Here is a 63,963-nt window from a genome sequence, read left to right on the forward strand (position 1 = left end):
ACGAAATGAGATCGGCAGGCAGTTTGGGGCTCGAGGTGTCACGTTTCCTTTATCTGAAAATTCCCATTGTTGATTTCTGGCAACTTCATTCTGGCTTTATACCAAGGGGATCTGCACAAAACTCTGAATTTGCAAAACGCTGACTGGGTTTCCAAATTGCCACGAGTATTTCGGAGGCAGTTGTGCTCTGCATCCAGTCAGCGAAGCTCCGTCGTTAGCTCAGAATAACGCTGCTGGAGTTGTCAGCAGCAGCCAGGGCGTTTGGGAGCACCTTGCCCACGTTGGATACTTCAGGGACGGGGCTGGGGAGGGGAGGTGGCTGGTAAAGCCCAGGGAGACTCCGAGCAGTGGATCACCCATTCCCTGGTGCTCAGCATGCACGTAGGAAGCCCAGGCCCTGGTGAATCAGCCAGAGCTGGGCCAACACAAGTCCTGTTCCCGGCATGAACGGGGGCAGTGCTTGAATCAGTGTTGGCCAAAGCCTTGCTTCTCCAGAATGGGTTTGCTGCCTTTGAACTCCTCCTGGCTCAGCTCAGGCTTGTGCTGTGGCAGGGGCTGGAGACAGCCTTGCTCCCCAGCCCACGCAGCATCCGGAGCCTCTGTCTTCTTCTGTGCCAGGCCTGGCCTCCAGCAGTTCCAGCTGTGGCTTCCTCCTTTCCATTTTCCCAGGGCTCGCTCACTCAAAAGACGAAGAGTGGCTCCTTGCGCATTCATGTAAGTACAGCAAGCTCACCCTGCCCCGTGGTAACAGATGTCTCCTCCTTGGGGTGGCCTGTCCACTCTGGGAGCCCAAGGGCCTGCTGGAAGAAAAGGTTTGTGGGACAGTGTGGCAGAGTTCAGAGCCATGAGAAAGCCCACCCCAATTTTTTGCTTCTTCAGGGTGGAGGTGTCAGTCCATCCCTGATGGCCAGCAGCTTTTTAATTTTTATATCTACAATATCAGGCTTTCCAGATGGTACCTGAGATTGTTTACCTCATGGTGAAATACAGAGACGACTCTTTCTGTTTGGAAATTATCCCAAGAGATAGCAATGTGTTGGAGCTTGCCACCCAACGTGCAAAAGCAGATGTGCAGGTGTTGATCAGAACAGGCTCGTTCCAGCTTGAGCAGTGCTTGTGGCTTTGCTCAGGAGTGTCTCTAGGTCTGATATCTGCCGAAGAGACGTTCAGAGCCACCCACCTTCACTTCTCCTTTGTGGCCATCCATTTGCTCTTCTGGCTTTGTAGACCAAGAGGAGATGCTGGTTCCCAGGAGGGCCAGGGTCACAAACACAAGGAAACCAGAAGTCCCTGGCTCCAACTGCATGTGGCTCCCCATTGCAGAGTGTCAGTAGGTATGCAAAAGACACCCCAAAAGCTCCCGGTGCTGGTCTGTAACCTTATTTCAGTCGGCAGAGTGTAAGTAGAACAATGTTGTCCAGCTTTTGGATGTTGTTATTACACTTCTGTTTCTGACCAAACACAGTTCACAGGTATTCAGAGTCCAATTCTTACAGTTTGTCATGCTAGAAAATCACAGTCGACCCCCATTATTTTCTGCTCAGGCCATATAAAATATCTATGATCGCTTAAATATGTAGCCTTCCCGTCTGAATGGCAAAAAAAAAGCCAGTTTCATTCGATAGAACAGTGGCCTGAAGTTGCAAATTAATGTTCATTTAGTGGCTACTGATGAATGAGAAGCTGGGCATCTTTCAGGAAATAGCTGATGGGGAAAGGCAAAACAAAGGGTTTTTAAAATTGATTACTTTAATCAGCATGTCCTATTACTTTATTTAAAGCAGAATGTAAATCTGCCTACACTGGATTTGTTGAATCAAACAGGCATCTCTCAATTGTAGACTTTGCAGAGTAAATTACAATTGAACAGAAATTATAATATCTGATTGAGATTGTAACATATAATATTTATCATTTCTACAAATATTTGTTTTGTTGGGAACCAAACTGGTGCCACCATTGCCAAAAGCCAATCCTCCTCATTCATTTTGTGGTCGTATAAATTTTCCTTTCCCTGTTTCTTTAGTGGTATCCCAAATTGTAACTTTTTTTAGCGGTCAACCGATCTTGGGTTGACTTTTCCCGTGCCTGAGGTCCACAGTGCTGATTTAGCAGAACAAAAACTTGAAAAATTTTTTTTTTTTTTTCCTTTTCTGCTTATTATATCCTTTGCTTCTGCTCTGAAGTTTAGGTCAAGAAGAAACCACTGCTGTGGTCGGGCTGGCTCGTGGGAAGCGGCACCCAAATGGTTCCACTTTGTTGGCCACTCGGGTCCGAGATGGTTCCCACAGAGTGGGCTGGCAGCTTCTGGGTTGTGCAGGAGATGAAATAGCCCAGCCAAGGATGGATTACCCTCTGGAAAGCCTCTCTACCTGTATCTGCATGCTTCTAGATGCTCTGTGCTGGGTGAGCGGTAGTTTAAGGAGAGCTAGGGTGGGTCCAGAGCTTCTGAACGTTCACATTCAAGCTTTACCAAGCCAGACATCAACAGCATGTCGGCTATAAACAGAATGTGAAATAATATTTTGAGTTCTTTCATGAAGTTAAATAAGTGCTCCGTGTTTGTTTATTCACTTCCTTAAAACCCTGGAATCCAGACCTATAAATACAGGCTGACTTCATGTTTACAATGAGGTTTGCTCTCACTTGAATTGATTGGCACTGCTTGTTAAAAAATAGGATGTGGTTAGACCTGCAGGGGAAGGTGAATCTACTCATTATCAACATGTGAACATTTCCCTGTTGTGAACAAGGGAAAACCAGTGCCAGAGCACCAGCCTCTCTCACTTTCCTAAATCTGCTGAGCCTGTTCACCAGCTGCTACAGAACAACAAGCGGAGAGCCTACAGCCAGGCTTCGGAGATTGAGCTTTGCACAAAGTTATCCACTGTAGGGCAAACTTAATAGCAGGCAGGTGTTCACAGAATCGTTGGGGTTGGAAGGGACTTCCAGAGATCATTGGGTCCAACCCCCTGCCAGAGCAGGTTGCCCAGGTAGGCGTCTAGACGGGCCTTGAATATCTCCAGAGAAGGAGACTCCACAACCTCCCTTGGACGGCCTGTCCCAGTGCTCTGTCACCCTCATCGAGAAGAACGTGTTGGTGCGGAACTTCCTGGGCTCTATTTTGTGGCCATTGGTGACCTTTGGTAAACAGTCAGCATTTCTTAGAAAGAATCATGGCCTGATATTCATCATTCTTTTAATTATTTATTTATTTATTTTAAATTGGGGATTCTTAATGTCATTTCTGCATTAGAGATTTCTAGCTGGAGTTTTGCCCTAATTCTCAGTAGAAGATGATGTAGGTTTACTAATCCAGGCGAGTTTTCTTAACAAATAAAACGACTTTTCAGATTTAACAAATTATCCTTGAATGTGACCTGCATCTGAGCTTAACCAGTTTAGAAATCCTTTACCTCTTTGTTAAGTAATATTATGACTTTATTCATACTGGAAAAATAGGTTTACAAGTGCGTGTTTACAAGTTTAAATCAATGATTTGATTTTTTCTGAAATGTGGAGAACACTGCAAATTTAGTGATATAAGCTTATATTTGAATTCGGTGCCATGGCTTTGAGTGGCTTGGAATGTACTAAAACCTAAAAGTTTCAGGAAAAATGTTAAATATGAAAAGCCATCAGAAACCTGCTCCAGTAAGTATATATACCAGATTTTAAAACCATGACAATGCAGTTTTGATTTAAATCTATTTTAGCTGAATAAAAAGCTTTAATTGTATCCTTCAGTATTAAAGCACATATTTAATGTAGGTGCTTTTAGACAAACATTAATTTTGCCTTGACACACACAAAAAAATGCTTCCCGCTCAAAAGAAAGTGGTTCAAGGAATTTTGATTGGCCAATTTAGGTTGAACTTCTGTAAGTGAAGTTGCTTGCTTAGGCATCACTCCAGCCCAAACTTGTGCATATCTTCAATTTTCTGCAGTCTGCGTAGCCTGTGAGACCTCTACTGACAAGGGTAAAGTAACGAGCATGCAACATCTTTCCCAGATCGGATGTGCATACCTTACTGCTAAATGCGCTTTGTTTGAATTAATTGTACGTTTGGTGTGCTTGCAAAGAGGAGAGATTGTGCTTCTCAGAGCTCACCTGATCATGCCAAAACACCCAGTGGTTGCTGCTCGTGGTAAAAAAATGAGAGCTCGTCTATGCCTGTGCTTGGGGAAAGGGGGGAGAAAAAAAAAAAAAGAGAGAGAGAGAGACAGAGAGAGAGCATTTTGTTGCTTTTAATATGAGCTTCCTTGGATTGGTTTGCCTAACAAGAGCAGCCGTGACGCAGTGTTGTGTTTTATCAGTGCCCACCCCCAGCAGAATTCCTTGCTTAAGAGGAGGCAGATTTCCACCTCCCGCATGCGGCTCTGGACTCACGCGGATGCTTCTCGGTGTTGTCTTGTGGGCTCCCCTGTGCCAGCGAGAGTTTGACCTGAGGACTGCCCGTGTAAGTCGCAGCACTCCTTATACCCTCTGGAAGTTTGCATGCTCAGATGTGGCTGTGCTGAGCGATAGGCTATCTATTTTAGACTTCAGCCTCTATTTGCACTCAGGAAGGCAAGCTGCTGGCAGATCTGAGCTCCTGTTTCTCTTGAAACAACTTTTAGATTCTGGGTGAGTTGTGAAGATGTCTGTGCTTGGCTTTCTTGTATATAAATGTGTTTTTGATAGCCACAAGCACTTGTTTTTATTTTTATTTTTTCTGAATGGATCCTAGAAATCATAAAAAACATTTGCATTTTAGAAGGACTTTGTTCAGTCACTGAAGGATAAAGCTGTACTTTAGTTAGAGAAAAAGATATTTATCAGCAGATGAACAACAAGTACTTGTTGATACTTTACCTAGCTCGCTTTGCTGGTTTGTAGAATTGCTGCTTTAGCATGACTGCTGTCTGTGCTTTTAGTGAAAGTTTTTGGCAGCGTGATTTCCCCCTAAGTATTTTATCTGCATTTTTGACCTTTCAGCGGTGTTAACAGAGGTTGATAGGGACTTGGAAAATGAAGCATCCCCTGCAAGTTTCGGGAGCTGAAGGTGACAGTCGCTCTCTGCAGTGTTAAACTTGATAGGAGCCGCTGGAAAGCTGCGAACTTCAGAGCTGTTTCCATGTCGGGTCTAGTGCCAAGTATGCACAAACACATCACGGCCGTGTTAAAATAGGAACTGATTGATACAAAAACTGCTTCTGCGTATGCGGTAATTAATTTTTTAAAGTAAGTCGAGGGTGCTTTTTGTGTCCTGGAGTATTAAACTTGCATCACGCTTGGCCGTGTGACAAGCCCTGTGCATGTAATTTAGAGCCATATAGGGATGTTCTTCATCTTGAACCGCTTGAATTGTACCACCTTTCGTATCGCAGATGTAATATTAGTAGCTTCAAGCAGATACTTTGTGAACCTTATGGCCCAAGCAGAAACTAGGAAAGATAAGAACTATTTCTGCAAACTGTGCCAGGAGCTCTGCTTATGAACCAGGTCTGATTTCTGTGCAGCGCTGTATTTAGTACCAACAGGCTGCAGTGCCAGAGCTGGTATGAATTTAGGAGATCCCTGTGCCTATATGCATAGGTGGGAAGCCTGGCAAATGGGTTTGCTGTAAAGCACGGCGTACAAAAATTTGGGAGGTGTGGAATAACCTCGCGGAAGCTCCAGTGTGGTAAGCATTTGAGACAGACTTTTCAGCCACCGGTAACTGGAAGTGAAGGTCCTGTCGGTGCGAATTAAATGTGGCTGTCGGTAAGGAAATGTCTGCTGCCTTCAGCACTGCAGGGGAGAGGAGATCGTCCTCCCCCATACCTCTTGTCATAATGCGAAGTGGAGTAGTTGTAATAGTTATCTTTAGAAATGCCAAATTAGCTGCTGCCTTTTGATTTTTTGCTCATACTTGGGCAACAACAGCGAAAAAAAAACAACAAAAAAACAAAAAAACCAATGGTTGAAAATGGAAACTCGCTGAATCCCTGTCCTGTCTGCAGCAGGATGAAGTTTTAAACTCCAGCGTGGGGCTCTTTGGAGAGGTGCAGGGTTGCTTGCAGCAGGACTTCTGTGTGTTTTCATGTTGTGCGTGAATGCAGAGGATTCCTCCCTGGTTTTCAGCAGAGAGAAGAGTAAAGGGCGCTTATCAGGTCTCTGTTTGCTCCCTCTCTGTCACCCTGTTGGATTGCCGGTGGGTAATGCACTTAGATTGCTTCCTCAGACTTTGAACTTAGTCCTGAGCTCTTATTTAATCGTTCGTCACTGTTGTTAGGTGGTTCTTCAGCAGCAAGCTGGCTACGAAATAAGAGCTGACAGCATTATCTTTCCGATTTCACGTCAATTGTTCACTAAAAATCTTGCCTGTGCTTAGAAGTGTGCTGTGAATAGTTTCCGGAATAGCTCCCTTGGTGGATGCCCATATATAAACATGTCCTAAGATGATCTCCTGGTTCCTGGCGCTTTCCTGCGGACTTGCTTGTCGCTTGGGATGAGCCGAGGTGCTCCTCACCTGCTTGCTGCTCTGCTCTCTCCCCCAGGGAAGGAAGGGGTAGCACCTCGTCTCGGCACAGCCCTGAGAAGATGTGCAGCTAGGAGCAAACTGAAGTCACGGGGGGTGTCTGGATCGTCTGCCAGGGAGACACGGGAACGTGCCTAGAATTGCCAAAAATCAGGTTTTCCTCACCGAGGTGTGAGTTCTCTCAGTTTCCACATCCACTTCCCGAGCCCAAAGCTTCAACCCACAACCCAGCTGAGTACGCCACGCCAGTTATCGATCCTAAGAAAACCATGTGAGCTCAAAAGCCCCCCTTTAATGCCAACATAGCTCCCAGTAGGTGCAGCGCTTCCCCCGAGGCCTGGCATCCAGAGGGGGAGCACAGCCGGCCCTGCAGGTGAGGCGGAGGATTTCCTTGCACCTTCACCACATTTGGCACTCGCAGATGCATGTCGATGAGGTGTGAGGCGAATACGACAGGCTACGGACTTGCAGCTCTCGTGCAAAGAGCCGGTGATCTGTCAGTCACCCCTGCATGACGTTTTTTTCCCCGTTTCTTTTTCGTCCCAGTGGCAGCATGAAATACCGCAGGCTCGCGGGTGAGATTAGGTGATGAGGAGCATAGCTCAGCGTGCCCGAGCATGCCAGATGTATTTTGGGCTCCAGAAAGAAGCACGCTACAAGATTTAGTCTGTATTTAGTCACTGGCCTACTTTGCAGGATATTTTGCATTTCTGAAAACTTTCACAGCAGAGCAGATGCGTCCTTTTTTTATTTTTTCCCCTGTTTCTTTGAATGTTTAACATCTGCTTAGGGGGAAAGTAGTAACACCTAGCCACTCGAGTGCTGCCCGCCTGCTCGTTCCCAAATGTGCTGATTCCCTTTCCTCTTTTCACTTCGATTTTGGTCGTGTTCAAGACAAGGTGCTGCCGTGTCCTGCCCCTGGTGCAAACGAGTGGAGTCTTTGGCAGAGGGCCTCCTTGGGCCTCCTAGTGCTGAACTGTCACCTTGCATAATGTGACAGGAGCGGTGGCTCTGTGCCGCAGGCATCCTTCCCTCCCTGTACCCCCTGTCAAGGAGGGAGATCGGGCAGCTGCCTCTCCGAGCCCTGTGCCAAGAGCCCTGCCAGCACACTTTGGGAGACTCTTTGGCCTTCGAGAGGAGTTTTAGGAGCTCCTTCTGCCCCCGTGACCATGCCTGCACGCTTCCCGTCTCCGTTTCTTCCCTCAGGGAGGCTGGTAAGGGCAGCCTTGTGGCTTGGCGGCTTCTTCGGGAAGCTGGAGGAGAGAGATGGGTCGGACAAACCCTATCTTGTGAGCTCTGCTGTGGTGGGGAGTGTCACAGCCCCTGTGCCTTCCCTCGTCCAAGGGATCAGGTCACTGCAGCACATCAATAGCTTGGTCAGTAGGTGGAGGAGAGGACATCCCTGCTGGGAGAAAGGGTTTGCTTGCCTCCTGCAGGCCTGAAGGAAACAGGGCTCTCGTAACTGCAGCGTGTGTGGATTTCAGGCAGGTTTGCCCAGTTTCTGGAGAGGAAACTGAGGCACAGAGGGTAACCTGAACAAGTTGCTGTGCAAATCCAAGGGTAAGAAATTTGGTCATGAATCTCCATCACCAAGGAAGGAGCCTGGTCCAACACTATCTCCTGGAGACAACACGACATACATAAATAGAGTTTTTTTAATGAATGAATTTAACAGAGTAAGGCAAAATGCTTCTCTTTCCTCAGGCTTGCACACTCACACTCTTGCAGAGAACTTCAAAGCAATGGTCCCCAGCCCAGGCAGCAGGGAGTCAGTCCTTGTACTGCTGGGCTATTGACATCCTTCCCAATCACCTGAAAACACGGGGCCAAAGTCTGAAACACTCAAGCCACTGCTTCATCAACACCTTATCTTGAGTAATCACATTTTCTGTTGTGGTTACATCTGAAGCAACCTACGTAACAAGGCTCTCACCGTGCACTGAGCTAGGATGGTTGGGAAAGGCTCAAGGGGTATGGGGCAGGCATTGGCGTCCAAGTTTTGGCTTCCTTCACAGGCAGGCAAGCACAAACTAGAATTACTTCTTCCAAATATTGTTAGCCTTTCTCTGTCTCTCTCCAGTCCTTTCCCACTCACGGGGCTGAGCACTCATGAATTATACAAGGGCAACAAGTCTTCAAACATGAAAAATGCATCGGGGCTTCGTTTTCTCATGTTATCTCATAGTATAAAAATCCTTACACAAATGTTTTCAGCAGTTAAGACCTTCCAAGATGTTATTTTAGAGTGCAAGTTGTTCAGGGGTTGATGTCTGCTCCATATCTGGAAATGACTGGAGCAACAATTGCTCAGCCTCTTTGGAGTCTGGGGAAAGGAGGGTAATCTTTTATGCTCGACATGTACGTTTGGAGAAAATGTCAGTCCTTGACGTGAGCTTTTGGGTTATCCAGGGAACAATTACTTAATATCAATGCAAGTTTTCCACTTGGTTGTTCTCAAGGATCCAGGAATATGCAAATTCTCTTAATTTTCTGCATTTCATCATTATGTCCAAGGTTTTGGACGTCCTCTTCAGAGACCCTTGTTCCTTCCCACCACAGACCTACACTGCATTGGGGTCATCAAAAGAAATTCCACCTGGTTTGAGCTGTGGGTGATGGGTTTATGTTGAATGAGGCTGAGGAGAGACTGGCATACGTGCTGGGTTTGGTGTTTTTCATCTGATGTCCCCCAGGTCTCCTGAAATGCTTCTTATGATGTTGGGAATTTGCTGCTGGATGTCCCTTTGCCCCCTCGCCACCTCCCAAACGGCACTTTTCTGGAGCCAAACAGAGCGGGTGGGAAGACAGAAGGTGGCACGAGGTAGCTTCGTGGTGGCTGCTAGGGGAAGAGCAGCAGCCCGTGGACGAGGCAGATGCATTTGTGTCAGCCGGGGGTGTTTGGGGCAGCTCTTCCAGCCTCTAGCAGCCTTGGTCGCTCCATTTAGCAGGATCCGGCTCGGGTTCAGTGATGCTTTGTGTCCATGACAGCCTACATAAAGATAAAGAGCTTGGGGGAGACAACTATGTGCAGGATTCATGCCGTCTGGCTGAGCTGAGTCTAGGAAATAGTGTGTTGTTTTTTTTTTTTTTTCCTGACACACTCTTGAAAATGGTATATCTCGTTTCTAACTGCCTCTGTTTCTTAGCAGTGAAAGAGAGGTAGGTGATAGCATCATGGAAAAGGGATTTTTTTTTTTTAATTTGTTTTATATAAATATACTTAATGGCTCTTGTCGACCTAGAGATCGAGATATGCACTTTTGTTTGGTCAAGCTTTTATATTTTAAAGCCCTTTTCTCTCTCTGCATTTTTGGTTTAAAGATCTCTCTCATCTTTCAGATTAAACTAATTAAAGACTAATTAAGACATAGCTCCAGAGGACATTGTAAAAATTAAACCATCAAAAAATATTAGAAGATATGTATAAAAATGGTTTGAGTATAATGTGCCTGTTAGTAGTAATTGGTAACTATCTATAGGAAAGAGCTGAAAGCTTAAACTTTAAGACCCCTTCCAACCCAAAGCATTCTATGATTTAACTTTTTATTCACTTTTTTTCTAGACTTATAACCATGTATGCCTATAGACCTATATATTATGATCATTGTGCTGTTTCAGTGACTGTAAAGCTGTAAGAGAATTGTATTCTTGCTGCCTGGAATGTAATAACAGCGATATATGAATATTAATGCTCTTCAGAGTGTTTTCTGTAGACAGACATCTAGATAAAATCGTTTTTCAAGGGGGTGCATTGCTGGCTACAGCTGGCAAAACACAACAGCAATGTACAGGGGCTGGGAGTCAGGCTGCATAGTGCAGCCTGTATGTCCTGCATCCTCTATGCTCGCTTGGTGCAAAGAGCCGAAATGAATCCTCCTCTTAGAAAGGGGGCTAATCGCACTGCCTGGTGAATGCGACGCAAACAAAACCCCAACCTGGCTGAATCCTTTCAAAGTGACCAAAACATTTTCTCAGGCAGTGATACTGCAGGAAGTGAGTTGCTTTGGAGGTGACCTAATTTTAACCTTTCTGAATTGCTTTATGATTTAGAACAGTCACGTGCTGAAGGAGGGTACCGTTAGTGGGTTAAAATATCTGTTTACTACTGAAAACACGCACTGAGACGGGCTCCGCCAAGAACTCCTTTTTTTTTTTTTTTTAATTCTTCTCTTTCTTTCTTTTGCAGGACAAGTCATCGCTGCTGTACCAGTTTGGGAGCAAAATATGGAATGTGCTTCACTGCTGACCGAGAGCAGGCAAATGAACAGTATTTATAGTAGTGTGAAAATCGGCAGTTAGCAGTTTCTTCACATTCTAACACTACCCAGCACTTTCCAGAGAGAACTCATTGTTTACAAGAAATCTGCTTTCCAAATCCGTTACGGTGCCCTCCAGCCTTGACTATTAACTATTTGCAAAGGGGAAACTGATCTACGCTGTGGGGAAAGATGGCAATGGATGATTACCTGTGGATGGTCATTGTGGGTTTTATCATTGCTTTTATTTTAGCATTTTCGGTCGGTGCAAATGATGTTGCCAATTCTTTCGGAACTGCTGTGGGATCTGGTGTAGTGACTTTGCGCCAGGCTTGCATTTTGGCTTCAGTTTTTGAAACCACTGGTTCAGTGTTGCTGGGAGCAAAAGTAGGAGAAACGATCCGGAAAGGTATAATCGATGTTAACCTGTACAACGGCTCCGAGCCGCTGCTGATGGCAGGAGAAGTTAGTGCCATGGTTGGTAAGTAATGCTTTCCTGTTCCAAGTAAAATTCACTGTGTGTTTGTCATCCTGCTCACTGTGAATATTTTAATTAACTTTAAATCTTCCCATCTTGTGGACGTGCCTGTCTGGTTTTGTGCAAATACAGGGGCCTGTATTCCCCTTTTAGGCTCCTGTTTTTTTTAAAGCACTTCTAATTAGTTATATTTTCCAGCTGTTCAGCCATTTAACTAATAGAAAAAAAAATGTTTAATGCAATGTATCATATATATGTATATTCCTAGGGTACTGAAAAAAATAATTTTGGAGGTTTTTATTGTAAATGGAAAATATGTCAGCATACCCTTTTTACGACGGTACAGAAGATCCTGCAGAAATAGCAGTTTGCAATGAATAAGTCCTAAAAGGAATTATTTAAATAGTTTTAAAAAAAAATACTGAAATCAAATGTATTTGCTTAAACTGGTTGTCTAACTGAGTGATTGCAATTAATCATATGCTTAATCCTGGGCCCTGACAAAACTTAAAGGAGAAGTACGGGCAGACAGTCACACATTTAAGGTATTTTTGCTTTGTCTGACTCAAGCCAGCAGCAGTTCTGTGTACCTCCGTGTCCACTCTGTGCACCTTTGTTTGCAGTTAAATTAATCTCGTTTAGAACAAATGGCATATTCTGAGGTAAGTAACATTAAGCCTTGGTATTTCTCCTTTGTTTATGTGCAAGGGGCTTTGTGAGCATTTGGAGAGCTCCCATAAGGATCAATAGCAGACCTGCTTTTAAAGGGCAGGGTGCGGGGAGCAGCAAACGCTCTCCCCAAAGTCCTCAGGCAGAGCCTGTGGGCAAAATCGGTGGGTCCATGCTGCTCATGGTTACTTTCCCGTTTCTTCATTTCTTTATTTTCTCCATTAATGGATCAAGATGGGCTTTGAGCGCCGGTTTCTGGGCTAGTCTGAGGTGGTTTTGTCTGCGTGAGAGGGAAGAAGCTCTCTCCCCTCTCCCTTCCCCAGCCGAGAGGGGAGGTCGCTGCCGGTACCGCGGCTGCTCCCCGAAGGCTCCTCACGCAGGGCAGGTGGCTCCAAGCAGCATCAGCACCCCTGGGCTCCCCCTGTGCTCCCCTTCCTTGACGTCTCACGGGGCCAGCTGCAGGCTGCTGGTCTGTCCCTTGAGCTGTGGGATGGGTGGTGTGTCTCTGTGCTTCTTGGGATAGCTCCGTCACTTCCAACTGGTGCATGCCTGCAGAAACGTAAGTGCCCTGCCTCTTCTGACCATCACCGCCTCTATAGCACCTGCGATCCCCTGAGGAGGAAGGGTCCTTTCCCTTTCCTGTATCTCCTCACGATGTCCTGAACCCATCAGGGCAAAGTTTTACGTCCCTCATCCCCCCCGTGGCGGCAGCTGGCCAGAAGCTCAAAGAAAACAACTTATTTGCATGTGTATTTACATAAGGCTGTGTGAACTTCATGACCAGTTGCATTCCCTCCCTCCAGTAAGGGCATTAGGAATAAATTCCACATTTTAAATCTCTGAATTAAGCACAAGTTACAAACTGCAGGTTCCGTTTTTTTCCCCTCAAATCCACTGCCAGCTTTTCTCTGGATGTTTTTGTTGTGTTTTCTCTGGGCCTTCCTGTGTGTTTTCTTTTCCTCGTTGTCTTTTCCCTCTGCATTTCTCCCCCCCTTTTCTCTCACGCATCGTGATCATGTTTCCATGAGTTAGCTTCTGAATTTTGATGAAGCTTCAGTGAGTCTGGAAGGGACCTCCAGCCGCAGTGTCCTCTTTCCAGATGTTGCTGGAAGATCTTCTGATGCTTGCAGCAAACAGCAGGAGGTGATTTTCAGGGCAAACACCTCCTGTAAGAGAGAAGGAAGCAGGGAGCAACGGGATGGTCTGGGGATGACATAGCCTGTGCCCACATTTTGCAGCTTAGCATTTTGTAATGAGACCTACCGAACGGTTTGTTGGGCGCTGGGAGGTTGGGGACTCTTGCTTTTAAGGTGCTGCTGTGCTGGAGTATTTGTGTCAGGGGCCAGGACAAACTCTAGCGAGCCTTCTGGCTCCTGGGCTGGCTTTGCAGAGCTTGTGAGCATACATTTTACACCACAGATGACTTGAGGCCTGGTGTTGATAGTTCAGGTGCCTGGCTTTGGGTATTTCCAGCCCCAGAGGAAAGTTCTCCTCTGGCTTAATTTATGTATTTTTTTTCTCACTTAAACTTCTTTAGACCGCACCTTGTCTTCCTCAGACCATCTGAGTCCTCCACCACTTTCCCTTCTGTTTGTGTTCTAGATGAAGCTGATTAAGTAAGAAATAGCTCCATGCTCCCTCTTTTCCCCCCAGAAAAAAAAAAAAAAAACAAAACACCACACATTTGCACTTTGTAACTTGGATGCATTTTCCTTCTTTTTTTTTTTAAAAAGGATTTTTCTGTAATTACCTATTTGTGGCTGACATCTATCTGTTCACTTGGCTCTTTACAGATGCTACCACGTGTTTTCCCTTTCACCTCACTTCCACTTGCTGGTCTCTTAAGTTCATGTCAAAGGTTTCGAAGTGTGCTTATTTTTATTTTAGCGTAGGGGAAGAGAGGCCAAAAAATTAAAGAGCAGGTGCTCCTTGTTTGATCTAGAATTTCCGATAGCGATAGGAGTACCAGTTGTTTTGGGACAGTGCCCCAGGAGAGGGCAGTTTTACAAACTGGTTGACTTCCAAACCTAGCTGCATACGATGCCAGCAAGTTGGTCTGGCGAGGCTGAGCAGTTTGGTATTTGTAAGGGGGAAAGCTGACCTTACAACAGCTTGTCTGAAGTGACAAAGCAGCCTCTGAATCTTTTTTATAGGTATACCTAGCATTCTTCTCTTCATTTCTCTTTATCTTCCCATCTGTCTTCACCAGCCTCTCTTGCCAGTGCTGCTCCCTTGCCATGCCTCCCCTGCGGTATTGCTCAGTTCCTTGCACAAGGGACATTGGGCAGGCTCAGGAGGCATCAGGAACTGGCTCCTTGTTCTCTCTCTTCTTGATGCCTGTGTTGTGGAGCTGTAAAACTTCACTGCAGCTCTTTTTCAGTGCTTTTGTACCCTGGTATGTAACCAGGCTCCGTTTCAAGAGCTTCAAGCCATCCTCTCCTGGTAGGGCTGAGGATGGAGGCTGGGATTTGAGTGAGAGCGTGTGTTCAGTGGCCTGGCTTTGTCACCCATGTCTGCTGCAGGTCTGTTGGCACTGGTGGCACGAGCCTGAAATTACAGGATCTTTCACTGCAGCTTGATTGCACACAAAGATTTCCTCTCAAGACCATGAAGTCTCAAGATCAAGAAGAGATAGTAAGAGTCCTCTACTATTGGGCGAGATCAACAGAAAACCCGAGTCTCCACCAAAATGATTTTCATCTCCTCACACGAGAGGAGCAGGGAACTTGAGTCCTTCTAGGACATTCAGTGCTTCAGTGTGAAACTGGGTTGAGGCATGGAGCTGGGCATCCAGCAGCCGTCTGTCTGACCCAACTACTGAAAATACAAGGCCTGCTCTGTGATGCTAGGGTTCTTTTTTTTTTTCCACAGCCTGAGTTGTCCGGTGCTGCAAATGAAGGTGGTGAGAGCATCCTCTCACCCTCCTCAGTCTGTTTGTCCTGCAGAGGACTCTGGACAGTGGCCGTGTACCACTGAGAAGAGGCGCAAATACTCCCTGGGCCGGGATTTGAGCCCTTTCCTGGTAGCATCTGAATTCAGGAGCATGGGCAGTGTGTCGGTGAAACTGTGACACTTCTCCTGACACTGATCTCTTGGAGGCTTCCAGGTTCATCTCCCAGGAATGAGGTTTTCTAAGCTTAATGAGCTTTCTAAGCTTGAAACCAGGAGCTGTTTGCATATTCAGTCTGATGGGCTAAGTAGGGAAAAATAGTGAAAGCCTTCAAAAAAGAGCAGACCCGTTGTGCAGCGTTAAGTGCTTTAGTAATAAAAAAAATTGCAAAGGAGATGGAGTGTTCAAAGCTGCTATTAGACTGTCACAGTGTCTGCTTTTAGAGACGGAGCAGGAACAAAACTCTCTTTGGGAGATCTCCATTGTGCATGTGGAGCGTAGGCAGCGCTCGTAAAAGAACGTGGGTACATGGCTAAGAATTTTCTGTGTGACACTACTGTTACTATTGTTGTTTACAGCTGGTGTTTTTTTCCCCCCTCCTTCACTTTCTAGGTTCTGCTGTTTGGCAGCTGATCGCATCTTTCTTGAAACTCCCAATATCGGGGACCCATTGCATCGTAGGTGCTACAATTGGCTTTTCCCTCGTCGCAATTGGCACACAGGGAGTCCAGTGGATGCAGCTTGTCAAGATTGGTAATTGCCATTTCCTTTAATGCGGCAGGGTTTGTCAAACAGCGTGCGCTGACTGCAGAAGCTTTCTCAGAAATGTGCCCTGTGCTGGTAGCACTCCCTTCTTAAGTTATTTTCTACCTAAGGGCTGCAGCACTTGCATTTTAGCCACGAAAGGGGTAAAACACAAGTTGTGCTTCCCCAGCAGTAAGTTGAAGAGGAGACATGGTGCCTCCCAGACGTGCTTCAAGGTGACACTCCTCTTGCAATTCTTTTTGTGGCAGCTCATACCACCTCACTCTCACTCTGAGCGACGCTAGCCATCATGTGAGTGCCCACCGTCATGTTTCTCCACCCACCAGCACCAGGGAGGCGAATGCTGGGCGCGCAGCACATGCTTAAATCACAGCCTCCCACGGTCAGCATCGCCAAGCGGGGATGTGAGGGAGGTTTCTGTATTGTTTTGTAAGCCTTGTAACCCAAGACGCAGCCTAAACCCTGCATTAAAAGCACTTGGGGTTGAAGGCATGGAAATAGAGTTGAGCTTTAGAGAAGCTAGAGTAAGGCGTTTTTTTCTTTTAAATCTGTCAAAAGTAAAATAAAGTTTGTAGCAAGCCTGAGATGACAGCAGAATCAATCTGTTAACTGTGTCACAAACAGTAAATCACTCTGGGTAAGATTTCCAGAGCGCTGCCCTAATCCCGTTTTATTGAAATCAGTGGGAGTTTTGCCACCCACTTCAGTTAAATCAGTCCTGAACACTTGCAAATCTTGCCCGCAAAAAAATTTATGCACATTGTTCACTGCAGTGGATGCTTCTGTGGCATTTTGGAAATCAAGACTTTTACCCTGTGAGCAGCACGGCATCCTGCTGCTCACAGGGTAAGATTATTCCCACTTGCTTGCACCACTCAGAGTCATGGTGATTAGGAAATGACAGGGGTTCTCTTGGCCCGCTCTGCATCAGCCAGGAAGAAATTTTCCTGATTAATTTGATAACTAAACTTGCACAATTATCTGGAAATGTTTTGGCTGACGTTTCTAATAGTGCCAAGCATTACTTTAGCTTTCATGAGTGTCAGTGGTAATTGAGCTGCACCAGTTATAAGTAAATATCTGGAATATTCTTTCCAGATGTGCAGTACAAGAACCATTCTGAACACATTGCTCACTGACCACTAGCTGCTTAACTATTATGCAAGTATGTTATATATTTCATGTTCTTTTCTTTCTTTTTTTTTTTTTTTTTTTCAACACAGTTGCCTCTTGGTTTATTTCCCCACTGCTGTCTGGCTTGATGTCTGGAATACTCTTTGTGCTGATTAGATTCTTCATTTTAAAGAAGGTAAATGAATCTCACCGTTCTAATGAACGCTTGTTACGAAGACTGTGTTCTAGCCTGTCATTTGAGTGCTGGCATTTCCACAGGGTTGAAAGTCTGTGGCTTGCTTTTTGGATAGGAGACCTGTCATTTTTTGTCTAGCTGTTGGAACTGTATTTGCTCTAAAAGCTCAGAGTAAGTAACAAAACACATATTTGAGGTTTAGAAAGTGCTATGCAAGTGCATCAGAAGCTAATTGATACCGTAGATTATGTTTCATTGAAAGATGATACACTGAGATGCTGGTTTATTAGCACAAAGTTCTTGGCCTTGACTTAGCCTCATGATAGCAATTCAAACTGTTATTTAAAAAGAATACTCCTCACTGGGAGATACTCTCATTAATATTTCACAGAAATTCTAAGCTTTGGTTTTCTAGTGCATGAGATATTAGAAGACAGGCATCTGTGTATTCCTAGATTCTCAAGAAATTTAAATTATCGGGTTTTAGTGACCTCAGTCAGAAGTGGCAACTTTGAGGTAGCATCAGTCTGTCTGTCTCCAGTGTAGATGATGATTTGCTTGCCACCCTGCAAGGGCTGGAAATCAGAGTACTTTTATTTGCTCTTTCTATTTCTCTCGCACCATTCAGCGTGCTAAAATGGGGGGTACGACACATGACAAGGACCTAAAATAAGGGACACTATGTTAGTGGTTATACAGGGAACTTAAATAGATGAGGAATTAATTCTTTTGCTATAAATAACACCACCTGTAACCCCAGCTTCATCGTTCTTTAGTTCTGATGTAAATAAATGTCAGTGATAGAAGCAGATGATAAGTCTGAACGGACACAGCTTTGAATTTAAAATGACTCAAGCTGCATGAAGGACGAGATATTCTAGGGAAAAAAGTTCCTCTATTACATTCAAAACCTAACAGCTTAGGAAATTGATTATCAGAATCACACAAATGTGCCCTTGTACGCATGCCCCTGCATAGGGTGGCGTGAGGCCACTGCACCCTACTCTCCACTGCCTTTTGTTGCTCGTGGCAGCAAGAAACAAAACCTGACTAACCAGCCCTTGGTTTCGCCAGGCTCTTCCCAACCACACGGAGCCTGTCAAAGGGCCAAAGCTCTCTCTTCACAAAGGCTTTTTCCACGCTTTGCATGGTGCATTTCCGCTGCGCCGTCAGCTTGTAAGCAGCAGAGGCACGAGGCCATGGTGGCCGCCTGCCTCCTGTGCCCACCTCTGAGCTCTGCGCCGGACAGCAAGGCACAGCCATGTGCTAGCTTCAGGTAAAATGCTCGATGTGGCAACCAGAACAGACCCCTGTGAAGGAAAACACTCAGAGGAAGAAGCTTTCCTCCCCCAGGTGTGAGAATTAAAGCCAGCAGGTCTGCAGCAGACTTGAAGCTATAACCCATGGTGCCCATGACCAGTGTTGAGCTTCCCCAGACTGCTGGCGCTGGCCAAGACCAGCGTTGGGGGTTCAGGTGTAACCACACGGGTCAACATCCTTCCCTCAGCATTGTTCTGAAGGTTTCACCTGCCTGGCACTGGCTTGGGAGCACGTGTTTTCCTCACGTTGGCTCATGCTGACACTAATCTGGTGGAAAACCCAGCTAATGTTTCCCTTTTTTTCCTGGTTTCTCTGCAGGAAGACCCCGTGCCCAATGGTCTCCGTGCACTTCCAGTGTTCTATGCTGCTACCATCGCTATTAATGTGTTTTCCATCATGTACACAGGGGCACCAGGTGAGTGAGCTGTCTGCCGTGGGAGGCGTAGCAGGGAGGCTTCCTGCAGCCACTGTGTCATGTTAGTTTTGTGTAACGATGCTCCACCTGCATGCTGTCACATAGCTGTGAGTGCTGCACAGCTCTTTTCTTTGTTAGGAGTTAATGAGGGCAAGAGTAAGCCATTTATTTGCATGTGCTTCCATTCATGCATGAGTTTTTGTTACTCCCTCTTGATCACTCTGTTTAGGGGGGCAAGGCACAGCTAGGAAAAAATTCCTCTTTAGAGGAAAAGGGAAATACTGAGCTCCCAGTTTGGCTTCATGTATCTGAATTTAAATAGCTGCATTTTTTCTCTCAATGGTATTGCAGATACATACAGAAAGGAGGGAAGGTACAGAGCGGTCAGCGAGGCTGTATGCACTACATCTAATGCTGTAACTCCACTGAAATCAACAGAGTCACTGTTCTGGCAAATCTGGCACAGCTCCTATTAACTAAATTTACTTCTTTATTTCCCTTCAATGATAAGAAGCCCCAAGCTTGTTTCTGCATTTAATGCATCTTCTCTCTTGGGTGCTGTGTTTTTTCATTGCGACTAAGTAGAAGGAAATGATGCATCATTTTTGTGACTCTAACTTTATTTGTATTTATATTTTTGCACATTTGTATACTTTTATGTGCATTTATATACTTATACTTCCATTTATATATTTATATTTGTGTGTTTTACTTTATTTAAGCAGCATGTGTTTAAACATACACTTGCAGTAAGAGAGTTCAGAAAAATAAAAGATGTTCAATGCTCTCAACTACCTTATTGAAGAGTCTGGTCATTTAATGTTATCTTTAGATGAGATTATTGCCCAGAGCCATGAATGATCATGCAAGTGAAGGGAGACTCCTGAATTAAAAAATAGGTTTAGAAAGAGACCTTTTTTGAATAGAAATCCATTTTCTCTAAAACCTGACAAACTAAAAAAATGCATTCTGTGGACTCTGCTTGATAGCATAACATCACTGAAATGAATGAAGAGCTTGCAAAGATCCCTCTTTAAAGGAAGCATAACTCAGCTGTGATTTTTTCTTAAGTCAATATCCTCGTTGGTTAGGTATCCAAGATGTTTCACAGTAAATCAGCTGTATAACCAACATTTCCTGACTAATTGTACTGCAGAAGTAGGTCAGGCAGTCTGCAGTGACTCATTAAGCAAAATAAAAGAAATAAGAATCTTAATGTCCCTTTTGTTTCAGCTTAGCAGTCTCTAAAGAGCGTGAATGAGAAGGTGGGTCTCTGATACACAGGAAATATATGTTTACAATATATGTTTACCTTCCAAGGCTTCTGTTCAGGCAACGTTTACAAACAAGTATGAATCAACCACATGGATTTCAAGATAGGCACACACAAGCAGGTCTGAAAAGTCAGAGTCCAAACTCTTTCTTCATCTAGGGACTGATCACACTATTTAATTGAACAAGAGCAAGGAAATGTGCTGGGTGAACAGAAGACAGGCAATGCTTAGAGGAGCACAAGTTGCACGGTTGTGCATAGCAGGGCTGAAACCTCAGCTCTGAAGTGCTACATTAAGCTATTATCATAAGCAGATAATGGCTCAGATTAAGCTAAGCAGCAGGATTTATTGACCAGAGCAAAGGTCAGGAAAATACTTACCCTAATGGGCAACGCAGTTTAACATGCATTAGTATATACAGTCCTGACAAACTTGTTTTAGCAGCCCTGGTGTGGATGTTTTGGAAATGAGGTTACAGTGGGGTCACAGAGACCTGGAGGCCTGGGCCTTTTGACTACTTGCTGTTTCTAACATATATGTTAAAAACGAGCAGCTCATTCATGTTGGGTTTGAGTAGATGGTGAACATGGTCTTCTGTGTGACTGCTTTTCCATTGCTTGAGATAACTAAGTGATGCTAATTCACAGTTTGTTTGGGTTTTATTTGTGTCTTCACAGTACTAGGACTGATATTGCCAATGTGGGCCATTGCTCTGATATCAATCGGCGTATCCTTAGTATTTGCTGTCTTAGTTTGGATTTTTGTGTGTCCCTGGATGAAGAGAAAAATAGAAAGTAAGTAGCTGTGTGATGAAACGCGGGTGATGTCGAATGGTGGAACATTTCATTTTGGAACTGAAGTGCCCTTGAGAGGTCATCTAATTCAGTCCCCACCCACAGGCAGGGTGTGCTGAAGCTGTTCCTCATGTGTTTGTGTAACCTGCTCCTAAAAACCTGCAGTGGAAGAAATTCAAAACCTCTTTAGGCAATCCATTGCAGTGCTTACATCTTCCACAGTCTTGCAGAAACAGGAAAATAAATCCTGGAATATAATCTGTTTTATATTTTGTTAAAGAAATGTTGAACAGAGAAACCTGGCAGAACGATTATCTTCAAGTGACTTCTTAAACTTTACAGTAAGCTGAACTGATTGCAGCTTTTAGACTAGCAGTGTTTTGCTTGTTTGCTTTGCTATTTTCAGCAAACACGGGGTTAAAAACGCAGAGAAATTTTTCAGATTTAATTAATAAATGAGTAGCTTGGTGTTTTACTTCAGGCACCTATGTCAGTGAAGTTATGGGATGCTCTAGCATTTTCTCAGATGAATTTAGTGAAGTTAAGTGTTAGAAATAAATAAAAAATGTGTATGAAACAAAGCCAAGCTATTGTATCCACATGGATCTATGCCACTGATGCAAACACTGGAAACATAAGCAGTGAGACAGAGAGGTTGGGTTTAAAATTACAGTCCTGTTGTTTCCTTAGGCCGGTTAAAGAAAGATGCTGCACTGTCAAGGATATCAGATGAAAGTCTTGATAAAATTCAAGATGAAGAAACACCAGTCTTTAAAGAGCTTCCTGGTGCCAAAACATCTGATGAGAGCTCAATTCCCCTTACTGGCTCAGCAACAGAAGCTGCCGGGGCATCAGATACTATTGCGAATGGAAACCATCCACGTGTACCATATGGTAAGAAACTAAGACAACACAGAGGGTTTATCTTCCCCTTGTTTTGATAGGGTTTCTTGCAGCAAGTAGGTCTGTAGTAAATGGTGAGTTGGTGTTTGGAATTTCCAGCTCTAATCCACTTGTTGAGAAATATTCTTATTTACAGGTGACATTTTCTAGACAGGACTTGTAAACAATTACATTTTTTTTGTCTGAATGTGCATTTTATAAACAGCCGAAAGCAGAAATGACTTTCCTTTCTGCTTTACTTGATATTCTTAATGGGACTTCTGTCCTTTTAAGCAATGGAAAAATATAGAGAACACAAACAGCTGATGTATGAAGGTTAAATTCAGCCACAAAGATTACCAGCATGTTCCCACAGGAGATGAAAAGATTTGGGTTTTAGTTGACAAATGTATGACCATTTGGAGCATGTCCACTAGAAAAATCTCATGCATTGTTTTCTGAAAATATATTCACGAGAAGTATGCTAGCGTGCATAAAGTTCTTTCTGTTCTGTGTGGCGGGATCACCCCCCTGCCACCCACTTGCAGTCTGTTGACTCTGGTAGCACTTACTGACATCTACACAACCCAACCCCATCATTTGTTTAGTAAATATTTGATTCTCACAAAATCAAATCAGTCATGACGGGAAGCTCTTTGAGTGCGTGCTTCCACTTCAAAACCAGCTAAAACGGTTGTGGATGTTGCACAGTGGAAATGTGGGGAGTCAGGAAGTGAAGAGAGTTTCTTCAGAAATACCAGCTTAGCTGTGGTATTCTACAACATTCAGTGATGTTAAATGTATACAGTGGGAATAACCATACTCATAGAAATAAAACATGTAAGGCACTTGAATAGCTGAGGAAATACTTTTGCAGAATGTGAGCTTTTTTGTTTTCTGTTTTTAAAATTATTTTTAAGTTGTGCAAATGTCTCTTAAGTATAGGTGCATTTGAAAAGTGACCTCATATTCAGTATCAAATTGCAGTAAGACCACCTTTTCTGACACACTTAGTAGGCATATCCAAAGCAGACGAAATCTGAGAAAAAGAAGAGCTTATTTTACAAATCCAGAATTTTTACAGAAGTGAATTTTCCAAAGAACTGAGGATTTAGGCTTCCAATATCACCTTGGAGTAGCTGGTTCTCTGTGACTTGCTGCAGGTCCTCCTACATGTCTGTGGGAGACCCAGTGCTGGAACAAAACTATTTTTGTGCTTTTGGTGTACTCCCATCTTTCAATGGGAGAATTTATTTCATGGTGGATTGACTTTTCTATTATTTAAAGTGTGTATTGCAAATTAATCTTATTTGTCCTGTACCCTAGGATGGCTGCTGTTTTAGTCATTTACACTTATTTTAATGTCCTGTGAAGTGGGAGAGAGCTTCCAAGTTGCACTTGAGAGCAGTAACAACTCTAAATCTCTGCCTTTTTTAGGAAGGGCCTTTTCTATGACGCACACCTCTGTGAAATCACCAGTCTCCAATGGCACCTTCAGCTTCGACGGCCAGGTGAGGAGCGACGGTCACGTCTATCACACTGTGCACAAGGACTCAGGTTTATACAAAGACTTGCTACACAAAATGCACCTGGACAGGGCCACTGATGAGAGGCCTGCTCAAGAAAACAACTACAAACTGTTACGACGCAACAACAGCTATACCTGTTACACAGCTGCTATTTGTGGCATGCCTGTGCATTCCTCCTTCAAGGCAGCAGATCCATCCACTCCGGAGGACAGTGAGAAGTTAGTGGGAGACACAGTGTCCTACTCTAAGAAACGAGTTCGCTATGACAGCTACTCCAGCTATTGCAATGCAGTGGCTGAGGCAGAGATCGAGGCTGAAGAAGGTGGAGTGGAAATGAAATTGGCCTCTGAGCTTGCAGATCCTAACCGGCCCCCAGAAGATCCTGTGGAAGAGGACAAGGAAGAGAAGGACACGTCTCAGGTCCATCTACTTTTCCACTTCCTCCAGATCTTAACAGCCTGTTTTGGATCCTTTGCCCATGGAGGGAATGATGTCAGGTAAGAGGATGAGATCTCACAAACCAGCGATTTTATAATTTACATCTTGGAGCAAGGTTTGACAGCTTGGGGATGTGGCCAGTCAGAAAACTTGTACAGGTAGATGATAATTAGTGCTGTGTCTTGCAAAGCTTGTTACACTGATGTCCCCAGTTCTTCTCAGGAGTTCGGCTGCTCAGTTGATGGTTTATTTTCTTCTCAATGGTACCATCTTTCCTGTTCTCTGCTAAGTTATTGTGGAGTAATTAGTTTAATTCTGGTTTAATTGTGGCAAGCTTTCAAGCACTGAGAGTCCCCCAGGGATCGGTGCCCTGGCATGCTGACCACTGTGAAAACAAACAAGATGGTCCCTGCCCTGCAGAGTTCACAGCTTATTTTAACTGCAAGATTGGAGACTATCAGCAAATGAGAGGTTTAGGCTATTTTTATCATTAGATTAATTTTCTCTCTCATCACATTGCATGGCAAGAAGAGGTGTGTGAAGAATGTCTTCATTTGGATTGCTCCAGCTTTTATAAAGCTCCCTTTGCTGAAGCTTTTGCTTTGAGTTTTCCAGCCACAAGCAGGGTCGAGGACAATATGAGGTGGTGTATCACTACATAGCCCAAAAAATCTAACAAGCCTTGGACTTATTTTGAAATTTATAAACTGCACATACAACCTCTCCAGCTGCCACAGCTCTCTTACCAAAAAAAAAAAGGGAGATAACCCTTAGTAAGTCTGGGTATGTTCTTGTGGCCCATGCAGAGAGAGGACATGGGCTATGGCAAATCTACTCAGTTAAGATTCCCATCTCCTGGCAGGAGTTTTATCCACAGCTGCTGTCACTGCTGAATAACTCTTTTTTATGACAAAGGAAGCCGGTGAGTTCATCCCTCAACCATTTGGCTTAAGTGTGTCTGTCCTTAAACCCTGTGGCATTAACATCGTTTCCCAGTAATATGGGAAAAGGATTGTCCTCTGAGAGTCTTTCCTCATGCTTGTATTGAATCAGCTGATAAAATCTTGGAGCTGGTCTTAGAAATGTTTATCTGCACCTCTTTGCCCTCCATTGCCTGGCCATGCCCTGTTGGAGAAACACCCATACATTCCACTCATTTGACCACCTGTTCACCTGTTTCCCTCTTTTTTTTTTTTTTTTTTTTAATTCAGTGATGTATAGGACTTTTGATCAAAGGACCGAGGAAGTAGGCTCAGGGTGGAGCATTTTTTTGCCTTCCTTGTCTGCGCTCACATTGCTCACCTGCTTTCAACATCATTTCATCTACACAGCTGCATTGCTCCCAGCCCTCTTGGTGGCACGTGGCTGAAGGCTGGTTTGTGTGTTTTTCCTCTGGAAAAATGGCATATTTCTTTTCCTTTAGGACTGGGCTGGATTGCCTCTTCCCAAGCCTGCACTGATCCACTTTAGTCCCATACTGAAGTCCCCCTGTGGTGGTGTGCTCAGAGGAGCTCCTTGTAGAAGCAGCAATCTTTTCGGGTTAGCTTGGGCTGTGCTGAGCCTCCTTCTTGCTGAACTCTTGCAGTTTTAGCTGTGTGCTGCTGGTGTTGGTTTCAGCATTTGCAGAGGGGCTTTACAGCATTCATAGCTTTCATAGTCCTCCTTAGGCATCTGGGCAAACACCATCCCACATAGCGAGAACGGTTATTGCTCCTCGCTGTTGTCAGCCACCCAATTTAACTCACGGCTCATCTCAAATACACTTAAAAACATGTTTCTGCCCTTCCCATCCAGACAGTGTCCTGGGAATTCAGAATAATGCTTTCTGAAGAGCCTTCTTGTCCTCGCTCTTGTTATTACTCACTTCATTACAGGGATCTGGCTCCCAGAAGGAGTCCAAGATGCCCTCACACAGTTGTCTTCCCTCTGGATCAGAGGACACCATTGTGACTTTCTTTTCTCTTGGATGTTCTCTGCTGGTCAGGACTTCTGCTCTGAGCATACTGGGCAAGAGCAAAGACCCAGGGAGGCTGGTACCCAAGCTCTGGTGGTGACCAGCAGCAGGTGCCAAGGGGAAAAAATGTATGGAGAAGGACAAAGAGCACCAATATTTCTTCTCATGTACTCTTCCTCCCAGCATCTATGGCCAAGGGGATGTATATTCCAGAGCTTCTTGTCTACAGCTCTATTTTGATGGCTTTTTATCCCAGGACTTTGTCCCATTGCTTTCTGAGCTCCCCCCCCCCCTTTTTTTTTTTATTTTTTTTATTTCTTTGCCCATGAGGAGGAATCCCAGTCTGTTTAACTGATGCCTATAAGGGAGCTGTCCTGCTCTTGCTGCGCTTTCTGCCTCTCTTCCAGGTTGCCTTTTTGAGACTGCCTGCCTTTCATCCCACGGCAGCTTAATTTCCTGAAGGGCCTTGGCTGAGGGACCCTGCCAAAATCCCACTGGAAATCCAAACACGTTCAGCACATCATGCCAAGGAGGCAGCACTTGGTTATGCAGAGATTTCGCTTGTGTCAGGTAGTCCTGCAGAGCTTCTAACTTGCATAGCAAACAAATGGATTTCCTTTGTTCCTTTTCTGAGGGAAAACCATTGCAGAAAGATTGCAGCCTACAGCAGTAAGTGCCCCTGCCACTCTTTTATACCCTCTAGATGATGTCTACAGATATTCCTTGAGGTCTGACATATTCATGCAAGCATCACTTGCCTTTTCTGTCACAGACAAGGGTAGTAGAGATTGTTTGAAGTGATCTGTAAGGATGTAGTCTGTTCAGAAATCAAATTTGGAGTTATCATAGGATAGTTTGGGTTGGAAGGGACCTTAAAGACTGTCTGCTTCCAACCCCTCTGCCACCGGCAGGGACATCTCCCACCAGACCAGATTGCCCAAAGCCCCATCAAGCCTGGCCTTGAGCACCTGCAGGGATGGGGCATCCGAAGCTTCTCTGGGCAGCCTGTGCCAGTGCCTCACTACCCTCTGAGTGAAAAATTTCTTCCTTCTATAAAATTTAAACCTACCCTATTTTAGTTTAAAGCCATTTCTCTTTGTTCTGTCAGTACACCCGCTAACACAGTCCCTCCCCAGCTATCCTGTAGCCCCCTTTAGGCACTGGCAGGTTGCTGTAAGGTTCCCCTGGAGCCTTCTCTTCTCCAGGCTGAACAACCCCAACTTTTGGTCATTGGTAGGAGCTGGGAGCAGTGAAAGACAAGGTTTAGACTCTGTGCAGTATGATTTGTTGCATCAATAGCCTAGTTTCCCCAGAATTCTCCATTTGGACTGGCTTGTTGCCTTGGCAATATCCTTTCCTGAAAATTCGTATTATTTTGTGTTTTCCAGATCTCTACTTCTGTCAGTGTGATCTTACCAAACTTGCAAGCAAGCATATGTTTTTATTAAATGCTTTTTATTCCAAGATCTCTTTTAAGCTGAATTCATGTAAGTGCAAAACTGAAAAAACAAGTTAGCTTAATTTTGTCAGCTGCTAGAAATGCAAGAGGACAGCCATGGGTATGAGATCTGATCCTGGTTTGCAAAGGGACCCATCCCTACAATTGTACTTAGTTCCAGCTAAACATTAGAAACTAAAGACCCCTCTGTGTGATAAAAAGGCTGGGTTGATACAACGCTCAGGGTCTTCAGGTATCTATGCTGTGGGTGATGTAGCACAGACATTTTGCCAGTCTGTGTCTAGCAGAGCAAAACACTTCTTAGTGGGCTTTCAGTTCCTCAGCATGTCACATAAAGATCTGCAGAGCTCAGGAAGCAATTTACAATCTTAAAAATAATGCAGCAGGACCTAGCTAATAGCACATCTTTCCGTCCACATTTCAGTGAGAAAGCCATCGTTGGCAATACGTCTTCCACCGAGCACTGCTATTTTTTCCTCTCCCTCCCTTGTTCCCCTTCCTTCTGTTCATTTTAAGTGCTGCTGCTGCTTCCCTATTCTTTCTCATCCTTGAATCATGTCATTAAAATCCAGCTTTCCTCCGCATTTGGTTTTAAGCTCCTCACTCATACATTCAGGGCAACACCTACTTCATCCACATCTTTTTTTTTGGACTCGTCTCCTCCATTTTCCTTCTGTGTCCCAGAGCTGTCTTTCCTCCCACGTGTTCTCTTTATTTTCCATCAGGCTGTTTGCTGCTATGCCTGGAAGGGACAGGAGCAGATCAGAGGAGCAGAGAGAGAAAAATTAAAACCTAACAGAACAATTTCAAGCTGCATGTAGTTAAATGTTTGATTAGGTCTGGAACAGGTCTGGAACACAAGACAGTAGTGTATGGCATGGACTGAGCCATGATGCAGCTCTGAAACTCTTGATGGAGCAGAAGTGCCTCAGATGGTCTGGATAGCACATTAGTGGGAAAGAATCACATGGGAATTTCCCTTGTTTCACTGCCCAGACCTTTTCTCTGGACTAGGGAGAGTTAAATTAGGATTTTGACTTTGACTTCAGAACTCAGCACGAGGTTAACTAGACCTCAGTCCCTTCAGAGATGCCTTTCAGCATCGAGGCGATACCAGCAATCTTTGCTGTGGGCACCGATGTGGGTGGCTGGTGTTTGAGCCGACAGCGATGGGGATGCAGGCCGGGGCAGTTGTATGTTAGAAGAAAGAGGGAGCCGTGGAAGCTCCTTATTTGGGTGACTGCTTTGTTCAGACCATCCCCTCCTGCCCGCCTGCTGCAGCCCTCGGCAGCTCCGGGCGGAGGATGCTGGAGCCCTTCCAAGGCTGGGACCAAGCGAGCTGGGCCCGGAGCCTTGTGACACGCCGGTGCACATGGGCTGAATGAAATCTAAAGAATTTAAAATCCCAACGAAATGTGTTGGGACAGAACCTCTGAAAAAATGTTGTTGTTGGATTTAATCAGCGGCGCCAAGCGAGCAGGTCGCACTGGCTCAGCACCCAAGCACAAAGGGAGCACGTCAGGTCATCGCAAGGGCAACGGGAGAATAAAAAGGGCAGGATGGAAAATAAAAGCCCCGGGCCAGGAGCGTGACAGGGGGAGAGCTGCCAGCTTCCTAAACGCTTGTTCAGAGCCAGCTTTCCAGAGAGGCTGGGCTTTGTTGGTCATCGGGGATTATATGCACCTATGGCTGAGCTGGACTGAGCTTGTTTTCTGTAAATACAGGTTTGTTCAGCAGGAATCCCGATGATCCACAGCTCGGTGCCACAGCCACAGCAGCCTACAGAGTTACTGTATAGGTGCGGGCAGTGGGAGAGCCACCGAAGCTGTAGGGCCCACGCTGCGTACCAAAGCCTGAATTAAGCTGTTCCTGAAAGCCAGGGGAGTTTGTCAGGCTGCTTTGGCAATGCTGGAGAGAATTGACAGCCCCATAAGCATCTCCTGTGCTTTGCTATGGGGTCAGGAATGAGAAAGCTGGGAGCAAATGGTGCTTTTGCCCCACAGCACATCCAAGCAACTGGGAAAATGTATGGCTAACCCCGGGCAGCTCCAGCACAAGGCACTGGTTAGCCAGCCGGGCATCCCTCTGGCATCTTGGGCAGGTTGTCCATGCTGGAATTGGCCAGCAATGCTAGAGGTGGCTGCCAGGACTTTACCAGCACAGGCTCAGGCTTGACGAAGAACAACTCTTGTATTGTCCAGACAGTTCAGGTTATGTTATTGAAGATGGAATTAAAACTGTTTCAGACCTAGAGTAAAAATATTTAGTATTTATATATTTCTAGATATTCTTTCAGTGTTTTAGAAGCTGAATTGCTACCAGATAGGGAAGACATTGATATTCGAAGCAATGAAAGTGAAATTAGAAAATACCTGTTTGCCCAGAATACAGTGAAAGGAAACTTCTCTCTTCACCTTCCTACGGGCTTAACTGGAGTTATGGGTCAGAGCACACCAGCTGCACTGGGACTCACCTTCTCCCTTCTTCCCAGAGTAAATGCAAGGGGATGAAAGGAAGAAAGGGCCAGAACATTGTCAGTACCTCACTGCACGCAGAGAGCTTAGTGGGATTCGGTCTCCTGGCTGAATAAGGGGTCTATGGGAACTATAATAAGGCCAGATTACAAAATGAATATTTCTTCTTTCCTGCCTGAGAGCTGTATTCAAGATCACTTAGCATATTTAGGAAGCTTATCTGTCCATTATGATTACCAAGAGCAGCCTGAAATCTGATTTCTTCAGTTTTTAATAGCAGTCCGTCCTGCAGGTGCAGCCAGTCTCCTCAGTAGATGTGAATCTTGTGTCCTGAAGTGCTCAGGTAGGTGCCACCTGAACTGTGCCATCACTTTCTTGCCTTGCAGGCTAGCAGGAGAAGAGCAGAAGGAAACGAGGGGCTTTCTCCTTGCTACACAGGCGTTTTTGGGAATGGCTCATCCCTGCCGGTGGTGCAGCTCAGTACCATTTGGAAGAGGCATTTCTTCCTGGGTAGTTTTGCCAACCCTGTCTGTCCAAGAGGTGGGAATGGCAGAAATGTGCATTCCTGTGCCCTGGTAAAATGCAATCTGCTCTCTCCTGCAATGTGCAGAGAGTTACAGTTTCAGGGCCATCAGTTACAACACACAGCAATGAGCTACAGGAAGAAATATGTAGACTTCATGACTCATAACACGCCCAAAGCTTGTACTTTATGGGCCATAGCTGTGTCACACTCTTATGGAGCTATGGTGTACACAATATTTCAAAACTGTAGGTTGTAGGAACCAGGATAAAAGCAAGAGCCTTTATAATCTGATATCACTAGAGATGAGGACGTATTTTTTCCTGTTGGTTCATACATGCATACCTTCCCTGCACCCTCACTCGGTTGTGTGATGTCTCCAGGCGTGACTGCAGTAAAGACAGAAATATCAGCCCACGTATTTTCCCAGTGGAAAGTTCAGAGGGCAGCTTGCTGTCATTTGGGAAATCCTGTTTTGGAAAATACTTGAATGACTGGGGAATTTGTAACTGTATGTGTAATACTGGAAGTTTAATATAGATTTCTCAGTTATTTTGCTTGTACTTCAGTTTGAGTCAGTGGTGATGTGTGTGCTGAGCTTCTTTCAATCAACCAAAAAAAAAGGGGCAAAAACACAATCTGAGTTTCAGGTAGCAAAGAATCAAAGTGTGATCATCACACAGTCTGTAGCAACTTACTACCCTCTCTGCCCCCAATAAATAGTTAGGTAATAGAAGTGTTTTTAGTTCACAAAATATGGCAAGTTGCCTGAGGTTTGGTGATTTACAGAGCACTCAACTGATGGCATCCTTTCACTACTGAAAAAAAATCTTACTTTTTATTTAAAAAAGTTGTAATCCTTGTTCCTACAGAGAAAGACCTGCACATGTGACCCAAGAGCATGTAAAAATCTCTACTTGCATGCATGTGTGTGCGCGTGTGTGTGCATTGCAAACTGGTAATTTCTAAGCCTGTCCCAAGATAGCTGCATGTTTTTTTTTGTTGTTGGTAATACTATCTGTCTCTCAGGGGAGAGAAGAAGCCAACCCTATTTATAGTTCAGATGCACTGTCAAGTGCTGTCTTTCACAACAGCTTTATAAATGCTTTGGGACAGATTCTCAGCTGGCACAAACGAGCAGGAAAAGAGAAGTCATGCCAGTTTCTGTTAGCCGAGAAAGCTAGCAAAATAACCAGGAGGGTCAGCAAGCACTTCAGATACAGTCCAAGCCACCCCACCGCGCCGCGGTGACCCGTGTCTGCAAGTGCAAGCGCTGCCCTAGGTGGCTGTTAATCCTGGGTCACGCGTCTGGAGATGGCAAATGGCGCCACGCACTGCGAGCAGCCAGCAGAGATGGTAAAAAATACTGGGCATGGAGGGCGTGCTTCGTGACAGGGTCAGGAGCTGGGCTTCTCTCGCCATAATGTGTTAGAAATTCAGCATACGATTAACTTGCAATGGCAAGTGCTCTGTGGAAAAATGTGTATTAGATGTACGAAACTAAAGCAGTAGTGTGATAAGAGGAGCTCGTCTCAGCTTTTTAACCGAACGGCTAAATAATGCAGTAATGTGTTCAAAAGCATTTCAGCTGCATAGGAACCTAATGGCATCTTTACAGAGATAGAAGCAGACAGGGGTCCAGTCCCCCTCGGTGACCATTGCAGGATTTTTTTTTTTTTTTATCTTCTCCCTCTAAACTACCGCAAATAAGACTTTTCCAGATGGGACTCCAGCATGAAGATGAGTTGGTTATGGCAAGCAAAAGAGCTGTAGCGGGAGAGTAAGAGAAAAATCACAACTTAAAAATACTTGTGAAACGAGTCTTGGCCAAACGCTTGGAAGATTTTAGGTCTGCTTTCCTGCTGATCGTGTCTTGAGTCAAATGAGACAGAACTCATGCAAAATATTTCGCAAACCACATCCCGATGTGGCCAATGCCCTTGTGGTTCATCTGCTTAGTCACTCAACTGTAGGAGACATCTGTTCACCACAACAGGTCTTAAAGCAAAGTATCTAACAACTCCTTTTTTACTGATGTCTTGTCCCTCTGTTACTCTCCTTATGGGACTGGTTGTCTTCTACTGATGAATTCTTCTAGTCCCAGGGATGGCTGTGTGCACATGGTAGAGGCAATGTCTGTGCATGTGGTACCAAGATCCTAGTCTTGGCAGGACTTTTGTGGTGGGACAGGACTGATGGCTTCTTCAAGGGCTGTTCCCTGCTGGTGTAGGAAGTGTTGATGCCACAAGCCCCTGGGGCTGGACTTACTGAATAAGCCCAGAAACTGAAGGAGCCTCCCAAAGAGCCATGCAGGTGGTAGATTGGAGGCACTGCCAGTTTGCTGGTTGTTGGTAGCCTCTTGCAGGTATTCAGACTGGGAGATGCAGTTGTTCGTAGGAGCCAAATGTTTAAGCCACATGGAGCACAATTTACAGGGAGAGGAGAAATGTCCCTCTGATATAGGTAGATACTCAGTATTGTAGATACCCATGTTTTCCAACATCCAAAATCCAAAATTACCTTTTGGGCTTTCTCGGTATGCGCTGATCCAATGCTCCTCTGCTTTCTTTCCATCCAGGGATGGTATCAGAAGTGCTCTCCTCTGTGGAGTGGTGTGATCTCTTCTGATCTTTTTGGCAGCATGATGCACTCCGATCCTCCAGGGCTAGGAATAAGTCAGCAGCCCGGTGTTGCCACAATAAGAAAATAACCTTTTCTTTGAGGATTAAGCTTAGTTGATTCACAGAGGTGTAGCATTTGCAAATAATTAAAACTGGATTTAGGTACAAAAGAGCATAGTTTTTTGCTGTAGGTTTTGAATCCTTTTCTGTCTTCCCATTTACATTAGGACTGACAAATATCCATACATAAGCTCTTCAGAACAGTCAGGAATTGGTGCCTGGGCTTGCTCCAAAGGCACTTGTTATTTTCAATGGGGAGGTTGTCCCCATGTCGTACAACACTACAAGAAGGGGTGATCAGTTTTCCGTTTATTCATCTGATCAGTGTTTTAGCTGAAAGTACATTGAAATGACTTCCTCTTTTTCATGCACAATCAGGCATGAAAACATGCATGTCATTTAATCTGCACCTGCAAATGCTGGCCAAGAAGTTGCAAGCCAACTTTAATTAGAAATGCTTTAATCGAGCATCTCTTTTTCCTTCAAAGCAAAAAAAATCTTCCATTCAGACACTAAGGACCTTTCACATATCATCACTTCACTCACACATTCACAAAAACTCAACAAATCAAATGCATACTCAAGCACAGTATCAGACCAAGTGTTTTTGCTAGTGGAAATCACTCTTTGATTAAAGTGTATTTAGTTCTTCATCATGCTATCCAGTGTCTTCAAACCCACTGCATTTTATTATTCATGTTAGCTCACTAATTAATCTCCAGCAGTTTCCTCAAAATCTTTAAGAATTATTCATTCCTTTTCATATCAAAGAGCATTTTCAAGTACTTTTGTTTGCCTTGCGGCTTGAAGGTTGTTGTGTGTGTTTACAGAGGAATGTGCCTTCCTGGTCACTGTGCCCCGGGAGCACTCCTGGGGTTTTGGAGCTGGGTTTCTCACGAACCAGGACAAAGGAAGGAGGAGTGTGTCGTGTTGCTCAGACAAACCAGACTCAACATTTGATGTTAAAAATGGCCCTTACTCCAACTGTGTGCTTTGGAGTGAGACCAGTGGCTAAATTTAGGCAGGGTGAGCATAGCTGTCAGTCCCGCACGCGGTGTTCGCCACCACCCACTCTCCATTATCATTTTACAAAGAGAGGAGCTTCCTGTTGGTGTTCAAACATTTTGAATGACATTGGACAGGTTTGCTCTGCTCTTCTTGTTATTTAGACATGATTGCAGCGCTGCTGTGCTATTCATGCTTTTACAAATTGTGCTAAATGCTGTTCAGCAGGACAAGCAGCCACTTGGTTCAGCAAAAGAACTGAAAAAAAATATGATGACAAAGTTCTTATCTGCTTTTTAGTAAGTATTTAAGCCTCTAAAGTAACTGTCTGCCAGCTTCCGAGTTTTTCTGCTACCTCTTGTTTCGAGAAATGTAATGATTTATTTGGAATAAGCAAAGTCAGAAGTCTGCCTCCAGGCTCTGAAGTGTGAGTAAGGCACCAGTATCAGGTGAGCAGCCTGAGGAGTGGAGACTTCAGTGTTGCTGACGTTCTGTGTATTTCTAGATAGTAAGAGTGGGATAGCGAAAAAAGCATATACCAGCTCGGCATCACCAAGGAGTCTTCTCTGATCCAGCCCAACCAGCTCTGCAGTGCCTTTAGAAAGGACTTAAGTCACCTTCCTGGATGCATTCTGATTGTATCTCCAAAAGATGCAGGTTGTCAGACTAGATAATGTTTGCATCTTCTTCTCTAGAGGGAATTTTTTTTCATTAATTTCCTTCTTTGCCCAAAGGAGATCATTTAAGCCTTGAATTTTACAGGTGAAGAGCTCTTGATTTGGTAACCTTTGAGATAATTTCAACACAGTACTGAAAATGCTGCTTCTTTGTCCCAGAACAGACATATGAGATATTGCCAACTCTGACATTTCAGGAAATGATTTGTTAAAGACAAATTGCTTCCAGTGTTTAGTATAGTTATCAGTGGTGAAGTGACATCTGAAAAAGCAACACAATAAGAGTCCGGTGCTGCAACCTTCAGAAGTGAGAAAATGTTTTGCCTGTAAGGTCAACTCAGAGCGGTGCTGCATGCACTGTGGAGAAAAATCATGCAGAAAAAAAATCCCATTCAAGGCAATTACCTGCATTTTTATAACTCAGGCGATGTTTTTGTGTTTCTCCAGCAATGCGATTGGTCCGCTCGTCGCGCTCTGGCTGATCTATGAGCAAGGTGGTGTCATGCAAGAGGCGTCAACTCCTGTCTGGCTGCTGTTTTATGGAGGCGTTGGGATCTGCGTGGGTCTCTGGGTCTGGGGTAGAAGAGTTATCCAGACCATGGGTAAAGACCTCACTCCAATCACACCATCAAGGTAGGCGCGCAGTTGTCGTAACGCTGTATGAACCTTGTGTGTGAACCAGTCTGGGAAACTGCTGCTCTAGTATTTTGTCTGTCTGCTGTTTTTGCTGTGCTTTGATTTTAATGATAACCTGGCTTCGACTTCTGCGTCTTTCTAAAAAGAGGAAGGAAGAAAGAAAGGAAGGAAGGATGAAAAAAGAAAGAAAGGATGAAAAAAAAGAAAGAGGGAGAAAGAAAGAAAAGATATCCTTGTAAACTAACACGGAGTGGGTTTGGACATAGTCTACGTGAGCAGAGTCTTCTGCTGGTGCCCTAACTAACATGCCAGAAGGTGCTTGTGGAAGTGGCGAGTATACAATGGCTTTCCCAGTATGCTTCAGACCATTAAAGACATATGTATTCATTACAGTAATTTTTGTCCTTGATGCATACTAGACCTCTGCTGGTGCTTAGCTGAATCACTAATTAGGCATGATTCACTGCAGCGTAGACTAGCAAAAGTTCCTGACGCAATGAGCCGTGCTGCCGGTTTACTGCAGGTGACTAGCCTGTACTGTTTCCATTATTCAGCAGTTCCTTGCTCTCTTAACTTTATTTCTGTGACAAAAATCAGTCGGAGATAAACGATTGAAGAAGAAACGGGTAAGACTTTGGCACACTGCATGGTATCAGTCCGAGCTGATGCAAAGAGTGATTGTGAAGTGTTTTCTTATGCTTCCCGCAGTGGATTCACTATTGAGTTGGCTTCGGCGTTCACAGTTGTGGTAGCTTCCAATGTTGGACTTCCTGTCAGTACTACACACTGCAAGGTATGCCTTCGCCGAGAGACTGCAGTCAGGGCAGTCTGGACTGTTCACCTTAAACTGTGCTGCTCGAACCAGTGGATAATGGCACGTTTCTGTAAGGGAAACATGGAGAGGGGAAGATGCCTTTAAAACAAATCAGGCTTCTAAAAAAATGGACTGGAGTTGTCACAGTAAAGCTGTTGCAACTGGGCAAGACAGCCAGCTGAGCGTGGACTCCTTAGCAGTGGTTGAGGAAAAACATCACTTACTGGCACATGGCCTCAATCTCAAAGCAAACAATTGCAGGGGCATGTGGCAATGAAGAGCCTGGTTCCCTCCAAAGGTGCCATTTGAACCTGGTCATGTAGCGTTTCTCCCTTGTTCAGAGGCTGCGCACCATTCATCATTTATACTTCACTTTCTTGATAAGTGCATGGCATGGGATTTCCTGCATATAACTCTTTTACTACAGGTTTTCCATCTGTCTTTTTTTTATTTCTTCACAGTGGATTTTGCATTGAAGTAATGTGTGCGCTAACGGTACTTGTAGCCTCAAATGTGGGTATTCCAATAAGCTCCACCCATTGCAAGGTATTGGAGTTTGCAGTGATCCCATCAGTAAATCACATCACTAGGACAAACCATAACAAAATACAAGAGATAAAGATTGTTGCAGATTGCCTTCACTATGTGATGCACCATGCAGACAGCGATTGCAAAACACCAAGGACTGCATCTAAAGCAAGTGCAGCTGAGCAAAGTCGGAATTACAAGTAATTGCACAAAAGTGTGGAATGTCTTTGATCCTTGCTTGATCATATTGAACTAATATAGACTTCTTAAAATAACATAGGCTTGTAGTTTTTGTGATCCAGGTTACATGTAGTTTACAGCCGCTTGGATGAAAAGCAGTGTTACATCCTTACGCTAATATTTTAATGTCTCTCTTCTTTTAAACCAACTCATCCTCACTTTTGTGCATTATAATACAGAATCTGCCCCCTGTAATTTGTTCTTTGAGCACATATATATGTATATATTTTTAAAAGCCCAGCTTGAACTGTAGATAAGCTCAGTAAAGGGCAGAATTTAATTGTGTCATATGCAGTAGGAGAAAACGTGTAGGGCTTGTAGGCAACACAGACTGCTTGGACATTTGCACTGCCAGAAGAACACAGTGGGCATTTGGAATTTGGTTCCCCAGCAAATTTATATGTCAAATATTCCTTCTCTCTTTCCTTTGCTTGTTCTCTTGGGCACTCAGAGCTGACTGTACACCTCACCCTCTGGCAGGGTATGGGGAGGACTCCCTGAAATCAGAGCTGCAAGGCCCTCTGCTTTGGGATGCACCACCAAGCCCTAGCAGGATCAGATCCTGTGGGATTTGCTGCTGCACCCTGGGGGCCTCTGAGCTCTCCCAGCTCTGCTAGTGCAGGATTTTGGGGCTCACTGCCCCGCAGCGTGGCAGGCAGACGGCGAGACGCCAGGCAGGCTTGCCTGTGACATTGAAAGAGTCTTGAAATGCACACATCCTGCAGAACACCCAGAGTTAGTTCAATTGGCCTTTTCTAGTGAAAACCATTTCTTCAGAAAGCTCCCCTGTTGCAAAATCATTTCTTTCTTTCTGCTGTAGAGTCCTTTGAGCAGTAGCCAAGCCTGGGCTGCTCTGAAAGGCTGTTCACATTTCCCAGTATTGGCCTAACTCCGGTTCCTCTGATTTGAGCAGGGGAAGAAATAATAACAACATGAGCCACTTGTGAAAATGCTACCCCTAAAACACCTCCCTTTCAGCTGACTGTAAGTCTAATGCCCAATGAGAAGAAGAATTTGCCAGGGAGAATAATGCAGCTTTGATTATCCGCCCTGTGTGCCTGGAGCATTTTGTCAGCTGTCAGAAAAGAGAAAATACACTTTGGTGCAGACAAATAGACTGACTTTGAATGTAAAAGGGAAATTTCTTGGAAACCATCAGCTAATGAGAGGGCTGCATTAGAATGTATTCATTGACTCGACACAGTTAAAGGCTTGGTCTTTTTGAAGGGCAGGGCACAATAACTCTTTGAAAATTACTTCCATAAAAGCAGTTAATGCAGTTAGGCTGTGCCTGCTACCTGCAGTTTGCCATGTATAATTAGATGGGATGTTCTTAATGGGAAGATCCACCTCTCAATAGGATTAGGCTGTTCCAGGATGTCACGTTATTACACCCCATTCCATGTTTCAGCAAAACAAGGTCTGGAGTTGAGAGACCAACTGGTCAAAGAAAGATAAAGCAAGCACTTAGAATAGATGTGTTCATTGTTTCCTTCAAGGGCCCAGGGAAGGTAGAAAGGAACAATTAACTGTCGTTCACTCCATGGGGAAATGTCTCTCACTGCAGAGTTTGCTACAGACACATCAGAGAAGCAGTTGCCATTGAGACAGAAATGCCTTTTTTAAAAATCAGCAGAAATATTATTTTGGCTGTTCAGCCTCTCTTGAGGTTTATCATGGAAAAGCTGGTGTGCCGTGAATACATGCCTACCCCATCTTCTTCCCAGGTAGGCAAGTGGTCAGTGCTGAGGCTTACACACAGTTCCTGTTGTTTATTACACAGTATGAGATCTAGAAACAGATATTTCTCAGCTGTAAGGGAGTCAATGTGTTGACATACTGAGATAGAGTGCAGGAGTTAGGGTTTTTTGTGTGCAAAAGCAACTTTGCTGAGGTCATGCTGTCAGCTCTGTTTTGCTCTTACTGTTTGGAAGGGGGTTGTAAGTATTCTCTGTGTTGCTATTATGAAATTAAAATAGTCTGAGTATGATTTTGATGCATCATTGCACGGAAATAAGGGAGCCAAATGCATTTCTGTAATTCCTGTTGTTCTGCTCTAAGCAGAGCATACTGAAGGCAAACTGCACTGGTTTCATTCAAACCAATCTCGAAGTAGATGTCATCTGAAATTCCACAGCTGGTGTAGTTGCCCTACACCAAAGTTTTAGCTACTCTCCTAACCTTTAGTCCATCTGAATCACTATTAATCAACTAAACTTTAACAATGTTTAAAACAGATTACCAATGCCGTCATTGCTGATACCTTTTAAATTTCAGGAAGGACTCAGAGATTACCGTACGTAGACTGCAGGCTTGCTCAGAAAGCAATGCTCCTTGTCACAGCATGCCAGACTGGTGCTAAAAAGTTGCAAAATATAAAGCAGAGCCTAACAGCCAAGCTGCTGGAAAAAGCACTGTTTCCTTGGATTAACGCTTTGAGATACTCAGAAGTGGGGGGTTCCTTTCAGTTGGGCAAGGTGCTGCTTTTTCTTGAGATTCCCACAAGGCACAGGCATCACGCTCCACCTGCTAAGCACAGCCTAACACGTTGTCCAGTCACGGTGTATCCAGATTAAATATTATTTAGCACATTTCCTTATTGGATCAAGTTTGATAACCTATAGACAAAACAATAAACAAACCAAACCAAAAATTTTAGTTTCACTCCCTTAGATTTACACCTCCTGTAAGGCACAGTCCTTCAGGGAATTTCACACTAGTCCTTTGGCACAGTCTTGAAGCTGACCTTCAAAGCATTGGGTCTGCTCCTCCATAATGACATCTCACACTTTCTTTAAGCCAAGGCCTTTCCAGTCCTAAAGTATCAAGGTCAATTTTATCTTGTTCTATCACAGGAGCATTTGACTTTGTGAGAGTGATAAGGTCCTCAACAAAGAACACTCATCTCTAAAAAGAAACGTTAGGCAGTAGTAAGAAGTTAAATAGATATTAACAAAAGATGGATTGGATGTCCCTGTCCTATCTCACACTCCGGCGTTTATCATTTCCCTAGCTTTGCACATCAGTCCCTTGGTAATCTATAGGCAGGGACTGATACGTCCATTAAGAAAATGAGCAGGGAAGAGGAGGCAGGGATGGCATTTCAGGCTGCAGAAAGGGAACAGAAGCCCAGCCGTGTCTTGGAGTTTCATTTTGTTCAAAACTGAATATTCATTCCACGTTTCTTGCTGCTTTACCATCTGCTTTGAATAGAGCTGCATGGATATACATAGGTTTGTTAATGGCAGAATGCCACTTCCAGGGCAGAAAGGAAAGCATTTCTGAAGTTTTTACCATATTTTTGCATCACTTTGCATTGGAAGCATTTTTCTCAACACATTTCTTTCCTAAAAAATAATATGCTTGGTTTCACATCCGAGTTCACGAACTGAAAACACGTTTGAGAGAAAATAGCTTTGCCCATACTGCAGTGTGTTTTATCATCGAAAATACCGATCTCTCCAGCTGCCCTGGTAGCAGTGCAGGATATTTTGGTGGTTAACCCATTCCCCACTTGAAGCCAGACTTCTCAATGTAGTTTGCACGCCCCCTAGCATCAGGCCGATGTATTCTTACGCAGGGAGGCTGTTAGCTCTGGATGCTTTGCTTGCTGGCAGGTCCAGAAAGGCTGGGTTTCCTAACAGGGCACAGAGTGATGGGCTTGACTGGAGGTGCTTATCGTCACCAGAGGCTCTTTCATCTCAGTGCCCCAGTTTCCAGCATCGCCTGGTATCAGCTGACTGGCATTGGTGCAACTGCGGGCACACTGGGGGCGCTGGGATGTACCCCTCACATTTGCCTTCTCTCCCTCCCGTGCTCCCAAGGTGGGCTCTGTGGTGGCCGTCGGCTGGATCCGCTCCAAGAAGGCCGTCGACTGGCGCCTCTTCCGCAACATCTTCTTGGCCTGGTTCGTGACTGTCCCAGTGGCTGGCTTGTTCAGCGCCGGGGTGATGGCGCTGCTGGTGTACGGTATCCTGCCTAATGTCTGAAGAGCTGAGAAAAGGGGAAGTGGCCAAGCTAGTACCGAGGGGAGAAGCGTTCCCTTGAAAGGACCGGTCGGAGAGGTTCCATCTTCCATATCTAACTTCTTATCTGCTGTATATAACAATGTGTCATATTGGTGACATGGTGATGTGGTGCCATTTCTTATATATTAAAGAAATATATATGCATATAGTAGGTAACAATACCTAAGTTATATTATTAGTGGGGTGAAAATAATTGCCTAGAATTTAATATTTAGTAAAATTTGTACATAGTGTATCATTTTGGTGGCAATTTTTTAATCTTTTGAAAAAGAGTATGGATTAGGAAATGTTTCTTGTCCATTTGATATCAGAAGAAGCGAGGTACAGGACTGCATAACACATGACTTTTTTTAAAGCTATTAAGATACTGGAACAAAATGTGCATAAGTGCTTTTCATAAGATAACTGTTCATATCATATTGATCTTTGTGTATCATAGCGTAACGGTTATGGCTTTGTAAATACTTACAAACAGTAACTCTTAAATGGTGCATTTCCCTCATATATTTTGGATAAGAAAGTTTAGGAAGTACCAAAGAAGCAGGGGAATAGCTTGCCAATAATACGTTGTTGTCTACACGTGTGGGTGTGTGTTGTGTTTCTCCACCTCTAATTTAATGTTATTTCACTGAGCTACCAGCAGCAAGGCTGGGATTGTACTCTTCATGTCTTAATGTAACTAAAAATGAAACAAACAAGCAAAAGCACATAAGAAAGCTAGTTCTGCTCATTCTTGTTGCTTAGTAGGCAGAACACTGTCGTCCATGTTAGCTGGCAGTACACAGACTTCATTTTGTGAAGTGTCTCACTGCTCACCTCCTTCCTTTCCCCACAAGCCCCGGCCCTGTTGTCCTGCCATCAGTCACAGGCACCAGCACGGAACATCGGTCTCCTCCATCTCCATCTAGTGAGCCACCAGGAACGGGGCTGCCTGGCACGGCTGCCTGGGGCAGGAAACCAGCCCAGCCCTGCATTCGTGGCTGGGGGTTTCGGCTGCTGGTAGCCAGTGCTCAGGATGCGTTTTTTCACAGCAGCTCAGGGGACTGACACGGGAGATGGCGAGCTAAATCCCTGCACGGCTTCGGAAAGCACATTTTAATGAAGGTTACTGTTCAGTGGGTGGGAGGTGAAGGGCAAGGCATGTCTGGAGGAGGTTTGGGAATCTATTACTGTTTAAATGCTGCTAAAATTTTGATAAACGGTCTTGGTACTCCATTGTGACTTTTCCATTGGTCATTCATACTAAATTTATAATAAAAAGATAAACAGCCCCGATCACTGTTTGCCTTTCAGTTTTTTCAAGTGTTATTCAACCACATCAGCTGTGCTGGGAAAGGGCACTGAAGCAGAAAAAGCTCCCTGGGCCGTGCCATCTCCAAGGTGGTGTCCATGTTGTCAACCATGAGAACACTGCATTGTTCCCAGTGATATTTGTAATGAATTTGAAAAGTGTAAAGAAAGTCCTAGAAAGCTGAAGAAAGGAAAGGTAACCAAGTGTAGTTGTGCTGGCTGTTGGGGAGTTGCTAACGAGCAGCAGTGGAGAAGTTAAAAGAGGAGACATGCAAGTATAACATGCTGGAGGGGAGGAGGAAACAATTTCAGCATTTTAGTCTATCACAATGTATAAAAACCACAATGTACACAGCTTGAAAATCAGAACAGGATCCCAGGGTCCTGTTCAGCCCCGTTCCACAGCTGATGCCCCCATACACAGTGATCACCTACTGCGGTCTATCCAGCCAGAGGCAGTTTGGGTGATGGCTGCCACGTGTGCTGAGGTTGGTGCTGGGTTGGGAGCAGCCTGTTTTCATCCTGATCCTCCCGACCTCATCCTCAGTGAGCAGGGAAGAGGAGGAAGCTCCCGCAGCCCAGCTGAGGTGCCAGGAATCACATTAGGATTCTGCAGCACCCCAAGTGCCACCCCACAGGCCAGGGCTTTGCAGCTTTGTCCCCTCATGGGTGCTATTTGGGTCCTGGCTCAGTCTGTGGGCAAGAGTCCCGTGCTGGTAACAAGGAGGTATCAGCCTGTGGGACCATAGGGGTTTGGGCCCAGCAGCAGCAGCTGAGCCGGGCAGTGCCTGCCTCAAAGAAAAAGGTGAGAAAATATGATGGAAAGGGCTCAAGGGTTGAGATAAGGACAGGGAGATCACTCAGCAATTATCATGACGGGCAAAACAGACTCAGCACCGGGAGATTAATGTAATTTATTGCCTATCACTAGCAGACTAGAGCAGCGAGAAACTAAAAGCAAACTAAACCCACCTTCCTCCCCTAACCACCCTCTTCTACCTCCTCTCCTTGAGCGGCACAGGGGAACCAAGGAATGGGGACTGCGGTCAGTCCATGATGTTTCTTCTCTGCTGCTCCCTCACAGTCCCTTTCTGCCCCTGCTCCTCGTGGGGTCCCTCCCACGGGATGCTGTCCTTGAACTGAGCCTGCAGGGGCTGCCCACAGGCAGCAGCTCTTCAAGCACTGCTCCCACACGGCTCCATACCACGGGGTTCATCCATCCCCCAGGAGCAAACTGCTCCAGCACGGGTCCCCCACGGGTGGGCAGCAGCTCCCCCCAGACCCCCTGCTCCTGTGTGGGCTCCTCTCCATGGGCTGCAGCTCCGGCCCGGTGCCTGCTCCTGCAGGGGCTCTCCATGGGCTGCAGCCTCCTCCAGGCCACATCCACCTGCTCCACCGGGGGCTCCTCCACGGGCTGCAGCGTGGAGATCTGCTCCATGTGGGACCCATGGGCTGCAGGGGGACAGCCTGCTCCACCAGGCGCCTCTCCACAGGCTGCAGGGGAACTGCTGCTGCATGCCTGGAGCACCTCCTGCCCTCCTTGGGGTCTGCAGGGCTGGTTCTCTGAGCTCATGTTGCCATATAAACCCAATACAGCACAATGTCCACAAACTGGCCACCAAGCTCACTGAGTCCCTGGTTCAAGCCCTCGTTGCAATAGTGGCTGCTTGGGACAGGAGAGGAGTGTGGTTACAGGGCACCAAAGCCAGCTCAAGCCAGGTCACAGCAGCATTTGTGAGGCACAGCTCCTGGTGAGGTTCATCCTCCATCAGTGCAAACAGTTTCTGCTATAGAACTGACTTACAGCATCCACTTGTAGACATGGGTTACAGCAGTTTAAAGATATATCCATTGCAACCTCTGCTATTCACTCCATGATTTCCACCATGTGAAGCCACTGCTTCACATGTGAAGCAGTGGCTTCAAAGTGCTACTTCAAAGTGCTACTGTGAGTTCCCCTCCTTTCCTCCAGCCCCCCCAGCTCCACTGTCTTCCGGGCTTCCTAGCCATGCTGACCATGGTCACAGTGCAAAGCCTGGCTATGTTGGCTGCAGGTCACAGTTACTCAGGGACATCCAGGGAAGCTGGAGATGTGCGGAAAGGCCAATGCAAACCCCAGCAGATCACAAAGCCTCCTGTCTTTTGGTCCAGTCCATGGGGACACAGCACCCAGCACATGCCTATGCATGATGGGGTGTGGTATTCGAGCTGCATGTGGAGCTGTAGTCAGGCAGTGGCATCAGCCATGGTGAGTCTTTCCTTCCCCAACTTGAGTTGGTGCCCAAGTTACCCAGCACTTCCCTGGGGCTGGGACATGGCCCCTGAGTGGGGCCTGGATGTCCTCATCCTCCACAGAGCCTCCTGAGGTGGGAGCTGAGAGTAATGGGGGGTTTCACAACGCTGTCTTGCAGGCAGTAGAAGACCTCCAAGAAGAAAGAGACTTTCAGGCCCACTGCATAGATATCCTGGAGTCTCTGGATCTCTCTGTGGGAGGGATGACCAAAGTAAGTCGTCCTGCTCCCTGCTGCTACAGCCACTTTTCACCTTCAGGGTGTTTTTGCCAGCCCTCGCCTGCCCCCCTGGAGCTCGGCCCTAATGGGCTCCAAAGAGCACAAGGCTTGGGGATGCAGAAGCTGTCCTTTTCATCTCCAAGCTGAGAAGGGAATGCTGATGTACCAAAGTACCTGACTCCAAAGTACGCTGTGCTCTGATGGCTGGATAAAGATCTGCACCCCTAGGGTAAGGGCCTGCCCAAAGACCTGTTCTGGTGTGTGTGGCTTAAAGTCCCTTGCAGGGCCGTGTGTGGGTAAAAGTCCAAAAACAAACATACCTGGGAAATGCATTGGACAGAGCAACACAAAAGTATAGGACACTACTTGGGGCTTCTGTGTTGTCTGTTAGAGGTAGAGAGAGTTGGCTTGCTTTGTGAGAGCTCCTAGCCCCAATGTGGGAACCTGGCTGTCGCTGGACTGCACGGCAGCAGAGCAGGGGCTTTAAGAGAAGCCCCTGATGCTGGGAAGGATTTGGATAGCTATATGTTTCTGGAGAATATAAGGCTGTTTGAATGAAGGTCTTTTTCTGCTCATGTGCTGATATTCCTCTCTAGGGAAGGCACCTGATGGGAAAAGGTGATTTGAAAGGTTTGAAGACCTCTGATTTTGTGTTCTTCCTTGTGTTTAGCTTGCTTTAGGGATACTCAGATAGACTGGTGGAGCACTGCCTCCATCTCCTGGTCCAAGAAAGGAAGTCTGAATTTGACTATGATTTTACTGCCACTATGAAGCTCTCTAAGCACCAAAGCAGAGCAGATAAGAATTATAAGAAACAAACATACGAACTTTATATGAACTTTTTTTTTTTTTTTTTTTTTTTTTTTTTTTTAATTAGATCAGAATCTAATTAAGCTGGCTGTGTGATATTTGGTGATCTTAGATCCTGGGAGAAAAAACAATTTCTGTTGTGCTGAGTTGAATTACATTTTCATACTGATTGACACAAGGAAGCTTTTGTCATTTTGTCAAGACAATTAGAATTATTATCCGACTTTAGTTCTTGATGCTATGTTACTGACTAGTGAAGTAATTTTAGCGCTGCATGGTTGAACAAACATTTTGTCTAGGGCTGTAACATTGATCTGAAGGATCTTATATGCATATTGCATCTCTTTTTAAATACATTTTGGCAGTTTTTTTGGCACTCTGTGGGGCTGAACTGTACTTCAGTGAGAAGAATGTCTTCTGGTGTGAAATGAAATTATACCTCTATGTCACAATGTTTTTTTTTTTTTTTTTTTTTTTTTTTTTTGAGAGGAGGGCAAAATTCCTTGTAGACACCTGAAGGAGTTGAAAAGTAATAATAAAATTTAGGTAAAGGAAAAGTTCCTTCTCTGTTGTTGTTGTTTTTGTTTTCTTTTCCATACAGTCTTAAAACGAAGGTCCCATTTTCTGGCCTTTGGCAGATTGTAATCATGCCAGAACACTTCACATCATGTAGATCATATTTGTCTGAAATGATAATATCATATCTATAGTCTGCTGCAGGCTGAAAAGTATCCTATGCCTCAGTTACTGTTTTATGCCTTTGCTTTTGTTACTACATCCTTGTAAGTTTTCAAAAGGGAAACGAAGTTATCCTATTCAGAAAAAACACCATCCAGAAGAAACTTTGGTTGTTTTCAGGGCCTGAATTCTCACTGAAACCAAAGGCGGGTATAGAATCATAGATTACCCTGAGTTGGAATGGTCCCCTAAGGATCATTGAGTCCAACTCCCGGCACCACACAGGTCTACCCAAAAATTCAGACCACGTGACTAAGTGCACAGTCCAAATGCTTCTTAAAGGCCAAGAGGCTTGGTGCAGTGACTACTTGCCTGGGGAGCCTGTTCCAGTGTGCGACAACCCTCTCAGTGAAGAACCTCTTCCTGATGTCTAGCCCAAGCCTCCCCTGCCGCAGGTTGACACCATTCCCGTGGGTCCTATCACTGGGGACTGAAGAGAATAGATCGGTACCTGCCCGTCCACTCCCCCTTGCGAGGAAGCTGTAGGCTGCGACGAGGTCTCCCCACAGCCACCTTGTTTCCAGGCTGAACAGGCCCAGTGACCTCAGCCGCTCCTCATACGTCTTCCCCTCTAGGCCCTTCGCCATCTCTGTAGCCCAGTATCTTACTGACTTGAAGAAAGAGGCTTGAATCTCTCCTGGTTTGTTTACTAATGAAGGAGCACAAAAGAGACGCGTGTCCTTTCCTCTGAAGAGGAGGTGAAGGAAGAGCCAGTGCAAGGAACACGAAAATCAGTTGCGCCAGACTAACGTGGGGTTGTATCTGAGCTTGGAGACTGCAACCCTCTTCAGACTTCCAGATCTAGAGGAACACTTTGGCTGCAGCGTAAAAGCCACGTGTACATAAGCTCCCCCAAGCCAGCCAATCTTCTTCCCATGACCTGCCAGGAAACAGCAATGTGGGCATGTAACCAAATCAAAGCCCAGACCTTCAGCCCAGTCCTTGACCTGAATAGTGAGTGAGGATCCGGATCCTGGCATTTATACGTGATAGCTTATATGCAGTGGAAGTAAATAGTGTAGTCAGAGGTCACGGGGCTAGATTTTGAAAAGTCCTGCATAAGGAAGACATCTCAGAAAAGCAGATTTAAATAACATTAATGCCAAGAAAAGTAATTCTGATTGCTACATTCTTTATCTGTCGTGACTAGACAGATGAAAATCTATGATCACAATTTTGCCTTTAAGGTCATTTTCTTTGATTTCTTTGATTTCTCTATCTGTCTATCTACTTATTTATTTATATTAACAGGCTCTGTACTAATTTTCCTGACAGGATGACTAACAGAAATATGACTCTTGTGCAGCTTTTGCAGTTAATTCCTTAGGTCAACCACTAAGCCCCTTGTCAGGTTATTTCTATTAGTGATAAGGAGCAATTGACCTTAAAAGACTGAAGCCAGGTAGAGGAGCCTATTCCACAAGGTCTCTTGGCTCCACCCTCGTTAAGTAAATCTGCCAGGTGTGGGTCATTTGACCTTTGCTATAAAAGAAGCTTGAGGAGGTGAGGGGAATTGCCTTCCCGGGGGAGTTTGAGGCCCAGGTTGTTTAGGGTGCTTTTCTGCTGTTGTGGTGAAATGGACTCAGTGTTCCCCAGTAGGCTGTTTTTCTTCATGTTTTCTACCATCTATGTGAAATAATTTTAGTGACTCTATGAGCTAGCTATGTTGGTGGTGCCTTCTCAGTACAGCAGAACCCTGCTGCTGTGACTTCCCTGTGAAGCAGTATGGAAGCGACTCAGGTTCAGAAGCTGGCAGGTAAGTGTTCCTGGGTTCTACAGTTCTTTAATGTTGAGGAGTTGGAGTACTTTCTTCACCTTGTCTGTTCTTAGTGAAACTAGTTGTGTGGATTCTAAGCTCCCTTTCCAGCCCTTAAAAACATAAGAATAACAATAGTAAATAAGAATAAAACCCCACCGACTCAGAAGCTCCAGTGCTTACAGGTAAGCCTGCCTTCCAGGAATGTTCTCAACTATTTGTTAGGGTTGAACATCAGGCAGCGTGAAAAAGGTGCCTTAAAGTGAACTCAAATTATGCCTTGCGATAAGTAGAAACAGATTGGGAGAGATACTGGTGGCATTCTCGTAACTTTCACTAAGCGGAAGTCATGAGACTGTGCTGTTCATAAAAGAAATGCCGTTTTCACAGCACGTGAGTCAAAAGCAGTACGAAGAAAGCCTCTCCTCTTCGCTACAGGCCTGCGGGTCTCGGCTGAGGAGAAAGTTTTGGAAGAGGTCCATGTACTGAGAGAATCGATCTTCCTCGCCACCAGTAGAAAGCAGCGTCTGAGGTATCGAAAAAGTGTTCTTCTGTGAAAGGAGGATGACAGAGCGGGAAGACGGCCCGTGCCACCCTGTGGTTTTGCCAACGTGATGCTGCAGAGGATGGGAGAGAAGAGGATGGAAAACTGAGGTGGACAATTAAAGGCATTGTTACAGGAGTTGTGAATAAAAACAAAGGGGCGGGAAAAGGGGTTGTGTGAGAAATGTGGTGCTCCAAATGACACAGGGCGGTCCTTAGGGTGGGCTGTGTGTCCCCCCCCCCAGGGAAATGGCTCTGTAAAGGCAGTGCCACTTCGCACACAACACAGGGAATCTTTTGGAGGAACTTTCCAAGTGATGTTGCCACCCTGGATGTCATTCTGAAGCAATGTCTTATGGGAACCAAGTTCTGTGGTGCACAGCCTAGCCTAAGCCGCAGTAGGAATCTCAAGCTGTCATCTCAGCTTGACTGGCACCTGAAGTTGGAAGGATGCAGAAAAAAATCAACAATGCACTCCATCTTTTTTTTGCTGTAATGTCTAATCTGTGGTGGTTTGCAAAGGGGTTTTGTGCTCTGGCAGGAATATGCTGAGATAGTTTTGTGGCAATGTGATGTAGTTTGGGAAGCTGTCTTGCCCTCTTATGTGTCTGCAACCTCCTCCCTTCATCGAGAGGAGACATCATGAAGCTTGAAGCTACGAATCTCTTATGTAGAATATGTCTGTCTATTTATTTTAACAGGCTCTGTACTAATTTCCCTCACAGAATGACTAGCAGAAATACGACCCTTGTGCACCATTCGTAGTTAATTCATTAGGTCAACTCTAACCACTAAGCCCCTTTGTCAGGTTATTTTTATTAGTGATAAGGAGCAATTGACCCTAAAATATTGAAGCCAGGTAGAACAGCCTGTTCCACAAGGTCTCTTGGCTCCAGCCTTGTGGAGTGAAATCTGCCAGGTGTGGGTCATTTGACCTTTACTATATAGGAAGCTTGAGGACTTATGGGAGGAATTGCCTTCCCAGGGGGAGTTTGAGGCTCAGGTTACCTAGGGTGCTTTTCTACTGTCCTGGTGAAATGGACTCTATGAGCTAGTTACTTTGGTTGTGCCTTCTCAGTACAGGAAAATCCTGGTGGTGCTACTTCCCTGCGAAGTAGTTTGGCAGTGACTCAAGTTCAGAAGCTGGCAGGTAAATGTTCCTGGGTCTTACAGTTGCTTTGTGTTGGGGAGTTTGAGTACTTCCTTCACCTTGTCTGTTTTCAGTGAAGTTACTTACATGGATTCTGAGCTTCCTTCCCAGCCCTTTAAATCAAATAATAAAAAATAACCTCAGAAGCTCAAGTACATGCAGGTAAAGCTGACTTTGAGCATTGGTTACATGACTACATTGACTGTTGTGGTTTCCCCCAGCCGGCAGCTAACACCACAGCCATTTGCTTGCCCTCCCCTCTCCTTCTCTGGCCTCTCCTTCTCTGGGATGGGGGAGAGAAATAGGAAAAAGAAGCCTGTGGGTCGAGACAGAGACAGTTTAAGTGATGCACAATGCAATTGCCAACCACTTATTAGTCCAGAACAATGGATTTTTGCATTCCTTGTACTAGCTGTTCCTTCACCTCTTCAGATACAAGGACATCTCTTACATGCTCCTTCAGGAGTAAACAAGCCTGGATAGATTAAAGCCTCTTTCTTCAGGTCACCCTGCCTTTGGTTTCAGTGGGAATTCAGGCCCTAACAACTGAAGTGTCTTCTGGATGGTGTTTCTTCTGGATAGGATAATTTCATTTCCCTTTGGAAGACTTACGAGGATGGAATAATAGAAGCAAAAGGCATAAAATGGTACCTGAGGCATAGGCTACTTTTCAGCCTGCTACAGGAATGATATAATTTCAGACAACTATGATCTACATAATGTGAAGTGTTCTGGCATGCTTGCAATCTGTCAAAGGGCAGGAAATGGGACTTTCATTTTAAGACCATATGGGAAAGAAAACAAAGACAACAACAGAGAAGGAACTTTTCCTTCACCTAATTTTATTATGCTGCAACTCCTTCAGGTGTCCACAAAGAATTTTGCACCCCCCCAGCTACAACCAAAAATAAAAAAACATTGTGCCATAGAGGTATAACTTCAGTTCACACCAGAAGACATTCTTCTCACTGCAGTACAGTTAAGACCCACAAAGTGCCAAAATTAAAAAATCACACACACACACAAAAACCAAAAAGTAATGTATTTTCAAATTAATTTTATGTGTTGGCATTATTTACTTGTCTGATCTTGCATTCAGGGCTTGATCTATGTGGAGGGGAATGTGTAATGCCGTGCAAGATTGTTTGGTTGTATGACTGACAACAGGACTTTAAAAGTTTGAACTGTTTGTATAGAAGCAAAATACAGAAGAGTACACTATCCCCAAGGGAAAAGTGGAAAACTGCCTGTTGCTTCTCAGGTTTAAAGTTTTCCCTTAAAAGGTGTAAGCATCTGTTAAGGTGTATGAAAAGGTGTAATCAGCTGTTTGAGTACAATTCTTACGTATACATGAACATTTTCCTCTCCAGTTTCCAACTTGGAGTGCAACACTTTTCATCATACTCTTAGATCAGGATTCATGGTTCCTAGTGCAGAGAACTTTTCCGGAGAAGAGAGAAGCAAACCAGTCCTGACTGCTTTGAATGAGATGGAGATAGCAAACAACTGTAAAAGAAGAAAATAAACCTGTGGAAATGTTTTCTAAGAATTGTCATAGTCCAAAAGCTTTAAATTGGTTAAATCCCTGAAAGTTAATTAGTGTAAACTCAGGTTGCATCACTGAACTTGAAGCAGTAGGATAGACTTGCACCATTGCAGAGCCTCAGTCACGGATTAAATTGCCATTGCCTCTAACTCTGCATGTATACAAGAATGAAAGAGAAAAGCACACCTTTCTACTTTGTCAGCTAATGGCAGACCTAGAGAAAAAAAAAAGTTGTTATTTAAAAAGTAATGTTGTTTTAAGGCATTTCACCAAATCTGTAATATTTGGTAGTAAGCAGACAACAAATGAAAGGGAAGAGGAAACAGTAGAAGGTTCATGTACTTGCATGGCCTTAATTTACGTGACAATTGACAACAATGACAATCTACAGTGATTTACAAGTCCCTTCCACCATTCACCCTTGGGACTCTGGGGACCAGATATCCTCCCCCTCTTCCTGCCACACATAACTCTCCTACCTCTCAACACATCTGTGCATGACACACTTTAGAATTTCTTTAACCTTTGACAAAACCTGAAGTGCATTCTGGAGACATACCAAGAAGAACGTGCTCGTCTGAACATCCCAAGGATAGTCAAAGCTCTGGAAGGCTACCATAACTCGCCTGAAGGAGAAGAAAGGGAGAATGAACAAGTGGGAAAACACATCTTCCCCTGACCCTACCTCAGAAACTATTAACAATGATGCCTTTCACACTTTTTCTTCAGGGAGCCTGTCTATGAGGGGACCAGGACTGGCTCCCCCAGGTCATCTGGCTCCCCCCAGTAGAGTCCATCTCCTCGTCTACATGCAGAAAGGTAATAATTACCTTTATCTCTCTCTCTCTCTCTCTCTCTCTCTCTCTCTCTCTATGCTATATATTATAAATATATCAATTATAAATATATATATATAGTATATTATAAATATATATATAAAATATATTTATATATATAATTACCTTTATATATATACCTATATATATTTATATATATATCACTATATATATAGTAAAAATTACTATTATTTATAGTAATTTTCACAACATGATCATTTGTACATAAAACCAAGTAAAATGCTATTAAAAACAGTATAGAAAAAAGATGTTCAGCAGGTGCTTACATCTCTATTGTCATGAAATTAAGCAAACTGAGGTACTTTATATATTTTTTTCCCTATTAAGAGTAGATCAAAACATGGAAACTGTATATGTAGTTGACACAACAGTGAAGACAAAAGATTGGTGTACTACTTCAAGCTCATGTTGCATAACATTTGTTTACAGTAAGTTACTAACAAAAGACACTTCAAACTTAAACTATCCATAAATATTTTTTAACAAATATTTACATACACATTGCCTGAACAGCACTGACTTACCCTTTTGAAAAAATAGTGTATTTAAGCTATATATGACACAGCATTGCACCACATACTATCTCTTGAAATCAACAATATTGAATAGGGAATAAACCTGCGCAGGTTGGCATGCTGCATGTATTTCATAGGCAGTCTTAATCTAAGATAATCTCAAGCCATCTACTGTGCATCTAAGGGAACAGACTTTGTTATTTAATATTTACACACATTTGTTGTAGTTGTTTATCTCCCACTGGAGTCCTATCTTCCTGCTATGCATTATCACCCTAACATAGCTCTTTTTTTATTTTTATTTTTATTTTTATTTTTATTTTTATTTTTTATTTTTTCAGCTATCGTCTGTGAGTCTGCAAGACATCCAGATAAGCATGTCCTTTTTTTTTTTTCCTCTCTATAAACACCAATACTTACAGAACAGTTTGTTGTTGTTGTTGTTGGTTTTTCTTGTTGTTTATTTCTTATTACAAAAACAAAAAACAAACAAAAAAAAGCTGTTCTGTAGATTTCTCAGGTTCAGAACAATTCTAGAGTTTAGACTATGTAGGCTGGATGATTTAAATCCCTTCATGATCTTATTCACAAGCAAAGGTGCATGATTTTCTGTGAAGGCTTTTCTGGTTTTTCTTGCTAGGCTAACATTTGCCTTCAAAAGTTTAGACATTGAAGAAAAGTCAAAATACGGTACTTGTTAGCATATAAAAAGCCTGGTGTATACTAACTATATGTATATGCACATGTGTTCTGAAGCTGCATAGGTATGAATAGACTAAGAAGTATCATTAAATATTGTACATGTACAAGATGACATCTGGAACTAGCTCTGAATCTACAAAAGCTCCTGTTTTCCTGCACAGAGGAAGTAAACTTATTCCTCTCTTCAACAAGAAGTTAAAGATTACTTAGTTAATGAAAAAGCACTTGACTGCATAATTTCTCTTTCAGATTACCATTATTAATAGAGGATGGACTTAAGTTCTGCAAGGTGGGGAAAAATTGTAGCAGTGTTCTGATAACCCAGCATATGACATACAATGATATAACCCCCTCCCCCCCCCCCCAAAAAAAAAAAACAAAACACTTTTTCATATATAGAATAGTGATCTAGCTTTATGACAACAAAAACTTTGCAAAGTCAAAGTCAGATCAACACCCTTTTCTGTGTAATTCATGTTCACTGCTGTAGAGGTAAGCCAAGGACCTTCCTGAGCAGGAAGGGGCTATGCTGTGGGCATAGGATGCTCCCAGTGAAGATCTGAATTAAATGATTTGTTGACCAGACTAAACAGAAATGGAGGTGTGAAAGTGAAGAGAACACATTCCCTGTGCAGAGAAAGGACAGTAAACTTGCTTAATTTTTATTAATAGTAATATCTCAGGAGTACAGTTCTGCCTGAATAAAATAATTGGAAACTCTTTTCACTATATGTATCCAAGTACCTTATTCCCTCACGTATATTATAGCCTTCAGAATAAACAGAACAAGGCTACTTACCTACTTCACAGGTAAAATTTAGAAGCCAGAGATTTTTTTTACCATAGTTTCATAACCAGGCAACAGTATTTGGCTTCAGTTGTCATGGGCCTACCAGATGTTATATGGTCCCTTGTTTTGTATGAGCTGTGGCAGACATAAAAACATATAACATCACTAAAGGAAAGCAGGCAATATCACACCTTTGGTTCAAATCATATTTACCGTTTGACATCAGTCCAATGTGAAAGTAACACCTGCTCTAAACAGTGCTTAAGGACATGTAAGAATGTTGCTTATGTATGAACTAGAGGCAAAAAGCTGTCATGCAGTAAGAATTTAGTTATATAGAAACACCTCAAAAAGTAGGGCATACATAGCAAATGTATTGCTGTCCAAAACTGTAAGCCTTAGTCCAGAGCTACTGGCTTCTATGGAGCTGAGTGGAAAAGGGTGGAGGACAGAAGAATGTTACGGGGGACCTGATAACCTCAGCAGACAACACTCACTTGTTTCGAAGGCCAAGAACTTCTGGTTACTTGTTTCTTGTTTGCACCCACCATCAGTCTGAGTACTGGCTTATCAGGCAGTGCTATCCACCCTCTGTGTTGACAGATGAACAGCTGAGAAGGAGGAAAAGCTGGAGAAGGGCCAGGGGCTGTGCCGTGATAGAGTACAGCTGGCAAGACAGAATCAAAACAGGTAAATTAATGAGCCCACAGAGACAGTCATGGAGTATCCCTATTAAAGAGACCACCTCAGATTGAAGGTGGGGGGCAAAGAAACCTCAGACAGTATTCTACAGGTATTGCCTAGTGAATGCTTCACCAGGGAAACCCTCAATGCATCTGCAAGCATTATAAAAAAAATAAAAATACTCTATTGGTATTTGGCCAATATTGAATAGTTGAAGTTATGACATTTTTCCTTTATTTCTACTAAGGTATATACTCTCAGCATCAGAATTCATTTATGGGAGGACAGACACTAAGATTGTCATATAGAAAATATGTAGAAGGTAGAACAGTGTGGGAAAAGTCAACAATCAAATATTACCTCTGCTGCACATCCATATGTGGATCCATATCCTTTTGTACCCATGTAAATAAAATTGATCTGGAAAAAGCCTCTTAATGAGATCTGTAAGATTCTCTATACCATTAAGTAGTTTCAGAATTGCACAGCACTCAAGCTAATAACACATTATAACGAGGAAATAATTTCCCCCACCAAATGCTGTATGTTATATAAGCTAATGGTATGTACACACATGTATGAGACACAGAAATTATCATGTTCTGAACACCCAAGAAAATCTGTTTCACAGTGATCCTGTTCCTTGTAATGATAATAGAAGGTAGACTGAATTTCCCTTAAGATATTTTCAGAATACAACATTATTCTGTATGAACCAATTCTGACCATGTTCCTTCTAGATGCTGAAAGGAAAGAAGGAATCCCAGAGAGAGATAAAGCAGACATTGCTAACTATAACAGAATATGAAATATGCAGTAAATAAGAGCAATGCTATTGTTAAGGAGTCTTTCAACTGCCTATTTATGTAAGCATGGATAAAGACTTGACATTTCCCTTGACAATGTCAAAGACATAGAGACATAGATATTAAGCTTTGTACAAAAGTTCAAGTTCTTTTAAGTCCCTCCTGACTTCCTAACAAGACTTTATAAAGTAACTGCATTCAGCAATTACAGGTGCAATGATGAAAGGCAGAAACTGAAGATACTCACATACATTTTAATTCTGTTTTATCCGTGAAAACATTCAATGGAAAGAATGGAAGGGAAATATTGAAAAAACTCTAAATAAAACTCAGATTTTGCTGCTTCAGTTTATAATCTCTGGAGATTTTCCAGTTTAAAGGAACTTTTAGGACATCAGAGGACATACAGTCTTCCCTCTGAGGTTACTTTTTTACCTTATCCCTTAATTAAGAGGATCATAAATAACCTCTCACTTAAATATATTTTTATAAACTGTGATCAAAATTTAATCATAGAAAATAAATACTAATTTTGGTTGAATTTCATCCCAATCTATTAAAATCTCCCCTTAGGGTTAAAATTAAAACATTTTCTTGCCAAAGGTTTTCAACAATGCTTGTCTAAAACATGCTTTTCCATATTTGATGTTTTTGAAGAGAAGTCCTGTATCAGCAACATTTTACCTTTTCAAAGAAGTTGAGAGCCTGGAAGCAAGAGAAGAAAAGATACTCAGAGGTGCTATCTGCATTTGTGCTACACTTACAAGACAGTTCCTCTAAAACTAGGTAAAAATTGCAAGTGATGCACATTTAAAATGAGTGACTCTTTTTAACTGTATTTTCATTTTATCTTTGCAGTAGTAAAACACAGCAACAACAACAATGTAAAAGCACCCAAGCTTTTATAAGAAGCCCACTCCAGGCCGCTCCAGTTGCTTTTTGAAACACATTTTCTTTCTTTTTCTCCACAGTGTGGCCACCTTTCTGTGCTTGTCTAACAAATGCCCAAAAGATAGCTGCAAGTGACTGTACAGCAAAATTTGTTTAAATTAGAAAGAAAGGGCTCAAGCATCCATTTTAATCCAAGTAAAAAAATGGATCTAATGAAGATGTGAATACTATTATATTCTTAATGAAAAATGATTTCAAAAGGTAGCAGACAAATTCAAAATATATGAACTTATTTTTCAATGTAAGAAACTAATGAAGATTTACCTGTTTTGAGCTGTCTGTTGAACCCTGGAGAAAAAGTAGGGAAACAAGTGTCTAAGGATAGTTGAAGCTATTTCTGTGTCACCTTTAATTTTTAAGCAGTTGATGAAACACTGAATTAATTGGAGTTGCTGAACCAACCTTAACCTATTTTTTTTTCTCCAAAGTTTTAACAACTTTAGTTTGCAAAAGATCAGTGCTAACAAAAAGATAATGGTTTCCTATTCTGAATATTTTTTTCATTAAACCAAAGGAACCAGAAATATTATTGTAGGCTTCTAAAGGTCTAATGTTCCTGAAGTGAGGAACTGTCATTCTCTGCTAGGTTCACTACACAGTGGTAAACTATCTCATTTGAAAAAGCCTAGTGAAGCAATACTCACACACAGAAATCTTCTTCCTTGAGGAAAACTTATGTTCCCTGAATGCTTTTCAGTTTTGCAGTTATTTTGTTCTATTTTTGCTTCTAGTTGCTCTGAGCTCTGTACAAAATTCTGTTTAAAATGCCTCTTTGTTAGCTGTTTGTCAGGAATAAAGAACTATTCAGCTGTACTAGGATTAGCCCTCAGGATTGTCTCTGAAGAGGGCATCTACAATCTAGAAAACCTACAGAAAAAGGACTGGATACACTGTGGGGACCAGAATGCATTTACATATGTATTAACACAAAAATCACAGACACTGATCTGAACATGCCCAAAAAGGAAAGGTTGAATTTTTGTTGGAATCAGTGGTCCCAAATCATTCTGCCAAATATGTACCAAAGCTGTCCTTGTCTTTCATTTCATTCACCCTCAATGTCTCAATTTCCAGTCTCCTGATAATTTCACATAACTGTATGAAGTGCGACATCTTACATTCTGTGTCATCACACTTCACATTACATACCTCATGTTAGCAACAAGAAGGTAAGTCTGGAGTTAAGTAACTGGAGCTGCTCAGATGGCTTTATATCTGTGAATCTTCCATATTTCTGCCTCAAAACCGGAACATTCTTCCAAATGCTGATTAGAAGCATAGTGCCATTTTCCTACAGGGAAAATAAACACTAAAACTAGTAATAAGTAGGCAAATACTCACAAATAGGACGTTTAATGGCAAAGTATGCTGAAATGTTATAACTTGATGACAGAAAATTCATACGTACGGGTTTGTTGAGGAGCAATTTCAAAGCATCACTTATGTGTCTGAGGAATCTTTCAATACTACTTTTTACAGGACTTAGAAATATCTGCTGTATCACATATTTTTATCAATAACTATGAGAACAACGATTTTTCAATTTTCTAACACTTCATACAATATCATTGAGCTGAAGGAGAACAAAAGTTATCTACTCTAACTGTTTTTGAATTGTTTTAAAACACCACCAGTTAAGGAGACTCAATAACCTGCTCATGTCATGAGTGTAAAAAGTTTCCATAATTTCAAAAACTATTTTTTCCATTAGAATTCAAACTCTATTTTTTTTCCTATTCCTCCATTAAGCATATGAAGAACAGACTCATTCTCTCTCCACTCCATAGCATAAAGAAAAACTGCTACCACCTTCCTCTTTGGTTTTATTTATTTTGGTTCCCTAAACCTTCCTCCCCCACTCCACCCTCTAGCTTTTCTTGGTTTTGTAAGCTAAAGTCTCTTCTATGTATGTGCTATTTTGTAGATAACCTCCCATTTTTGTTACTCTGTTGTTGACTCATTCCAAATGCGTACCATTCTTTAAATGCTTCATCCCAAACTGAATACAGAATTAAAACAGGCTTTGTCAGTACTGAGCATATGTATGAAAATGGCCCGAGAAATAAATAAGAGGTAAATTAAAGGAAAATACTAAAAAGTAATGACCATTTTTTAGATTAAAATGTTTAATTAATCACTTAGTTTGATTCATATGCATCCTCAACAATTACTATTTATAAACACTCAACACTGTTAATTGATTCTGAACATAAATGAAGAAACTACCTCATGAGTAGATTTAATACAGTCTTTATATCAACTGAAAAAGATTTGCAGGAAATAATCTCCTCTATAATTTTAAGAATATCTCCCAGAAATGTGTGAAGTACAAAAAATTACCCATCCTGATTAAAAAAAAGAAATCTCAGCCTACATAAGAGATTAAAAAGTAATTTGAAGGATTATACATATGCTGTAAAGATTTATTATGGGACGTGAATGGTCGGGTGGGTAAAAGCATTTGTTTGGAATTCTGATTATCTGAAAAATAAACTTACCATTAAGTTTCAAGGGGTTTGGCACATTCCCCTGTTGTGCAGCAGAAAAGCTGTTTGGGAAACTTGAAAAACAGAAAATTATTTCCTTTGAAGAAATATGGCTGCTATCGATTGTGTTAGTGCTGTACCTTTTTCATTAATTTCTATCCTGGTTCTGGAAGCTGAAGAGAAAATACCTGGAAAAAACAAACAAACAAACAAACAAAAAACAATTAAAAGGAAATACAAAAATAGTTTCAAACCAAATGACATCATCTACTATGTATTGCACATCATAAAAAAATCACATTATAAAAATAGTTGGTGGCCATATGCTGATTTCTTTCTCCCTGAAATCAATTTTTCAAAACATTGTCAATTGAAATTTCAGGTGAGAAAATAACTAAGAAAAATATCAAAAATAAAAACATGCCTTTCTGCTCTACTTAGCAGATATAGGTATATATGTCCATGTACAACAGATGGCCCTTCTATTTAAATCGTATGCTACGCGATTTACCACATCTGAAGACCTGTTTGTGTACCTCCAAGTTTGTCTATTATCTATATACAGATAGATATTATTTGTATCCAGATATTTAGGAACTCAAAGCTACAGCAGCTTCCTTTATGTTTACTATAAGGACAGAACTATCTATGAAAGCATGTAATTAGAGGTATTAGAGACAAAGTAACATTAAGCTAAAAGCTATAAATGAAATGATTTTCTACAAATACTTTCAGATTTATCACTTATATCTACCAAGTGTGCACTTTTTTATAATCAACTTTTTACTTAGCCATCATATATACAGAGCAATAACAAATACTATCACTTAAAAAACCTACATCACAAAAGAGCAAAACAAGTAAAATAGTAAAATTATCCTTTGTATCATCTTTGCTACCAGTTAAAAAATAAATAAATTTGTGTCTGTTTGGTCAGCTCACATAGTCCTGCCACAAACACAATCTGAAAAAAAAACCTGACACCTGCATTGTGGTGCTTTCCCCCATTTACAACCAGAATTGATGGTTAGAACTAAAACACAGCTTTCAGTGTTCCCCAGTGCTATTTGTACAACAATTGAAATACAAAAAGTACAGAACTTAATGAACTGCCTTGGCAAAGCAATTTCAATTTTAGCAGATCAACAGAAAACAGAAGTCATTGGATTGATTCCTTATGACATGCAAGAGAATAAAACCAGAAATGTATCCTTGAAACCTAAAGGTGGCATGCCCAGACAGCTCACACACCAAGCAGGCACCAAGTTCATTAAAGCCAAGTTCTTTAGCCAAGCCCTTGGCAACCATCAGCTTGGGCATCAAGCCCTCCAGCTGGGTGGCCACGAGCCAGGCTACCTGGCTTCCAGGGTAGCCCCAGGGGCCGAGGAAGGTTCCATGAATGGATTCAACAAATGGAATATATCACCTACCCCCAGCAGGCAGGTCTTTGAGCCCAGCAGCTGAGAAAACACCCAAACCTTCTTCATGCAAATGAGGGACACAGCCAGCAGCAGTGCTGGCTACGTAGGGAAAATGAGCAACTTGCTATTCCCCTCCAGAAAAGAGATCTGAAAAGAAAGCAGCTCAGCCTGCGGTCCATCAGGTGGGCTGCATGGGGAGCAGGTTTTTTCAGTGATTCAAATAACTGTTTATTCAACCAGCTGGGAAGCCAGGCAGCCTAGAGACACTCAGTCAGGCTGGTGGAACTGCCAGGATCTGCTTCAGAAGGGAGATGAGTAGGAACATCAGTATTCAGCAGAGGGAAATCACTCTTTTACAAAACCATTTGGCAAGTTCAAAAAAACAAGGTCCCTGACCTACAAATATTGGAATTCTGAACAGCTAAAAACATCCACAAAATGTAGATAGACCAAGGCAAGGGATATGAGACTATTTGGAAGGAACAAGATTAAAACCTTACATAAACCATAAAGCCCTACTAGGAAATACCCTGCCAGCAAACTTCCCCCGAGCAGAACTGTGCCAAGCAGTCTGCATTTGCATAGATCTGCCTCTGCCTAGACAGCACTCCTGACAATTTTAGTGCAAGAAGAGGTACCATGGCACAGTGAAGGCTCTACGGTCCATCTACATCAGTGTGAGGCAGTAGTGGTATTTCTGTACAAGCTAACTCTTCTGTGGACACCAGAGTTGCTGCCAGCCAGGTCCTGTTCACCACCCAGAAAGGTTTGTTTCCCTATATAAGTCTTAGGATTTACCTTGGGTAGCTCCTTTTGGTACTTTACCTTGTGACTTATGACCTCTGCAGTCCAGATGTTGCATGGTGGAGGTTTCCACAAGAGACTATGGATCACTAAGGTATGTTGCAACATCTCTTTGGCAGAAGAAATGGAGTGTCTTAATCCCACAGTCCTTTTCCTCCACTCAGGTGTCTTTTTTTTTTTTTATTATTTTTATTTTTTCTTCCTTTCCATATTCCACATTTCAAGCTTGAATTCAAAACCCTGGACTCCGAACAAACAGTTTCAACACTCCTGAGCCTGCTCAAAAGAGACAAAATATTTCGTACTTGAAAGCCCACACTCACAGCAAGACAAATAGCAGGGGACAGCAAGGAGCAGGATGACAGTACACAAAGATCAGCGGTCCCTGTAAACGATTTCTGAAAAACCCTTCACAGCAAACTGGCATCTTAATGCCTCGCTACGTGCACAGATCTGTGATGTCAATCTGTGACATGCAGGCATTTTCTGGGAGTTACGTTACAAATTCCCCTCAGGTCCTCAACAGGTACACCCTGGGGTGTGAGCTGGTCAGACAGCAGAAAATTGGATGGTTGAACAGCATGTAGTGAAGGCTCATGATCTCAGCAGGGGAAATATTTCGGTGGTTGCTACTATGTGCAATGTATTGCAGAATGAAAGCTGTGCTGAAAGGGATGTGTTGTTGCCTCAATAAGATGGACAGGGTGGTTTTGAATATTCTGACATAAAACTAATGTGGGTAATACACCATTAAGGAAAGCTTTAAAAGTCCTGTGAAGCCATCTATAATGAATAACTCTGTGAGGAGATGCTACTGCTCTGGGGATTTGCACTGTCATCTTGCTATACAGTAAACATACTTGTCTTTTTCCAGTGCAGATTGTCAAGTGTAATTGACAATAGTGAGGAAATTCTTTGATGAAAATACATGAGCACAAAGTACAAGCCATTTAGAACTGGACTGAGTTTTTCCAGCCAGAAGAATGGTTCTTTCTGTGGTGTTTCAATCCACATTTTCTTGGTCTGTTATTTCAAATAGAAAAAAACACACCCTAGTGTGCAGCTTTTCTGATTTCCAGTGCATTGATCAGCTATTCTAGTCTGAGATCTGAAGATACATGCACAAACTTGAAAATCAATTAATCTTGAGATTCTGTGCAATTCTAACATTTTTGTTTAATAATATTTAAATATGCTTCTATAAATACATAAAACATTACTAGTTTCTTTCTTTCTTCCCCCCACTCTGGGATAGCAGAATCTGGACAGTAGACTTTGTGCATGCAACTGAAGATGCTTCAAGGAGAAGTACTTTAAATGTATGGCATCAAATCAGGCAGAGCTTTAAAATTGCAACATTCCCTTGTTTACTGATACGTTGACTGCACAGGTCTGTCTAGTGTTGGCTTTTTTGTAGTTCATGAAGACAAGTATCTCTATTATTAGAGATTACTACTCATCTAAAAAAAAATAAAAAAATCTTCAGTTGATTCCCAAATGGTGATGAGAACCTAATTCACCATGACACATGGCATAGAGTTAAGCCTAGTGAGAGACTTGAGGTCAATGCTAAGATTAGAGTTTCTCTATTTCCTCTTCCAGTAAACCTACTGTAATCTAGGATAGTCTGGCCAATCTCTGACCTCTCCTCATATTTGTAAATGTTTGATGCATGCTTTCAGAGACCCCTCTGTCTGGATATCCTCTGGGAGGATATTTGATGGAAAACTAGAACTAACTTCCTAGACCATGCTATACCTTGACTAGCTTGCTTGAAGAGGTGAAACAGGATTTTTAAACTAGATCAGTTTCCAAATCCAGTGAGCCCTGAGCTCCTGTGTACAGAAGCTTGACCGAAGGTGTCACATTGCTGCAGGAAAGGTTGCACATGGAGGTGCTATCAAAGGCAGAGGTACACAAGGACTGCAACAGTCTGTGTTGCTTGGAAAGGTGAAGTGCAGAAAACCATAAAAAAAAAAAAAAAATCTCAGAAAAAAAAAATAAAAAAAGTCATTGCTCAGTGCAAAGTTTTTGTTGTGGGTGTAGAATGCTGATCATCCTGGAGAATTCCATCTGGAAAGATGTGTATGTCAAATGCTAAAGGTTGTATTGCATTACTGTGCCTTCCCTTAAAAAACAAACAAACAAACAAACGAACAAGAAAACCCCACTAACACACAAAAAACCCACAAGCTATTCAAATGACCTACTTGTCACATTCTGACAGCCCACATTGTGGTGCTCTCATCTCCATAACAACTGAACACAGCCCTCTTCATATTTCAACCAACCCCTTCTCATCAAAAAACCCTTTCTCTCGTTTTTTTTTGGGGTTCCTCTGCAAGTTTATTCCATGTTTGCACTCTTCACAAAGGCTGCTGAGCCAGAAGTATTTTACCTTTGCCAGTTTTTACTGAGCATTTCTAGCAATACTTATCTAAAACTATCCACCAGGGTGCTCTCTCACTGTTGCCGTGCTGTGAAAGGCAAACACAGGGTAACGGAGCGTAATGATTTTCTTCTAAGTGTCTCTCTTGACTGAAGAGGGACCTTTTGAATGTCCGAGTTCTTCCAATAGTTTTCAAGTGACCTTTTTTTGACTAGTTTTCTTCCCCAGGTTCAGGGAGATTGTCAGTTTAGCTAAAAAGCTTCCACAAAAGGAAAGTTACCAGTTATCATAGAAAAGCCTCTATTTTCCTTCATATTTGCCCTTACCACTTGGCATATCTCAAAGGAACAAATTTCCCTATAAGCTAACAATTTCAATTAGGAGTTACACCTCTCTATTATTTATATCATTCCAGAAGCAGGGATGAGGCTTTAAACAAATTAAAAGATAATCTATTGTTTTTGAAAGCATACATTCAAATTGGATGTTAATTTTTAAAAAAAGTAATCTGAGTATGAAGGCTGGGCACAAAGACTGGAGGCTTACATAGGAAATGGATTAAGAGTGAAAAACAACTTAATAATACAAGTGCACCTGTAGCCTGACCTGCTTGTCTCAAAAGAATATCATGCTGGTGAGTGCATCTCCCTTAGACAAAAGGTTTAACTACCATG

At 43.2% G+C, this 63,963-nt stretch overlaps 1 protein-coding gene across 5 annotated transcripts; it reads left to right on the forward strand.

The window, feature by feature from the left end:
• The first annotated feature begins 4,358 nt into the window (after window positions 1-4,358).
• SLC20A2 (solute carrier family 20 member 2) lies at window positions 4,359-41,816 on the forward strand. Of its 5 annotated transcripts, none has more exons than XM_032186382.1 (11): window positions 4,359-4,460; window positions 10,690-11,240; window positions 15,409-15,549; window positions 16,785-16,870; window positions 18,509-18,605; window positions 20,557-20,673; window positions 21,364-21,567; window positions 22,993-23,581; window positions 34,743-34,928; window positions 36,207-36,291; window positions 40,338-41,816. In XM_032186382.1, the coding sequence occupies exons 2-11, from the start codon at window positions 10,952-10,954 to the stop codon at window positions 40,500-40,502; spliced, it is 1,959 nt and encodes a 652-aa protein (XP_032042273.1). In that variant the 5' UTR covers window positions 4,359-4,460; window positions 10,690-10,951; the 3' UTR covers window positions 40,503-41,816. The 5 variants fall into 5 exon arrangements, with proteins under 5 accessions (XP_032042273.1, XP_032042270.1, XP_032042272.1 ...); XM_032186381.1 differs by lacking the exon at window positions 36,207-36,291 and adding an exon at window positions 35,640-35,724 and having other exon boundaries at window positions 4,360-4,460; XM_032186383.1 differs by lacking the exon at window positions 40,338-41,816 and adding an exon at window positions 35,640-35,724 and having other exon boundaries at window positions 4,360-4,460; window positions 36,207-36,281.
• Window positions 41,817-63,963: the final 22,147 nt, after the last annotated feature.

Source organism: Aythya fuligula, chromosome 4 (assembly GCF_009819795.1).
Source record: "Aythya fuligula isolate bAytFul2 chromosome 4, bAytFul2.pri, whole genome shotgun sequence".
NCBI lineage: Eukaryota > Metazoa > Chordata > Aves > Anseriformes > Anatidae > Aythya > Aythya fuligula.

Bases quoted from the DNA above. Each gene is read 5' to 3' on its own strand.
- SLC20A2 (XM_032186379.1), top strand. From the start codon at position 10,952: ATGGCAATGGATGATTACCTGTGGATGGTCATTGTGGGTTTTATCATT. The intron at 21,568-22,992 runs GTAAGAAACTAA...TGCCTTTTTTAG, and splicing joins CCATCCACGTGTACCATATG to GAAGGGCCTTTTCTATGACG. The intron at 34,929-36,206 runs GTAGGCGCGCAG...ATTTCTTCACAG, and splicing joins ACTCCAATCACACCATCAAG to TGGATTTTGCATTGAAGTAA.